The sequence below is a fragment of the Quercus lobata genome, chromosome 2 (assembly GCF_001633185.2).
Source record: "Quercus lobata isolate SW786 chromosome 2, ValleyOak3.0 Primary Assembly, whole genome shotgun sequence".
Lineage (NCBI taxonomy): Eukaryota > Viridiplantae > Streptophyta > Magnoliopsida > Fagales > Fagaceae > Quercus > Quercus lobata.
The window spans coordinates 73,689,054-73,761,142 of record NC_044905.1 but is presented as its reverse complement, the minus strand read 5'-3'; the positions used below and the strand labels follow the sequence as shown (position 1 = coordinate 73,761,142).

At 35.2% G+C, this 72,089-nt stretch overlaps 5 protein-coding genes across 12 annotated transcripts; 4 read left to right on the top strand and 1 right to left on the bottom strand.

Annotated features, from left to right (window-relative positions):
* Positions 1–12,356: 12,356 nt before the first annotated feature.
* LOC115976548 lies at positions 12,357–15,079 on the top strand. Its single transcript, XM_031097882.1, has 2 exons — positions 12,357–12,981; positions 14,625–15,079. The coding sequence occupies exons 1-2, from the start codon at positions 12,433–12,435 to the stop codon at positions 14,943–14,945; spliced, it is 870 nt and encodes a 289-aa protein (XP_030953742.1). The 5' UTR covers positions 12,357–12,432; the 3' UTR covers positions 14,946–15,079.
* A 1,796-nt stretch (positions 15,080–16,875) lies between these two features.
* LOC115976547 (28 kDa ribonucleoprotein, chloroplastic-like) lies at positions 16,876–19,798 on the top strand. Its single transcript, XM_031097881.1, has 4 exons — positions 16,876–17,522; positions 17,632–17,733; positions 18,564–18,842; positions 19,476–19,798. Exons 1-4 carry the CDS (start codon positions 17,031–17,033, stop codon positions 19,545–19,547), a joined length of 945 nt encoding a protein of 314 aa, XP_030953741.1. The 5' UTR covers positions 16,876–17,030; the 3' UTR covers positions 19,548–19,798.
* A 1,646-nt stretch (positions 19,799–21,444) lies between these two features.
* LOC115976546 lies at positions 21,445–32,500 on the bottom strand. 8 transcript variants are annotated; one of them, XM_031097878.1, is made up of 10 exons: positions 32,200–32,289; positions 28,547–28,673; positions 28,085–28,435; positions 27,281–27,406; positions 26,449–26,493; positions 26,271–26,318; positions 25,497–25,583; positions 25,253–25,311; positions 22,088–22,238; positions 21,445–22,017 (listed from the first exon to the last, which is right to left on the bottom strand). In XM_031097878.1, exons 3-10 carry the CDS (start codon positions 28,403–28,405, stop codon positions 21,952–21,954), a joined length of 903 nt encoding a protein of 300 aa, XP_030953738.1. In that variant the 5' UTR covers positions 28,406–28,435; positions 28,547–28,673; positions 32,200–32,289; the 3' UTR covers positions 21,445–21,951. The 8 variants fall into 8 exon arrangements, with proteins under 8 accessions (XP_030953738.1, XP_030953737.1, XP_030953739.1 ...); XM_031097877.1 differs by having other exon boundaries at positions 28,085–28,422; XM_031097879.1 differs by having other exon boundaries at positions 28,085–28,419.
* A 6,421-nt stretch (positions 32,501–38,921) lies between these two features.
* LOC115976545 (protein SIEVE ELEMENT OCCLUSION B-like) lies at positions 38,922–47,954 on the top strand. The gene is made up of 7 exons (XM_031097871.1): positions 38,922–39,220; positions 39,430–39,534; positions 39,885–40,327; positions 41,403–41,512; positions 41,602–41,744; positions 42,217–42,684; positions 47,165–47,954. The coding sequence occupies exons 1-7, from the start codon at positions 39,008–39,010 to the stop codon at positions 47,780–47,782; spliced, it is 2,100 nt and encodes a 699-aa protein (XP_030953731.1). The 5' UTR covers positions 38,922–39,007; the 3' UTR covers positions 47,783–47,954.
* Positions 47,955–61,369: 13,415 nt separating this feature from the next.
* LOC115976543 (protein SIEVE ELEMENT OCCLUSION B-like) lies at positions 61,370–65,562 on the top strand. Its single transcript, XM_031097869.1, has 7 exons — positions 61,370–62,179; positions 62,459–62,566; positions 62,706–63,154; positions 63,434–63,543; positions 63,726–63,868; positions 64,049–64,531; positions 64,683–65,562. Exons 1-7 carry the CDS (start codon positions 61,442–61,444, stop codon positions 65,340–65,342), a joined length of 2,691 nt encoding a protein of 896 aa, XP_030953729.1. The 5' UTR covers positions 61,370–61,441; the 3' UTR covers positions 65,343–65,562.
* Positions 65,563–72,089: the final 6,527 nt, after the last annotated feature.

Below are 72,089 nucleotides of genomic sequence, written 5' to 3'. Positions count from 1 at the left end.
CTCGGCGGTACCCAAAGTCTATTTCGTTGAACTTGGGCCATAATCCTCCTCGGCTTGGCCCATAAATCATTTACACCCTACACATAACATTTTCACAATAAATTCTAAATGACAAGTTGTTTCTAGTTTTAAACTGGGTCCACTACTGATATCATTTTTTTATCCATTAAAAATACCTTACCAAGTAAGATTAGTTGTGAAATTATTGTGATTTTATTTATTTATTTTTTTGATAGCATTGTGATTTTATTTTGATTTATAAGGAACTGAGATCTTGGCGATTGTGAAAGTATTATAACAACAAGAAGATGTTATAACATTTTTGCAATACATTTATTTTCAATTGTGTTTGGTCTCAATCTTTTATTTTGACCTATAAAAAATTTACACCTCAATAATTGTGAAAATATTGTAAGAATTTATTGTCTCAGTACTATGTATGCAAGCATAAATATTTAAAAGAAAAAACAGAAAAGCACAAACAAAACCGGGCCAGGTGTATTGTAAAAAAAAAAAAGAAAAAAAAAGAATGTTACTGCAAATTGGAAAAAAAAAAGTAGTGATTAGGATCAATTTTAAATTTTATTTGTATCACAAAATAAATATATAAATTATTTGATTTTTAAAATACATAGAGATTTACATTAATCAAAAGAGACATTAATTTTAAGAATTTTGATAATTATGTTATAAAAAGTTAATCTCATTCGTATAAAACCGTGACGGATCCTAGTCCAATATTTTATTTTTTTATTTTGACCTATAACTTACACTTCAATAGTTGTGAATATATTGTAATAACAACAATATGTCACGACATTTTTAGTTGTGCTAGATCTCGGTATGATATTTATTTTATTTTATTTTGACCCATAAAAAATTGACACATGCATCACAACATTTTCACAATATCTCTATGTATACATTGTACTTAATTACAATGTAAATTTATATTGTAGACATAAAAAAATTGGCAAATTTTGTACACATTTACAAAATTTGTACAATATTTACCATTTTTTGTGCAAATGTGTATAATATTAACCACTTTTGTGTATTTACAATGTAAACTTGCATTGCAAGTACAAAGTAAACATATAAAGATCTTAAAAAACAAAAACAAAGCTTAAACCAACTGGCATACATGAAGAGAAAAAAAAAAAAAAAAAAACAAAAAGTGCACGTCACTATTGAATAAACCAAAAAAACACTATTCATGAACCGTTGGCTCTTTTTATATAGTTAATAGATATGCCAGCTTACATAAATATTTAAAAAAAAAAAAAAAACTTTAGGCATCGTAGAAATTAGTGTTAAAATGTTGTGGACTTAGTATTTTTTTTTATTTGATCTATAAAAAATTGAGATCTTAACAATTGTGAAAATATTGTGATAACAATAAGTGTTGTAACATTTTCTCAAAATATTTATTTTTAGTTGTAGTTGGTCACGGTCTCATATTTTATTATTTTATTTCGACTTGTAAGAAATTGACACGTCAATAATTGTGAAAATATTGTAAAATTTGTTGTATTAGTATAACAATATATATACCAGCTTACATAAATATTTAAAAGGAAAAAAAAAAAAAAACACAAACCGATTACTGGGAAAAAAAAAAAAAACTTTAGGCACTGTAGAATCAAAAGCACTATAGCTACCATGCATACACGCATTCGCGATAAAGTAAAAACATTGCACAATAAGTGTTGTAACATTTTTTTAAAACATTTATTTTTAGTTGTGGTTGGTCACAATCTTATATTTTATTATTTTGTTTCAACTTCTAAGAAATTGACATGTCAAAAATTGTGAAAATATTGTGAAATTTGTTGTGTCAGTATAACAATATATATATCAGCTTACATAAATATTAAAAAAAAAAAATAAACACAAACCGATTACAAAAAAAAAAAAAAAAAACTTTAGGCATTGTAGCTACAATGCTGCTGCTCACCCAAATGTACAGTGCCAAACACTGTTAATAATTGTGAAATTTGTTGTGTCAGTATAACAATATATATAAAAAAAAAAAAAAAAAAAACAAACGGAAGACTTTAAAAAAAAAAAAAACTGTAGCAACTGTAGCTACAGTGCCGCTTGGTACTGTAGCTACTGTTCAAAACTAAAAAAAAAGACAGGGTGGCTCAACAAAATGCACTGTAGATGTACAGTGCAAAAAAAACTGTACATGCATTCACGCTTTACATCTTAATAATTGTGAAAATATTGTGAAATTTGTTGTATCAGTATAACAGTATATATAAAAGAAAAAAAAGTACAAACAGAAGACTAAAAAAAAAAAAAATGACTCACCAAAATGGCACTGTAGATAAACAGTGTCAATACACTGAATGAACAGTATCAAAGCACTATAGCAATATAGTCGCTTTTTATATAGTTAATAGAAATAGAAGTGAGTAGATTACAGAGGATTAGGACATATTGTGCATATCCTACAGAAATTGAGGGAAAAAGAAAATGTTTGAAATTATGTTTGTATTGTAACCATCGAAAAAGGAAAAAGAAAGGAATATGTCGAGCGGACACATAAAATGATTTTCACCATATCATAGGTCAAAACCTCTTTAGTCTTGTCAATTCTTCACATGTTAAGTAAGACTTGTCAATCATATTTGCAAAATCTACCTTTGTGATGGAGTAGGTAATCTCCTAAACTCATTCCATGGATTGGGCACATAAAATGATTTTCACCTTATTATAGGTCAAATTTTGAAGCCGAATAGATTGTGAGAGTTGTCAATTACAGTGATGTGTTGGCTAGAAAGGAAAAGCCAACTAGAGTTGCAATATAGTTAAAGTAAAAATACTCTTAATGCTAATTATTTTAAATGTGATACACCCAATTATCAAAAAAAAAAAAAAAAATGTGATACACCTAAAATTAGTCACTACCTCACATTGGAATTAGGTGAGGACAATGTTGATAATGAGAAGAATAAATGACTATTGATTATTGAGCTACACATCATAAATAGTGGATTAGCTAAGCTATTTAGAGAGTACAATTCAGTAGGACATCCAACCTTAAAATGTAATATCATTTAGCGCATCAGATATGACGGAGTAAGTCAAACACGTAACCCAATCAATTGAGACTTATAGATAAAAAAAGAGATATAATACCTAAAGAATCTCGTCTATATTCAACTTTCTTCAAAGAAGGATGCTACTTGATTGTTAAGCGAAAATCTTGATCTACAAGAATTATTGATTCGGACAAGCAAATTAAATGAGGATTCATAAGAGAAGACCTAACTAGAGGTCTCATTCAAGGGCGGCTCTACAGCCAGCCCAGGGGGTTCAAATGAACCCCCTGGCCTGGCCCCCCCAAAAAAAAAAAAAAAAATATATATATATATATATATATATAAAATTTTTTTTGACTCCTAAAATAAAATTTTGAACACCTTGGTCTTAAATTTTGTTTAAACCCAATTGAAATAAATATGAAATATGATCATTTTAGTGATATTTTCACAATAATTTTACAATAAAGGTTAAGTGACAAATTGTAATTGACTTTTTACAACAAATGAGCAATTTTGCATAAATATTGTGTCAGTAGCACTACTCTTAAAATTGCTCATTTGTTAAGAAATAAATAAACCTTCTCTCTGGACTCTGGTTTATTTTACCGTTGATGGTAGAATGAAATGGTTTTTTCCTATACTTTTATTCTTCATCAGCAAAAAATTACAACCCTTGTACAACCAACTTATCTGTATTTACATCTATGATTCTTTTCTCATTCTCTTTCTCCCTTCTATGTTTTCTTTCAGTCTAATCAAATAGTTAGTTTGATAAGTGTTCTACAGTTTTTCGAGTCTAAAAAGTCTTTTAGTGTTTGCTCCAATTCCAAGAGAATGACCACGTGTGTGGTTAAAAATCCATACATTTCAAAAGCATAATCTTATATAAGTTACTATTTTTTTCCTTAATATCACGTTTACTCCCAGACATACTCTTAGGTGTGTTACTATTCTTCTTTATCATATATTTTTATTTAATTGATATTACATATGATTATAATAAATTATTATTAATTTGACAAATATTATGGTTAGTTATTTATTTTTATTTATTTATGCATTCAATTGTTGTTTTCTTACTGATCTTTAAACTATTAATTATTTTTTAAGATTATTGTACAGTATAGTTGTATTGTATACTGTAGGGTGTAAATGATTTATGGGCCAAACCGAGGAGGATTATGGCCCAAGTTCAACGAAATAGACTTTGGGTACCGCCGAGGGTAGTTCAGTCCTCGGCAGACCCAAAGTTCCCCCTCGTAAAGAAGGGTAAAAATGGTATAAAACTGAAACTCGGAAAAAAGATCTAAAATATCCAGGGAAAGCTGCCCTTACTGCCATTCAATGCTCTGAACCTGACAAAGCCGCATTCTTTGGCTTTTACAACCACCCCCAACGACTTTGAATATGGGCTGATGGGACAAGTATCAATCTAGGAAAGATTGATCCAATACGTGGACGAAGGACAATGAACGCGGGCAAATATAAAAGGAAAAATAAGTAACCTAAAAAGGGGGGTTTTTGGGAAAAATGGCCAGAAACCTGAGCCTCCCAGCCCACCTAGGAGAAAGACTCCAGGGGTGTAGGAAAACGAAAACTGGTACGAACACCGTGAAAAACCCACCGCCTATCAACCAAGGCCTAGCCTTCCAAACCCACGCTCTACAAATGATATTGTTAGGGGCCTTTTCACGTGCGAACCCGACACTGTTACGGTCCGCCACGAAACGCGTCCTTACAATTGGCGCCGTCTGTGGGAAGGGCTTGTGTGTTGGTATAGGAAGTGGGTCGATAGAGTTTCTCCGATATGTCTAGCCGTTGGTTACAGAGTTCTAAGTATAAAGTTCTGTTAGGAACTACGTTTCTTGATTAGGGGCTTGGTTGAGGAGCCAACTCCCTTAAAGCCAAGGTCCCCTGTAAAGAGTAAACTAGGTACCTTGCAACGTTAACCGTATGGATAAACTCTAGGGGCTTGGCTGAGGAGCTAACTCCCTTAAAGCCAAGATCCCGCACAAGGAGAAAACTAGGTTTTGGACAGAACCAAGGCATTGCATGGTCCTCGGACCCAAGCCTCAGGGGAAACCAACTACCTGGATGTGGAAAACTAGGTTTTGGACAGAATCAAGGCATTGCATGGTCCTCGGACCCAAGCCTCAGGGGAAACCAACTACCTGGATGTAATGAAAACTAGGTTTTGGACAGAACCAAGGCATTGCATGGTCCTCGGACCCAAGTCTCAGGGAAACCAACTACCTGGATGTGGAAAACTAGGTTTTGGACAGAACCAAGGCATTGCATGGTCCTTGGACCCAAGCCTCAGGAGAAACCAACTACCTGGATGTGGAAAACTAGGTTTTGGACAGAACCAAGGCATTGCATGGTCCTCGGACCCAAGCCTCAGGGGAAACCAACTATCTGGATGTGGAAAACTCAATAGCGTTTTGGACAGAACCAAGGCATTGCATGTACCTCGGACCCAAGCCACTCATGGGAACCTATCTTACCTGTACTGTGGAAAACTTAAGGTTTTGAGCAGAACCAAGCATTGCATGGTTCCTCGGACCCAAGCAGGCTCAGGGGAAACCCAACTAACCTGGAATTTGGTGGAAAATTAGGTTTTTGGACAGAACCCAAGGCATTGCATGTCCTGGACACCAAGCCTCAGGGAAACCAACTACACCTGGCATATGTAATAGAAAAACTAGGTTTTGGACAGAACCAAGCATTGATGGTCCTCGGAACCCAAGCCTCGGGGAAACCAAACTAACCTGGATGTAATGAAAACTAAGGTTTTGGACAGAACCAAGGCATTGCATGGTCCTCGGACCCCAGCCTCAGGGGAAAACAACTACCTGGATGTGGGAAAACTAGGTTTTGGACAGAACCAAGACAATTGCATGGTCCTCGGACCCAAGCCTCAGGGGAAACCCAACTACCTGGATGTAATGAAAACTAGGTTTTGGACAGAACCAAGGCATTGCATGGTCCTCGGACCCAAGCCTCAGGGGAAACCAACTACCTGGATGTAATGAAAACTAGGTTTTGGACAGAACCAAGGTATTGCATGGTCCTCGGACCCAAGCCTCAGGGGAAACCAACTACTTGGAGGAGGAACCAACTATTTAAAGAAAAAACTACGGCCCGTAAACCTCGAAATCCCTCCGAAGAGAATTCCGCGTTAGCAGACGGGTTAACACCTTGATTGCGCGGATTCCTCGGTCTACCCTCGGATCCCCAGTATCAAAGGGGTTGATGCGATATGGCGCAACATATTACCCCAAAAGCACAACCAAGGTCCCTCGCTACTTAGCTACCCTTTCAGACGAATTATTTAGAGATTATCGTTCTCGAACATCGGTCTAGCATGCATTGCGTAATACTCAGCGCTTATCCAGGTTAGTTCCAGGAATTTAATTTATTGAAAGTTACCATTGTTATACTTGATAATATTTGTGAGTTTAAATTAGAAGGAACCTGTGTTAAAGCATTTTTTCTGCCTGGAATATCCTTAAGGGCAAGCTTGCATTTAATATTCATGCATAAAGTAGTTGTTACGGAGAAGGAAGATATGTATGGAGAAATAGACACATATTTTATTAAGACAAAGGAACAGTACAGTGTACAATGAAAAGCTGAAACAAGCTTACACTAAAGCTGATTACATAAGTAAAGGAAAATACAAGCGAGTGGAGATAAGGCCGTGGGAACAGCTCAGAGGAGAGGTTGGCTACTGCGCCAAGTTATTGTCTAAGGAAACTATTCCTCGACACTTCTGCATGCCCATAACTCAGGCAGCAAAAGAACCTGACCTCAGGCTAACACCGTCTACAGAAAAGGCGCAGGGAGCCGGAAGTTGGGAAGCCCCCGCAAGAATTTGCCGGTTACAAGGTAGACAGTGCTGATGGTGGAAATTCCTTCTTCGGACATACCAAAAATCTGGCATGACCAGAACCTGCTTCGGATTTTGACTGAAAGGAGGGGAGACACCCTCCCCCCTCCGTAGAAGTGTAAATTTCTCTTTAAGTTTATGCTTTCTTGGCCCGTGCATCACTCCTTCGAGTCTCGGGAGGACACGGCGCCTCCGCGGTGGAGAAAGTTCTTTTTCCCTAACCCTCGCCTCAAACATGATTTCCTAAAAGGAAGAAGCTAAAGGATTTGTGCGTAGGAAAAGTAACTTTCTCTCCTATTTCATGTCAAAAGATAAAATAGTAGCATTTAATTCACGTAGCGTCCCAAGGAACGCTACAGATGAAATGTCTCTGGCTCGATTTCCAACGTCGTCTGCAACCCTGAAGTTAGAGGAGTCTCGAGAAGGCGCACCTCGAATACTGGGACGCCCAAAAAGTATCGCGTGGTCTGAGAATACGGAAATACCCCCTAATGTTGGGCCCAGTCAACTCACGGCCCAGGCCCGATTTAGCACAAGGGCCCAGGGACAGAACCAAGGCCTTGTATGGTCCTCGGACTCAAGCCTATGGGGAAACCAAGTACGAAAAATTATAAAAATTACAAGTTTTTGGACAGAACCAAGGCCTTGTATGGTCCTCGGACTCAAGCCTATGGGGAAACCAAGCACGAAGAATTATAAAAATTACAAGTTTTTGGACAGAACCAAGGCCTTGTATGGTCCTCGGACCCAAGCCAATGGAAAAACCAAACACTTGGGTGAGAAAAGGTTTGAATCTCATAAGAAGAGTTACTTGATAAAAATGCCAGGTCACTTCATCCACGGCTTAAACACCATAAAGGGTTAAGGCCAATAAAGGTGTAAGGAAAGGGGTGGAACGCCCCAGCGCTTAGTCATACAAGAAGGCCGCTCATTTGGTGGGTGCCATATCTTCAAATGGCTATTCCTTACCTGACATCAAGCCTTCATTTTTCACCTCGGCTAGCATGGGGTAAGTATTACTCTTCATTGATCGGCCTTATTAGGCCAAGAATTTCTATTAAAGTTATTGCGATATCTATTTATTATCGAGTATTTTGGTTTTAGTCGTCATTGATTTAGATATTATATCATTGTGCCGAGCAGTGCTTGCAAATTTATGAAAACATAAAGACATAATATGCGAAACAAGGTAGACAACAATCTTTATTGATATGAAAGATTGCTACAACATACAAAAAGGGGCTCAAACGAGCCTATACAAAATGTAAACTGCCTAAGCAACCATTACATCTGTAGTACAGAAAGGTAAAATGTCAAGCGTCTTTTAAACTCGTCTTCAAAGTTTCTCCAATCTCTGTCTCATTGCTGCTCATACTAAGAGAGGGACTCACTTTAAAAAAGAAAATGAATGAAGAAGAAGGAAATAGTAAGGAAGAAATCAATGACGAAGACGAAAGGGATGAATAAAGAAAATGGAGGACATGAGTAAAGAAGGAGGAGAAGAAGAGAGAGGGATGAAGAGACAAAGAGAGGAGCAAAAGATAGAAAAGAAACAGCATCAGGGCGGAACTGGTGCTGGGAAGACAATAAGAAGAGGGAGGGGGAGGGCACCAAGGAGCAAAAGAGGGAGAAGCAGAAACGCTTAGCCCCTGCCTCAGCCCTGACTCCTAACACGCCGGTGCCATATTAGGTACGCTCGTGAGGAGCCGGGTGGTAACGGTCTTGGGTGTTCTCGACTCCGTCACGTCGAAAGTTTGACGTGACGAGTCCCTGCTTCGGATTTTGACTGAAAGAAAGATGAGGTTGATTTTGAGTCTTCGCCATCCTTGTCCCGATCGAGCCATGATAAGCTTTATCGAAACGTGGCGTTTTTGGGATGGGTGGGGCTTTTGCATCCCTTGTTGTTATGGTAAAGTATTTTACGATTAAGCGTATAAACCAGCGAGTAAACCGAATCCTAAGGGAGGCTAAGTATTCCAGAGTCGCAGGGGGATGAAAAGGGATTTTTGGTAAAAACAATAACCTCCTCCTGTCCTACTTATACAGAGGGCGGAGCGGGAGGCATTTAATAGGTTCAGATCTCCAAAGGAATCAGCAAACCCAAACACGTCGGTTCCACTTCTCCACCCCATCAGAATAAACCGTCGAATTAAAGTAGTCTCGTAAATAGTGATTATTCAAAACTCGTTTTGGATACCCCAAGCGATAAGAACGCCTCAAGCGCGAAATTAAAAACTATCTCGTAGACCGGTGAATCTCTTGGGCATATGAGGAACCGCCAGCGTGTTTAATAGGCCGAATGGATTGGGCCACAGGAAGAAGTTTGGCGTCACCAAAACCCCCCTGTCCAGCCCAGAGGTTGGACAGCCGGGTTTTGAGGGGCTAATGTAGGGTGTAAATGATTTATGGGCCAAGCCGAGGAGGATTATGGCCCAAGTTCAACGAAATAGACTTTGGGTACCGCCGAGGGTAGTTCAGTCCTCGGCAGACCCAAAGTTCTCCCTCGTAAAAAAGGGTAAAAATGGTATAAAACTGAAACTCGGAAAAAAGATCTAAAATATCCAGGGAAAGCTGCCCTTACTGCCATTCAATGCTCTGAACCTGACAAAGCCGCATTCTTTGGCTTTTACAACCACCCCCAACGACTTTAAATATGGGCTGATGGGACAAGTATCAATCTAGGAAAGGTTGATCCAATACGTGGACGAAGGACAATGAACGCGGGCAAATATAAAAGGAAAAATAAGTAACCTAAAAAGGGGGGTTTTTGGGGGAAAATGGCCAAGAAACGAGAGCCTCCCAGCCCACCTCCATGAGAAGTACTCTAGGGGTGACGATCATTTAACCTTGTATGAACCCCCTGAAAAACCCACCGCCTATCGATCAAGGCCTAACCTTTCAAACCCACGCTCTACAAATGATATTGTTAGGGCCGTTTTACGTGCGAACCCGACACTGTTACGGTCCGCCACGAAACGCGTCCTTACATATACTATTTAGAATACTATGTTAAATTAGTGTATGTAATATGACAATTGTATATGCAAAAAAAAAAAAGTAATAATCATTTTATTTTTTTACTCCCCACAACAAAATCTTAGCTCAAGACACTATTGACCTCCCTAGAAAAAAATCCTGGAGTCGCCACTGGTCTCATTCAAGCTTGCACAAAGAGAGTTCTACATCACACAAAAGAGGTACTTTCATATTTACTAAAATAATTCTCTAAAACTCTGTACAATAAGACAATAATTTTAAGTTTAGCATTTTTTTTTTATAATTAAATATCAATAAATAAATATCATTTGAAAATAAAATCTATTCTTATTTTTAATAGCATGATTGTGATTATTTTCATTATTTTTCTTTCTATTGTACTACTTCATTATCTTCCAAGGATGGGGCCTGTAAAACTTGCAGAGAGAATAGTTTGCAAGGGAGAAAGATGGGTTGTGTAAACGTGGGTCTGTTGTTACAATTGGGCCCAAATTGGGCCAGTAAATACAGTATGGCTAAGCCCACTTATGGCCCAACAACTAGTTAGCCTCATATATGAAGCTACAATTTCTCACAACCCTGAACATGTTATCTCCAACAATTTGCATCTTTTTGTTTACACAGTCTTATTTGAAAAACTTCATTACACATGCTCACATTTCATCCAAACTCCAAGCCATGGCAACAATATGTTCCAACCAATTTTCACTCACATACCACCTCTTCTACATTATTCAAAACCTCTCTCTCTCTCTCTCCAACAAAATGATTAATTGCCTTAATTTGGTTAAAAGAAAAACCTATGCATAGTGAATAATCTAAATCAAGGTCAGGAGCTTTGATATGCACTGTTATGCACCATGAGTGTGAAGTATCTTCAACAGCCAAGGTCTGATATGTACTCAGGATGAGTACGTTTGTAGCGTTCTAGTTAAAGGCATACAAGCACGTATATATGTCAAATGTCATAAAAGACTCGAGCATGTCTTTCTCGTCACTAATTAGTTTTGAAGTGGAGTGACATAACTCACGGTTGGACACTAAATTATTTAATGGGCTTACTCATTTACCAAAAAACATAAACTAACACTAAATTTTTTTTACTGTCAAAGCCACCATCAATTTTGTAAAATTACCTTAGACGGTACATACTAATACATAAATCTCTGCAGTATCTAACTTTAATCCAATCCTTCTTTGTCACCAAGTTAAATTGATAGTTTCTGTTATATGATGTATACTGATTCAACAACTTGCTAAGGCAGTGCTGGGCTTTGTGCCTCTAGATTTCATTCTCTTTCCAGTTTGAAGCTTTCAACCAGCAGTTAAATAGTGATGGCACACCTCAAATTTTAAACTTTTTTCTTTGTTGCCCCAGAATTGTACAAATAGAAACCAAATCCACTGTAACTTTGTGTCTACTGCCTCTCCAATTTTGGATTATTTTCAAGCCATATAAAAATTATCTAACTCAAGTCTACATTCCATGAAATTTTTTATAAACAATACCTTATTCCAAAAAATAAAGTGTATCTTTTCAATAGATTTTTGTAATGAATGAATCTAAAATCTTAATTAGTTATGGGTACAAATCCTGTGATTCTCATTTTTCATAAATGTCACAGTACCAATTATGCTTATGCCATGACTCCGGAAAATGGAAAAAATCATAGAAGAGATGATCATAAACCTCTTAAATAAACCCCATATAACACCCAATCCAATGTATGGGTGAAAAACTCTAGAAACTCCATTATTTTTAGTATTTTTGGATTTTGTAAGTTCTAATTTTAGTTTAAGAGAAGTTTAGGCTAGTACCACATTGGTGCTTTTCGATTGAGTGATTTTCATTTTTCCACTTCGGACAAGTGGCCCAATAAGATCAGGGACAGAGTTAGGAGTTTCCATTGAGGGGGGCTGAAGTATGAACAAATATTTTTTTTTCCTTGAAAATCCAAACTAACATTCATTTAATATAACAATCTTTTTTTTTCTTTTCTTGAAAATACAAATAAAAGAATCAAAATTTTAAGCTATCAAGTTAAAAAATAATGATTTCAACCCAATTATAATAATCATTAACCATAAATTTATAATTTGAAATGGTTTGGGCAAAAGCTAAATCATTAACCAAAAATTTATAATTTGAAATGGTTTGGGCAAAAACTAAAGCACCACTTCCTTATAAATAAAAAATTTCATTATGATATTAACTAATTGTGTTTGTGTGCATCAACCATTGAACAATGTGTACTGTGTCATATCTAGAGTGAGTGTGGCATTTTTAATCTCACTAAGCATACCACTAGCTATGATTGCGCCCAAATGGACAACTGTGGGCCAGTCAATACAGTATGCATAAGCCCAACAACCAATTAGGCCGCAAATATGATTCTACAATTTCTCACAACCATTAACGTGTTATCTCCAACAATTTGCATCTTTTTTGTTAAAACACACCCACACAGTCTTATTTGAAAAACTTCATTACACATGCTCACCTTTCATCCAAACTCCAAGCCATGGCACCAATATGTTCCAACCAATTTACACTCACATACCACCTCTTCTACGTTATACAAAACCAAAATCCTTCCATTCCAAATTGCAAACACTTTAAATGAAGGCAAGCAACCTAAACAATCCTCAGCAGGCAAAATCAAACGCCTTGTTCTGACCCAAGAAGGTAGATCAAAACTAAACACCTACCCGGACCGAGAATTCTATGCTTATCCAAGGTTTGTGACCCATGTTGATGATGGATTTATATCCACATTGACCAATATCTATAAAGAAAGGTTGAGACCAAGTTGGGAAATTCTTGACCTCATGAGTTCATGGATTAGCCATCTACCTAAGGAAGTAACATACAAAAAAGTGGTGGGACATGGACTAAATGCACAAGAGCTTGCAAAGAACTCTCAGCTGGACTATTTCTTTGTGAAGGATCTCAATCAGGATCAAAAGCTTGAATTGGAAAGTTGTAGCTTTGATGCAGTGCTATGCACTGTGAGTGTACAGTATCTTCAACAGCCAGAGAAGGTAAGATCATAAGAAAAAAGAAGTCTTTTTGTAGTGTCTTAATTATAGGCATACAAGCATGCCATGCACTGAAAAAACTTTGATCACTCTGAAACTTTAATCAAATTGCTCTCTACACTACTGATCCTGAAATGGGGACACCGTTTACAAGAGAAAAATTTTCACTTTTTACAGTTGAGTTATTGGTAAGCTAGCACCAAAAATTCTGTGGTCATACACTTGTGAAACTACCTTAAACTGTACATACTAATATATGTTTTAGTGTAATGAAGTTGGATGATTGATTATTCCTTCAATGTCACTAAATTATATCGAAACTTTTAGTTCTATGATGTGGACATTGATCTTACAGCTTGCTAGGTTGAACTGGGCTTTGTGCCTCTTGAATTCTCGTGGAGTTTTCAACCAATTAATAGTAATGGTAGAGCCCCGATTTTAGTTTTTTGGTTTGTTTCAGTAGCATTTCCTAGATCTTCCAAGGCTAGCATATAAGCTTCAGTCGTCTCACTCATCAAGGAAATGCTAACAGCACTGGCTGCACAAATCACAATACTAATTTTCTATATAAAAAAAAATCACCATACTAATTTACCAAGAAGATTTCATTCAGGTAAACTCCAGAAGTGGAGGGATTTCTTTTCTCAAGTTTCTCAGTTTCCAAATCCTAATCTATAGCTTAACTGTGCACTCCCAATCCCCTTCCCCAAATCAAAATTATTCTCCATCTTTGGAGCCTCACCAAATTACTTCTCCCTCACTTTTGAACAACATTTTTTTTATACATCTCTTTCCAGTCCCCAAAAATGTTGGTCTTCTAATTAAAACAACAAATGCCAGTTTCTGGTTGTTATCTTTCAACAGGGAATAGTAATCATACTTGTAACTTGTGGCAGAAGCTGAGTTCATGGCTTAAATGTTTATTGCCTTTGGAGCCTCTTCCAACTCAAACAGGAAATTTCTCACTTTAGTTGTTGAGTTGTTGTCTTTGACTATCAAAGGGTGAAATAAGTCTGGCTTCAAACATGAATGCCATTCACTGAAATGTATCATTCTTTTATTTTCTTGTCTCCTTTGTTTTGGATTACAGTATAGGTTGGTTGTCTTTCCTGTATTCTTTATGAAGCTTTACTGGCAAGTGTAGTTATAAGTGGCAATGGTAGAAGTGCAAAGAGTGTGTGGTGTGTAGAAAATTGTGTAATGTGTTAAGTATCAATAAAACTTATTTTTCAAAAAGAACTCCTTTGTGTATTCTGCTTGAGTGTAGTGGGACTAATTTCAAAAGATACTCTCTTCCATAGTGTAAAATTTATTTATTCTGACAAGACTTGAGCAGCAAAAAACTCAACATAATGTACTGCAATGTTCTAGTTCATGTAACAGTTCTTTCATAATCACCCTCCCCCCACCCCCCAAAACCAAAGATTATGCAACCAGTGTTACAATCCTATAAAAATTCTCGTCTGATATAATCCGCATGCTTGCAAACATCAACCCTGAAAAGCAATCACATATTGAAAATTACAACTGAAACCAAAGAGAGACATGGTTAATAGATTAAACTGGTGAAAGGGTATTCAGCAGCCAACTCAGAACTAAAATTGAAGGAGAAGAAAACTATTGACTAACATCATTGCAATTTGCAGGTATTTGCAGAGGTGTTTCGGGTGCTAAGGCCAGGAGGGGCATTCATTGTGAGCTTTAGCAATCGATTGTTCTACGAGAAAGCCATAAGTGCATGGAGAGATGCGACTGGATATGGCAGGGTCCAACTAGTAGTGCAGTACTTCCAATGTGTGGAAGGATTCACTCAACCAGAAATTATTCGAAAGTTACCAGCTACTGGTGGTGCTCAAGAGGACAAATCACCATTCAGTTGGATCAGGAAGCTGCTGGGATTGTTGTCTGGATCTGACCCTTTCTATGCAGTGATAGCTTATAAGAACTTCAGACCAACATATGAATGAACATGTGCTTAGCCTTTTTATATAGAACATCTGCATTGGAGCATATACTCTATGTTTGTGCCTTTAGCCATGTATACGTGTGTCACTCACTCTCCAAAATTTTTGAATTATTTATTTCTTTTGAGTCTAATTAATATATTGACATACCTTTTGGAATTAAAAAAAAGTAATGGCTTTTGCTCTAGCAATATAGCTATCATAAAATTAAATCTAAAAGTAGTTTAATATATACAAGTGCATCAAATTATTTTTTTGGTAATTTTCAACTCCTGAATTGGTCATGATGCATCTGACATCTGAGCATTTTGAAACGCACACAAATATGATGTGTTTCGATAAATTTGATTGTAGACCTCCCTAAAATCACTAAATCAGCCCCTCCCTTTTCTTTTTTGGGGTTCAGTCGGATCTCTGCAATGTGCTACTAAAAAAATTAAAAACAAAAATGGATGAACGAACAATTATAATGTTTAGGGGCTTTAAAGGGTTTTGTTATTATGTTTTTTTTATAGTGAAAAATCCATTTGCTAGAAACAAAGTTGTGTCAGTAAGCATATATAAATTTTGAGGAAAAAAAAAAAATCCCAACAGGCATAAGGAAAATCTTCTTTTCTCCAATGAGGAACTTGTAGAGGCGAAAACCAGGGCCCAGAGGGAAGCTAGTCGCCACAATAAACGTTTTAGTAACGTTTCATTGTTACAAAAGATATTGGTAGAAGCTCCCATAAAAAAAAAAAAAAGAAGAAGATATTGGTAGAAGCCACAGTTTTTTTTTTTTTTTTTTTTTTTTTTTTGAGTTTATAACATGGAGCATATTATCTTAGAAGTTTAATATATTTAAGGCTAAATTATAATTATTACACTCTTAATTTATTCAAAATTCTACATAGCTATTCCCTCAAAAAAAAAAAAAAAAAAAAAAACTTCATAGCTATGATCTATTCCTTTATGTCTTGTAGTAATTTTTTACTTTTTGCTATTAGGAGTTCTAAAAATAATGTATTTTTTTTATAAAAAAAATTCAAAGATACCAAAATTATTTTGTTTTTGAACACTACGGCAAACCCTCTAATAGAATGGATAGAAGAACTAAATTGACAATAAATAAAAAATTACAGGATTGAATTGAAATTTCATACAATTTTTTAAAAGAATTTTGCAAAGTTAAAATATGCAATTTATAAAAAAGAGACAAAGTTGTCTCTCTCTCTCTCTCTCTCTCTCTTTTAAAAAAAATTCATATATGTTTTAGTGTCGAAATACAGAAAAAAAAGAAAAGAAAAGAAAAAATACTTAGAGCATTAGCATTGAAGAATGCTAATGCCATATCTAAGGCCTTTTTAGCATTTCATAGCTAAAAAACATTTGCATCAAAAAATAGTATACCTCATTATTGCAAAATTTTTTGCAATAGTGCTACAGTACAATTCTAAGTTTAGAATTGTACTGTAGCACTATGCTAAAAAAAAATATATATTTTATTCCATCCTTAGCTGAAAAAAAGTGATGATGTGAAAGAAATAATAAAGAAAGATTAAAAAAATAATATTTTAATGAAAAAGTAAAATAATAGAGTTTTTGGATGTAGATTGTATTGTAAAATGGTATGGTATAATTAATAAAGTAACTTTTTAGGATGGTAAAATAGGATAGAGTAGCATTCTTCAATGCTGATGCTCTTAGAAGGATTTTTTTTTTTTTTTTTTTTTTTAAGAAAGAAATGCTTAGAAGTAGAAATAATAGGAAGCAAAATATAGAAGATTGTCTGTCTAACTTGATATATTTAATTTATTTTTATGAAATAAGACAAAAAAAGAGTACAAACAAAATCATAGCAAAATTATTTAATAAGTAAAAAATATATTTTAAGTAAAAATATCTAAACCCCAAACTCCTGAATTATGTATTTTGACAAATTATCTACATCTGCAAATCCTGGGCCGAATTTTGGACCATCCTATTTGTAAAGCTTAATGTGGCTCAAACAACCTCTTCCCTCTCCTTCCCCACAACCCCTTATCCTCTCTCTCGCTCTCTCGGTCTCTCTTCTGCAGCCACTCTTCTCTTCTCTTTAAGCCATTATCAATGGCAGAAAGTTGTTTAATTTCCACACCAACACTCTTCACCACTAAAAACCAATCCCCATTTCTCTCACTTCCCTCAAAACCCACCAAGCTCACACACCTCTCATTCTCATCCTCACCATCTTTCCCTTCATGGGTCTCCCTCAAAAACAAGTCTTTGCCTTTCCAACTAGTCCCACTCGTGGCTCAGACCTCAGACTGGGCTCAACAAGAAGAAGGAGAAGAGAACCAAGTTGAAAAGGGTTTGAGTTGGGAGGGCCAAGGGTTGGAGGAGACAGTGGCTAGTGCTGCTTCTGATGAAAGTGAGGCTGAAGGTGAAGAAGAAGAAGAAGAAGAAGAGAGTTCTGGAGAGGGGGTTTTGGGTGGGGGTGAAGAATTTTATCCAGAGCCACCTGAAGAGGCCAAACTCTTTGTGGGTAATTTGTCTTATGATGTTGATAGTGAGAAACTAGCTGAGGTCTTCAATCAAGCTGGGGTTGTTGAAATTGCTGAGGTAAAGTTTTCATTTCTCTCTCTCTCTCTTTATTTGTTTGTAAGAGCAATACTGGAAGTTGGCAAATTTTCTGACATTGAATTATGTTATTCTGCTGGTTTTGTTATAGGTAATTTACAATAGGGAGACAGACCAGAGTAGAGGTTTTGGGTTTGTAACTATGAGTACTGTTGAAGAAGCTGAGAAGGCTGTGGATATCTTCCATCGTTATGTAAGTTGCCCTTTTCTTTAGTTTTGAATTATCTATTTATTGTCTGAACTATGTTATATGATTACAAAATTAATTGCCGAGTTAGAATATAGCATATATAAGCACGTTCAATTCTGTCGTTCATTGTGTAATTGGAGCTTGCTTGGATGTGCTTCCTTTTATGTACCTTTATGCCACAATTTCATTTTCTCCCCTTTGGATTTTGTAGTCTTGATGGAATTTACCAACTCTTGGTCCCAAAATTTTGGGGTAATCATTGAGAATAATTGTTTAACTTTAAATGGCTAATGCACCAGAATTCAGTTCTGATCGTCCTGAGAGGGTGTGAGTTCAAATCCCACTTCTGACAACTGTTCCTATTTTTATTTATTAAAAAAAAAGGTTTAAATAGCTTATAAGAGTTCACGTGCTCTTGTGCGCTTGTTTTGGAGAATGAGGCAGAATCAAGGGCAATGTTCATACTGTGTGAGGAATGGTCCACCACAATCTAATGGCACACTATCATGCAATGCTTAATGTTAAACAGTGCCTTCCACTTAAATGGTCCAAGTGAGTGTGTTGTTGTTACTACCTTCTGGTTTGCTTCTATTAAAAGACATTTCTGTAAGAGCCTTCTTATTAGCTGCATAGAAACCAATAGGTGAGTGAAAATGTGTCAACTTTCTCAAAATGGGAGGCTTATATTTTGAATTTGATAGTTCAATCAATCATTGGTTAGTGAGTAGCGTGCGGTTCTATAAAAGCTTTACATTATATCCATGCTTGTTGAGTATCAAGTGTTTGTGACTGTAATATCCAAGTAGCTGACGCCTGCATACATTTCTAAACAGGATTTAAATGGAAGGCTTTTAACTGTAAACAAGGCTGCTCCTAGAGGGTCACGATTAGAACGACCTAGAATGAATGATCCTTCATTCAGAATCTATGTTGGTAACCTGCCATGGCAAGTGGATGATGCTCGTCTGGAGCAGGTTTTTAGCGAACATGGGAAGGTGGTTAATGCCAGGGTAGTTTATGACCGGGAAACTGGCCGTTCACGTGGATTTGGCTTTGTTACAATGGCTAGTGAGACAGAATTGAATGATGCGATTGCTGCTCTTGATGGACAGGTAACTTCTATACCCTGTTACAGTTAGAAATTTGAATTATGTTTTTTAATTTCAGATCATGCAAGGAGCCATAATGCTTTAATATGCTTATTTCAGATTTTATGTTGGTTATGTTAAAGCCAACATTTGGGCAATCCATCTAGTGCTATTATCATCTGCAACTGCATTTTGTATTCACTATCTGAACATCTTGTAGTCATTGATATTTTTTGTTAACCTGGGTTGAATTTTTTTTGAGAAATTTAATCATGGTAATTAAGCAGTCCTAATGGACATTAGTTCCATATATAAAGGAAGAAGATCTTGATAATATGTCTAAATGACTTGTTTTGGTAAAAGGTGGATATTATTTATGTAAATTCAGGTGCATGGTACACGTTATAGTACTTGTCCTTTTGGGGTAAAAAAAAGGTATTTAAATCCTTTTGTAATTAAAACCGTATGTTCCCACACAAATCTTTTTCTTTTTAATATTCTTGATTACTAGGCTTGTGTTTATTAATAATAATTATTACTAGGTACTATTTTGCTAAAGAACAGGATTTCACATCTCTGTAGTGGCAAAATGTGCTTCTTGCTAAAGATTCTTTTGTTGACAAACAACCTGATTTTATTTTTCATTGCTGGTGGCAGAGTTTGGAGGGCAGAGCGATGAGAGTAAATGTTGCTGAAGAACGACCAAGGCGTGGCGCATTTTCTTTTTAAGAGAATTGTTGTTCAAGATTTTACATTAACTCTTCAAGCCTGGTATAGTACTCTTGGAAGATGGAATTTGATCATCATTTTAGTTTTTTTCTTTGTCGAGGATGGTGAGAGGAAAGTTCTGTATTAGGATATTAAATTTTCTCTATTCATATTTCTTTTCTTTTTGCTTTTTGGTATGTTGATGAATTGATATCCATAATCTATTGTCATTACATTTTATCAATCTGAGTACAATTGTCACATTCTCCTCATTTTGTCAACTCTTACTTAAGAAAGTCATCCTATGCCAAATCTCATGGGAACTGTGATAATGCTCTTTCATATGAGGTGTTTTGAAGCTGCATGTTGGCTACATAGAATATTTTCTTTCTTCTCACTGCTCTTGCAAGTTGCAGTCAGCTCTCTGCTCTCAATGTCTTACATACTATGGCCATTTACAGCATCAAGCATGACCCATCTCTCCTTTGATTAATATTGATGGTCTTTATACCACTCCTCTTTCTTCTCTCGTTTCTCTTTTCAGGTTAAAAACTGTAATTCTAAGTTTCTAACTGCATCTTTTCTTTCATAAGGTTTGCAATGAGAGGTCTCATGTTTTGGCTTCTGAAGCACATAACACACACACACACACACACATATATATATATATATCCATGTACCTTGGAACATTTTCGTTATTATTATTAGTTGAAAAATGGTCTCAATTGGTCTATTTTACTGCTAAATAATATTTTCAGCTCCGCACAAGTTTCTCTAAGCTTGTGCCGTTTCAATTGCTGTTTAATTTGTCAATTCTGGATTGCATTTGAAAATAATGTATATTTCAAGGTTTCACCTTAAATTATTTTGCATGCAGAAACTTTTTATTTGGAATGGTAAAAGCCTACTTAGTGTGTAAATGTCAAATCGCAGGTTGTCTTTCCGCTTTCAGGCCTGTAAACTGTGACCTGAATCCCTTTCTTTCCGAACACTTTCACCAAAGGGGCACGATGAGAATGAAGTGCCGTTTCAGTTTCTTTCCAAAAAGTTTCACCAAGAAACCACGTGTCAACAACTTGGTTAAGCCTTAAGCCTATGAATTTTTCAGACTCAATTATTCTCAACTTCTTTACTATAATTTTTTTTTTAATGTGAAATCCACACTCATCTGTATGTACCTAACATGAGGAAATTATATCATGTAAAAAGGAATGTGTGAATATTAGGAATACATTTAAGAAGGGATCCCTTGTTTATTTTGAAATATATATACACACACAGTTTACCCTCCATAAGTTTGGTGAGTTGTCGTTTTAGTTTGTGAAGTTTAAATTTGTTATTTTTGTCTGTTAATTCTCTCTCCATTGTCGTTTAAAAAACATGGATAACTCTCTTAAAATGCTGTTTTAAATCATTTTTAATGGATGGAAGGACAAAAGTGACATAATTGTTTAGTTAATAGAATGAAATGACAAAAAAATTAATTTTAGCAAACTAAAATGACAATTCACTAATCTTATAAGATGTAATTTTGTGTTTTTCCCCCCCACTCCTCTCACCCCTTTTCTTTTCAACTGGTTATTTTTTTATTTACCTACTAACCTAGTTGTGTTAAATTAGAAGAAAAACCATAATTACCAGAAGAGCAATAGTACAAATGTGAAATACGAACAAGGCCATTGATGTTCTGATATTGATGAGTGTTAGGAATATTTGAATCATTTGTTACACTTAAGAATGACTCTTCTTCATATTGCATTAATCATACCTTCCTCTTTTCCTGGGAATGCAAACAGTAACATACGAGGCATGTCATGATGACATGCGCTAAAGATGGTTAAGACATTTCTGATGAATCTAATCACCAAACCACAGCGTCTCTAAATGGAAAATAATAGGATGCAAAAGAAGCCCCAGAAACCAAAAAGAGAAACTTTTAACAAAAAACCAATGCCGTTAGTTTGGTCACTCATTTACAGCATCATGTACTCATATGATGGTTCAAATGGCACTTCTGAAATACATGGCAAAGGGCCCTGAATTAAGAATTGTAACAAGGCTCTACCTAAAGGAGCCATGTGCTAAAGGAAGCACAAAACTACGATCCGAAGTTCACTCAATCTTGGTGGATTTCGAAAGTACATCAAAAGAATGCTTTCCTGCCCTTTGTGCTCAAATAACCATATTAACTGGTTAGATTTGTATGCAATTGTGTACAGACATATTAACAAACTTCACTAAAGACCTTGCAAAGTGATCCTGCTGAGCCACATTGACAGTTAAAACCTTTACAGCTTCTTCAAGGCAGTGGGAATAATCTGATCCTCTATTGATTTAGCAACAGATTGTGGTCCTGACTGAGCAGACGTAGGCCATTCATCTCATAAAGGCATGACACTACTTTGAAAGCATCCTAGCCCTTCTGCTAAGTCATTCTAGCTTTTTCAACTGCTCCAATATAGTAGTACAATCTCCAAAGTGTTATATTATTCTGCAAAACAACGACATTTTATGAAGAATTAAAAATTCTAAATATATTTCATAACATTTTCATGATTTACCTCTTTTTCAAGATCAACAAAAATTTCATCACGTGATTGTGGTTCTGCCAGCTTGCCATGTTGGATGATTTCCACTACACGGTCGAGATTTTTTGGTGGTAGCTTCTGGATCAATTTACGAAGCTGTTGCTTCTCGGTAAGAGTCATAGCCCTGAAATTGAAGTTGAAATTTGAGGCATGTATTACATAGTGATGTGACAACATCTGAATTGCATTTCATGGTCCTTTCACAAATTCTTTTTCTAAGGTTTTGCATTGGAGAGGCTGGGAAGGATGCACATTCTGTATTTTCTTTCTTGCTCATGCACAATAAACAAACAATAGAGAATATGGGAGTTTACCCCTAGGGAAGAGAGAGAGAGAGAGGGAGGGAGAGCAGACATGGCCTAAGCTGCAAAAACTGTCTGCAACCACAAAAAACAGTAAAAGACTACCACAAAGCTCCAATGCTATGATGCAAAAATCGATTTTTTATTTTTACTTTTATTTTTTTAAGTAAGCCAATTGTCCTACACATGGACATGTGACTGAACTAATAGAAGTTAGAAACAAATAAGCTTACATAAGAACATATTTTGTAACAACTGACAACATTATTAAGAGTAAGAAATATCTCTACATTATCCTATATCCCATCCATCACATTGTGAATGGGAGAAATGTTCACTTTGAGTAATATTTATGAGTGCCTCACTTACAATTTCTAGTCCTAAGCCCACTCTAGTCCAGTCTACCACAAAATAAATGTTAGAGAATCTAGTGAAAACCGTTCAAGACATGTCTGCCAGAGTCAATCAAATGCGTAGTAAACCAATACCTGCCTCAATTCATTGAAAACCCCATGGCTGACAAATAGCAACGAACTCAATGCTTCCCATAAAGGAGACGTGAGACCTTAATAATAAAAGGACATCAAGTACCACAAAAACCTAGTGTTGAAATGGAGGTACAGGTATCAAAAGGTATTGCTACAATGCTAGAGCAGCTAAAAGAGCACATTGAAGAGCCTAAACAGAATAGTAAAATATTTGAATAATTTGTAGTAGATTTAATTCAGCCTGATAAAGATTCAGATATGTTGCTTATCGTTGATGATGAGAAAGTTCAACTTGAGAGCAACAAAACAGTGGGTGCACATGATTTGAAAATTGAGTTTGATGTATGTGCAACTTGTCAGCCCTCTATGGTGCATGAAGTTAAAAAGCTTGATGAAGAGGAAAATATTGATACAATGGTGGATTCTATGGATCAACAAAAGGTTGTCTCATTTGTAACTTTGATTCCAAGACTTTGTAATTCCAAATGAATTTAATGACGTAAAATCCAAGGCTTCTTTACTCCCTTCTTTATTCTCAATGCTCCCAAAGGTGATTTTGGAATTAAAGCAAGAATTCAATGCTACAATTCTTATTCTTCAACCAAAATCAAAGCAAGCATCCAATGGTACAATTCTTATTCTTCGATACTTCAAAACTTTGAGTTCAAGTTTTCTCCAGCCAAGGGAGAATGATGCAGGAGACACAGAGATATACATACATACATATATATATATATATATATATATTTTGTGCGTAAAACAAAGAGATATCTATTTTAATTTAGTATTTTATTTAATATTGGAGGAAATTGAATTTTATTTTAGGTATTAGCACTTCATTAGGTTTATTAGTATTTGTATTCAATGTCCCAGAGTTAAGGCTATTTTTGTTTTTGGACTTGGATAATTGGGATTTCCCAGGTCATTTCAAATTTGGTTTCCTAAAAGTCATAGAATTAGGGTTTAGTAGTCTATATAAGCATAATCTTGTACTCTTATGGAGACTGATTATTTTGACGATGAATAAAATTTCTCTTGAAATTCTTCTAATGATTAATGTGCTGTCTCCGAGCTGTTCTCTTTTGCTTGGTGCTGACTTCTATGTTACCTATCCTTTATTTATTTATTTTTCTTAATTTCAGTGTTGCATCATTTTGGTCTGTCCTGCATCAGAGGTGACCTAAAGTCTCCCCGTCAAACTTACGCATACAACACCAATTCATAATAATGATACCCCTTTCCTCAAATATTTACATATACAACACCAATTCATAATAATGATACCCCTTTCCTCAAATATTTACATATACAACACCAATTTATAATAATGATACCCCTTTCCTTAAATTATTCATTGTTAAAATTTTACACTTTTTAAAGAGCCAAAAAGTTCTCCAAGGGAAATGCTAGTCCCCCCATTTCTCAAAGGCTTATAACAACTACTTACGTTAGAACTATGAGCTTTCAAGAGAATCCAAATCATCCTATATGGCTATATCCCCCTTAGTAGCATACAAATACTCCAAGAAAGGATCCATGGATATTGGATACCAACCCCCAATCTTGGACTGCTTGAGTGAAAGAAACATTCCAGTGAATACTCCTTGACATCTCCAAATAGTCAGCCACCTTTGCATCTTTATTCCTTGCAATCAAGAAAAACTTCCAGAGTACCGGATCTTGAAACCCTCATCGCTCCACTAACAGTCATTACCAAAAATAAGATCTTTGTGCTTGTCCCACCTTGTATCTTATAAAATCCTCAAACTTTAACCAACCTTAGCATATGTATTTCCATAAACTCACACCATATGACCCCTCCGCATTTTCTGTGCAACATCCACTCCGAAAGGTCCCATATTTGGTTTCTATCACTCTTCCCCAAAGGGAATGCCTCTCCACCCTGAAGTGCCACAACCATTTCCCTAGCAGGGCTTGTTGGAAATCCAGTAGCTTTCTAATGTATCAACTTTTTTTTTAGGGACATATGAAGCCTCAATATTACTTGTCAAAAAGAAGGAAAGTATACATATATTACTAAGCATTGAAGCACACACATGGCCATCTAAATTTGTTCTACTGAACTCAATGTCTTTCTAGGTACATAACGGGATTAGAGGGTGTTATACTGTTATTACAAAACCATCCACATCCCAGAACAGTACATTGTTCTCTCTAGTCTAATTCTCAACTCTCAAAAGCACATTATATCCCTTTAGGCCATACATTTCAAAAAGGTATTTAACTTGTAGTCAAATGCCACTGCAGTTGAGAAAAACACAAAAAGAGAGGAAGCGGTAATTAACCCAAATTTATTTCCATATTTAATTAAATGGAGCACAACATACCTGCATGTGGACATTATAGCACCAAGAAGCTCCCCAAGCTGCTGCTCCATGTAGCCTAACTGAAAAACAAACAGTAACCTAAACTCAGCAATTTCTGAACATAATTCTAAAACATGCTCACAACATATTCTGACATGGAGTCAACATCACACCCTCAGTATGAAAGTGTTGGTGACGTAACAGTAGATGCTATTTAAAGAATATGCCATATTTTGTAATATCGAGAAGAATTTCAGAAAATTACTTTTGCAGAGAGTTCATCAGAAAATTTGTTCACTGTATCCTCAACCTCCAAGGTATCGTTCTCTAGAAAGAACTGCAAGTCATCCATCTGGAGAAAGGCAAAAACTATGAAACATGAACTATCTTCATCATTAAGTTGCGGATGACCAAGAGCACATTGTAAAGTACACAAACTAATATATTACACGCACACATACAAGCATGCTTGCATATTAAGTTCCCTTTTGCCAATCCTACTGACTACCAACCCTCATTTTTTTTGTTTTTTTTTTTTTTGGCTTTATAAGATTTGAACCTAAGACTACCACATCCCCACCCTGCCCTTACCACCTGAGAAAATATTTTTACACTTTTTCTTATTCTTCTTTCTTCACATAAAGTAAACTCTTGTACATTGTTTAATTCATTTTCTAAAGGAAAAGATCCTTACTTAAGCAATGAAGTTAAAGAATAGTGGAAAAAAATTGATCTTAAAATTTTACAAGATCTAACCATACTCGTACAAAGGGGAAATAAAAATATTCTTATCAGTTTACAGATAATTTTGAGCTAAACAAGTATAAGATCAAGTTGAACTAAAAGTGTGTACATGGAAAATGCATGTATATCTTTTTTTTTTTGGTTGGGGGGGTGGGGGGGGTGAGGGGAGAGGGAGGAATCATGCATTTCCTATCCACTTCTCTCCTCATCCAGATGCACTCTATCATTTTTAACAATATATAACATCCCAAATCCAGTAAGCTACTCCAACTCTGGGCATCAAAAATGTTGTCACCTCTCTGTGGTCTTCCTCATAACCTCTGTTTGATTCCAAATGAAACTCCTTTCCCAGTTTAAAAATGACGGTAAAGCAGTACAAGACTCAAAATGGATCAGTAAAAATTAGTGTGTATTGGTCTGCATGTCAGATCCCATAGAAAATGAAAGAATGCAGAATACTAGTCAGTAGTCACCTTAGACCCCTCCAGAGCAGCACTCTTCTTAGGGGCTTCTGTAGTCTGGAAATGAGCAAAACAGAATAAGCAATCAATGTAACTAATTTATAGTGAAGAAACAATAATAATTAGAATAGAGTAAAATGAAAAAGAAAATCCTCCTAGCATAAAAAGACAGTGAAGGCAACAAAAACAAGAAATCATAGATAAGTTTGTGATGAGGCACCATATCTCCCTACAAATCTTTTTATCTTAACTAATCTGGCTATCCAGCCTCTTTGATACTCTTGAAAGATAGTGAAATCTGGATCCCATGGACTTCTTCGATAAATGCCTCTTCTGTTCAACTTCAACGACAATTCATGGCAATGGGACTATCACATTTTTTGACATTGGAAAAGCCTATCTCCCACAACATCCTTCAAGCCAAGTCTATCTTCCTACTATGGTAGTTGATAACATAAACATATGACTCTGGTAATTATTATTTTGACCCAGAGTAGAGCAAAAGAATCTAGGTACACACTGTTTCTTGATAAAATCATACCAAACCTCTATTAACTTCTCAATAGTCTCCAGAAAAAAATTATAAAGAAAATCAATAGTCCTAAGTTGGAATCATTTGGGTTTGCAGACTCTAACTCATCAAGGATGTCTCCATGAACTATTGTACCATTTCAAAAGCATGTACACATGATTGTTTTCGTGATGCATTTTCCAACCGTATTAAAATGTAAAAATAGTAGAAACAATGCCAAAAAGAAAAGTACGCAACTAGAATTGTGATTCACAGGAATAGCATGCACAGGGAGATAGGACGACAGGATGAACTGGTGGAAGAAGAAAAAACCTTGAGTTTCTTATGTGGAACCTGCCCTGCATCACTGTCATATGTGGCACCCGTATGACTCAATGGACTCTTTCTCCTTCTTACTTCAGATTTTAACCGACAGACAGCTAGAACAGGATCCAGCATCTGCATTTACATTGCATGGTTATTGCAATATATATTATATTGAGTTAGGTCTCATCAATCTTTTTTTTGATAAGTAATAATGCCTCATTGAAAAAAAGATGAAATAATACAAAGAACTAAAGCCCACAGGCAGTGTACTAAGGAACCAGCAAAGTGTCAAAACTATAAAGCATGGAAAGTACAACTATCAAGCTGCCCAAAGCATTTTTCCACTCGAACAAAGTCTAGAACAAAGAAAGCTTCAAGTCATGAATCGATCTCTCACTCCCTTCCAAAGTACGAGCATTTCTCTCCTGCCAAATACCCTAGATAAGGCAATGAGGGATCATGCTCCAAATCACAACAGTTCTGTGCTTGCTAAACTTGCCTGGCCAGCTAGCTAGAAGCTCCACAACACAACACCGCATAACCCAATGAACCCCAAATAGTGAAAACACCATATTCCACATCTCTCTAGCTTTAGGACAGTGAGGTCTCATCAATCTTACTAAAACGTCACCCAACATAGGCTAGCCCAACTAAATTGTAACAACTTAAGGACCCAAGTAATATGTAACTTCATTACTGTTGCTCAAAGACAACACTGTACAAAATTGAAATTACTCAGAATCATTTAATGTAAGTATATGGTCCTTTTCCATCATCCATTTATGAGCAAAATAAGGAATCCTGAAATACCTCATCAACTTCTGGTGAAAGAATAGATATACCCTGCCGCAGCAATGCCTTCAATCCTTCTTTTTTGAAATCTGAAAGTCCAGCTCCTATGCTATTAGTTAATAAAGAACCAGAAAATTTGTTCCTATACTCAATTGTATTGTTCCCCACGACCTCCCCACATTTTCTTCCAGATAAACTAGATGTTTGGGAAGCAGAAGGCAGAATATCATCATCTTGAGACAACAGTTCTACTACTTCGCGTGTATAGTAACCAAAGTAATCTGGTCCTATATGAGTTAATTCCGATCTGGTGACTGTGTTCCTTGAAGCTTCTGACATAACAAGGAAAGCAACTGCTGCAAATGACAACTAGAGATTATGGAAAATTAAATGATAATGAAACCCCCTCACTCTTAAAGTGAAAAAGAAATTGCATGCTGTGACGTAACAATTTTAAAACAAAAAATTGCAACCCCTTACAATTTATGTCACAATAAACTCTTAGCAAATCCTTTTCTCTTCCAATAACAAACACATGTGCATGTTGTACACCCTTTTGTGGTACTGATTCATATGTTGTGATGATGCAGTGTCAAGCACCTGATATCTGAGTCAAACATTTACCACCAGTCTTTAGTGTCCTTGTTACTGCTTACAAGCATTATTAATTATACACACAAAGTAAAAAGTTCAAAAGAGGATGCAAAATGTCTGACACCAACATAGTCATTACTATAAAGTCACCAGAAATATATACATTGAAGTGTCAAGAAGAAGGTGACTGAAATAGTCAATAAAGTTATCAGGTACACAATGGAAACAAATAAGTTTAACACACAGGAAGGCCAAAAAGGTAGCATTCAAGCTCCCTCAAAAGTCAAAATATTATAATTTAAAAAACAAAACATCAATAAGAAAAATGAAAATATTAGCATTTAAGCTCCCTAAAATAATTATAATTAAAAAAAAAAAAGCTATAGGAAAAAGGGAGGGAAAACAAACCATCTGCATCCAAAGATCTGTCTCTACTCTCAACCATCTACAATCAACTAGAAATAACGTGTTGTTCTTTTGCCCATTCCCATCACCAATTATCATATCTCCAAGTGCTTGATAGTCATAACTCAAACACAAAATATTCAACCAGCTAAAATTTACTTTTTATTTTTTTTATTTTATTTTTATAAGTAACAATAAACTTTATTGAAAATGGACTACTTCATGCAAAAAGGCACAAAGTAGCCAAATAATTACATTACAGACAAAGAACAACATGCTTATGTACAAGAAGAAATAGGCTCTATAAACATTGGAATGGAATCACTAGATGTGAATCCCCAAGTTCGAGCCCAATCAAACAATGGGCCTATGATCCCCTGATCTATCCTTATCCACAAACATAAGACTGATATGCTCCAGTCAAATAATCCACCTCAAACACAACAAAACCAAATTCCAAATATTTGATGAATGCTTCCCCAACCAGTCGCTCCACCCAAATAAAAGGCCAATTACTCTCTCTGGTAACACGCAAGAGACCCTGAACGGTTTAAAAACAAAGCTCCACAGTGAATCAAAAGATGATTCATTGTCTCCCCACTACACCGGCACATACATAACCGATCTGCTATAGCATAACCTCTTTTCCTTACGTTGTCAGAGTGAGAATCTTCCCCCATGCCACCGTCCAAACAAAAAAGGAAACCCTCCTAGGGGCCTTCACACCTCAATTACCTTTCCAAGGGAAAGTGACAAGAAAACGCCCCCAAAGCATTATAATAGGAGCGAATGTCAAAGGGCCCATTATTCTTCATCCTCCACCCAGTCACTACCCTCAGTGTAAGGAGTATGAGAGTCCAAATGATGAAGTAAAGTCGTCACATCTGCAGTTTCCAACGATCTCGATGGAACATCACATCCCAACTCCACCTCTCCCCCACCATCTGCCTCACCAACAAAGCCTCAATTGAAGCTTTCCGCTTAAAAGAATTCTCATACAAGACAAGGAAAGCCACTTTGAGAGGTTGGTCACTGCACCAACAATCATGCCAAAACCGAACTTGACTACCTACACCAATCTTAAACAGAATATTCTGACTAAACCCCTCCCAACCCATCCTAATACTCCTCCAAAGACCACAACCATAAGAACCCCTACCCAACTTCAAACTCCATCGCCCCGGCTAAAATTTAGCTATCATCAATTTCTTTATCTTAAATAAATTACAAAGAAGGCAACTAAAAAGAGGTAAGTCTGATATCTAAACATATAATCTACTAAATTAATTAGTTGTTAGAGATGCCACACAAATCTCTCCAGCCATTATCAAAAGTTAGTGGTATAACCATCAAACAAGAGTCCCAGATATTTAGTCAGGGCATCATTCTGTCTCAAAAATTTTCAAATACCAAGCTGGAAATCACAATTCTGTTAAATCTAGATAAGGTATTTTGTGCATTAGAGCTTGAGTCCTTCTCCCACTGAGCTACAACCAAAATTTTTACTTTCCCACATTCAAATTGTTAAATCAATTGTTAACTTAGAACGAAAAGCAGTAGGCTAGATATTTGATGAATAACTTGAAATTGTAAATAACAGAATCTAATACACTAAAAAATTGAAAAATTCTCAGAGAACCATTTCATTCCAATCTGACCAATGCATAGTTATAGGAACTTTTTAGCGCGTTTGATAGCCTTCTTTGAATATAAAATTTTAAAAAATGATCTTAAATGCCCTACAACTTTGCAGAAAGGCTAAATTAATGTAATAAAATAAGATGAGATAATATAAGTAAATTTAGGCCTAAAAATAAGGCTCAACGAACAAAAATTATGGATTACGTGCTCATTCACCTTATTTTCAGGCATACATTTTCTTGCGAAATTCCAAAGAAACTTAATCCATGTCACTTGTAGTCAATGTAAGTCTGAAAATTCATCACGTAATCTTTAATAATGAACCATCCAAGTTCATCTTGACCCCATATTATCTTATTAGAGTTGTACTTCAGTTTTTCTTCAACAAGAGCAAGTCCACCAAAACCATAGAATCCAACAATTTGAGAAAAACACAAAGATCAATAGACATTATAAAGAAAATCCAAGGTTTGTGAGAGTTGAGAGTTAACACCTCAGTGACTTGATACAAATGTTGTGACATCACCTTAACCCAAAAGCTTAAGCCAGTCACCAGTGTTATGTTAACCATTTTCTCTTATCATAACTACCCAACATACAACTCGACTAAATCAACCACACAACTTACAATTTAATATTCCAACAAGAGAATGCAAGTGAATAGAAGAAGAATAAGATTAAATACCAAAAGATTCAAGAATTGATAGTAAGATTACTTTTAATAATATTCCAGCAGTTTATTTTAAGTTCTAAGGGTGTGATTGCCTAGTGTTTATCTTTATTTATTTCAAGTTCAATTCAGTGTTTTAACACCATAGAGCCATCAAATCTTATTCAAGAACCCTTCAAGATATCAATAAGAAATCTAATTTAGTGCTGAACTCTTAAATATCCTAAATCAAAATTGCTATCAGAGCCCATTCAATCTTCATTCCTCTGTCAAGAGCTCAGTTTGAAAATTTAGGTTTTCCTAATCAACACGAAAACATAATGAAAAAAATAAAAGAAAAAGAAAATGGGTTTCATTGGTACTTAAATATATATATATATATATATATCTTTTAGATTTCTCTTTATATGTGCAAGTTTAGTACCCAACTAAACCTTAAAAAACAACAACTTGAATAATAAGGACCAATATATAGGCTACATAAACTTGATTGACAAGTAAATAATATTCCAAAAAAAAAAAAAGATTCTAATTACCGACATACCCTAAAAACATTCGCACGCATGAACTAACACCATATAACCATATTCTAGAAATTTCAGACAGCTATAATAAAAAATTAAAAAATTAAAAAAAAAATCTGGGGCATACATGGAAAACAAAATTGCCCCAGAAAAAGATAAAGCATTAGAAACGGAAAAAAAAAGCTTCGGAAACTTAGTTGCCATGTTTTTTCGGGACAGCCAAACAGAACTTAAGCTAAGAAAATCTCAGGAAATATGAGCAAAAACATGTCACAGAGAGAGAGAGAGAGAGAGCTTACGTGATTGACAAATGTAAGGAGAGAAATGGGCAACGGAGAACGGTACGAGGTTGAGAGTTTGAGAGAGAGAGAGCGAGAGTGAAGAAGCTAAATTGGTTAATTGGAATGTGTTTTTGTTGTCTGTGACTGTTGTGTACGTGAGAAAGGTAAGGAATTTAAATCCCAAACGTAACAGAGTGTGTATATATATAAGTAAATATCCAATATGGGAAATGGGATTCAATGAATAATAAGGGAAATGGGACTCAATCTCAATGAATGACTGACTACACATCATAATTCCCATGTTCACCACTTTATAAAAGAACTTTGTCAAAAAAAGAAAGAAAAAAAGGTAGTTTTTTTGCACTTTATAAAAGAATTTTGTCAAAAAAAGTAGTAGTTTTTATTTTTATTTTTTTTTAAGAGCTGTACTGATGTTCTAACCTTTTATCGAAAAAGAATTGAAAGGTACGTATAAGTGCGTGCATAAAATGGGAGGACTGTAAGCTCTCAAGAAAATAATTAAATATTTAAAAAGGTCTAAAATGGATAATCATTTTTTTTTTTTTTTTTTTTTTAAGAATGGTATGGATTATGGTATGAAAAAAATAAAGGAAAAGAAAGTTACACAAATTTTGATTCAAATAAAAAAGATACCGATCCCAAAATCTTGTAAAAATAATCTTCATTTTTTAAAAGTTTGTGATAAATATAAAATAAAATAATTTTTTTTTTGCCACACCCTGATGGAAGAGTTAAACACGTCACAACTATTACACACTATAAAGTTTTCACCGTTACAAAGTATTAATTATTCTCAAAGAATTACCGTATTGAATGAAATCCAAAACTAGCCTCAATAATTCAATTGCTAAAACAATCTCCCAGATATTAATGAAAACAAAAACCCAAAGTCTATGTGCTCAAAAATACTATTAAAAAAAAAAAAAAACTAAATCCTATAAACCTAATCCTCATTCCAAAAGGTGAAAATCCCAGGAAAAGGGATGAGCTTATCAACTTAGTATATAACCAAATTCTTAACCAATTAGATCAAGCACAACCTAAAAATATAAACGATTTTTTCCAAGTAGTCTAAAATCTCATAGGCTTTGAAATTTCATGGAAAGGAGAAAAACTAAAACATAAACTAATGGAATGTATTGGGATTATGTGTATTTGTTGGCACGTTTTAATATTAATTAATAAAAATACAAAATATCTTATAATTATGCTATTTATTTGGATTAAAGTAGGTCGTCAAATAAAAATGCGTAGAAGTTTCAATTTATTGATAAAGAGTTATTAGTGATTTGCATTCTAACTCCCAATCCTTACTTTTTAGAAAAACACACATTTTCATTCTAAAATGTACACATTGACCAAACCCATGTGTACATTTTCTTGGGGAAGAATGGAAGATATGAGAGTTAAGGTTTGGAGGGCATAAAAGAGCATTTTAGCAACCTACATTGGAGAATCTCACTGACTTGCAATCCACAAAAAGTAAATATTGGAAAATTTGTGTTACATGGAGCAAAAAAAACTTACACACTTCCAGAACAGTGCTATGAGCTCTCAAAGGGGGTGAGCCCCATATGTGAGACCCACCATAGGACCCACTTCCTTTGCGAAAGCCTGATTTACTGTTCTAGGAGTATCAAAAAATTACCCTATCTAGAATCACGCGGGCTTATTGTATAAAAATATTTTTTTCTCATTTATCTTAGTTTCATACGAAAACTTCCAAATGAGTCTGGAGAATTTATAGAACTCTTAAGCCCAAGAACAGTGCATTGTACGATAACCCCATGCAAAAAATTCCTTTTATAGAACTCTTAAGCCCAAGAACAGTGCATTGTACGATAACCCCATGCAAAAAATTCCTTTTGTTCATCTCTCCACACCTGTCACTCAAAATTCCCACAGCATTCACAGCAGTGGAGGCAAAATTTTAGCTATTTAGCTATACAAAAAGTCACTTTATCTATTTTACCTACACACATGCTGCAGCAGTGGATCTATTTTAACTTTCAACACAATAAAATAATATATACACCACAATAAAATAATATAACTATTACAATAAAATAATATATCCTACCACAAAAAAAAAAAAAAACAACCACAGCTCCACAGCCACTCTACCATCAGCCCCACCCACAACCACCACCACCAGTCCACAACAGGAAAAAAAAAAAAAAAACCCAAATCTCCAGTGAAATTCAACCATGCCGGTGGGTATTTCGACGACAGGTACGGAGGGTTTGGTCGGAGCCGATCCGATTTGGGGTCCAATCCGTATGGGAAGCGATCGGAGGAGTCTCCGCACTACGATTCAATTCGCGATGAAGGTGGCAAGGTGGAGCCGTACGGGGCTCGGGGCACCGCGCCGAGGTCTTCAACGTGGGCACCCACGTTCGACAACTATAGGAGGTCGATCGGTTTCGGTTCCGGAAAGGATTCGACGGTGACTCCGAATTTGAGCAAGATCGTGAGGGCTGTCCCCAAGGCCGAAACTCAACAAGATGTGAAAAGTGGGGTCCAGAAGTTTCGGGTCAAGTTGCTGCCGGAGAGTCTTGGTCAGAACACCATGGATGTTCTCTGCCAGGTACGACGATGAGCTTCAGTGAATGAGAGAGAGGGAATGGGAGTGAATGAGAGAGATGGAATGAGGGAATGAATAAAAAAAGAAGGGGCTGGAATAAAAAATTACTTTTTTTTTTGCTCCAAGCTACAGTGCACATCTATATATAGATGTGCACTGTAGCCATTCATCTAAAATTTTTAACTATGGCTCCACTGCTGCAGGGGTTTTTTTGTGTTTGTGGAGCTAAATTTTAGCAATATAGCATTATAGCTACACTGCTGTGAATGCTCTAAGTATCAAGCTGAATCACCATGAATGCTAGTGGACATGATCTCATAAATATAACAGATCCAAAAGTCACCGTTCCCTTTATAGTAAGTTAGTAACAAACCAAATTGAGCTATGATTTAAGTACTTAACGTTTACCAAAAAAACAAAAAAAAACTATATAGGCTCAATCTCATAAAAAAAACCCCCTACCCAAGACTCCAATTATGCTATGACATACTGCCCAAAACGTGGGTTCTTGTCAAACCCACACGCTATTGTTTAGTTACTTCTTGCTAAATATCACAAGTTGACATATATAAAAGACCAGGGAAATTAAATTACATTTCGTTATTTTCTAGTTACAGCCTAAGAAAAAGAAAATTACATGGAAAAGATCACTAATCTAACCTTTAATCTAAACTCAAAGTCTAAGGGTCTGTTTGGATATCGCTTACTGCTGAAAACTGAAAACTGAAAATATTATAGCAAATTAATTTTTAAACGTGTGAATAGTATCGTGGGACCTAGTTTTAAAGTTTTTTTTTTTTTTAAAAGTATTTGCGGGTCTCGTGAATAGTGCATGAGACCCACAAAAAACGCTGGACACTGGACGTGCAAGATGCTATCCAAACATACACTAAATGACGAGATAAGTAGGTGTTAGGTACCCATTTCACCAAATCTAAAAATTAGAGTTCTAGGAATTAATGACCAAATTATTACATCATCACTAAATCAAACAATCCTATCATTTAATCCACTATTCTATAAAACATAATTAAAAAAAAAAAAAAAAAAAATAGAAATAACCTGTGAGACTAAATAAAAAGAACTCAAAATCCATGAAAAGGAAGATTATTACTTTGCTTCATGAATCCATACCTAACTCATTTCATGCTACACATAAACTTTCATGGATTTACCTTTTCCAAAGTTATTCGCATTTGATGATATTTCATAATGATGACAAATATCTCATGTGATTATGCTCTTCAAAAATCTTTATCTTCTCATATCCTTCATTATCTCATAGGGAAATTCTTATTTAATGCACAACTGAACCTTAAAATTTAATTCAAATTCATAGTATCATTAGAGAAAAACACATTGTTCACAGCATGATTAAAAAAATAAGAAAAAAAAATTTTGAGTTAGAAATACCACTTGCATGCACTGCCTCCAAAAAGAAGCTTTAGTGGTAGATCTTCTCCAAGGTTTGCAAATGAATGAATCTTTTCATTGATCAAGCCTCCATTTTCATTTGAAGATCCATGAAACTTCTCCCTATGGTGGAATGAAGGGAACGTGTTGTTGATGTCTTGAGGACGATTTGGAGATAACAAATGATAGTTCATCTTGATGTGCCTAGTAAAACCATGAATCTTGCAATTGGATTTGATGAGCGTTAAAGAACCTTCGGAGTGATGGATTCTAATGCAGTGGTATATAATTTAATTTGTAGGTAATTTTTTTTTTTTTTTTTTGTGATTTTCCAAATTGATGTTCTAATATTTGATAATTTGATAGTTACACAGGGAGATAGAAGATTTGAACATTAGATGTCTTAAAAATATAACACTGGATGTCTTAGTTAGAAATATCAAGAAGTACCAGTTAAGTTACAAAGCTCTTGGTGGCCGATGTCATTAAAACTTGATGTTGTATGATATTCCAAAGCAATGTTTTGATATTCGCCCAAAAATGTATGTTTGATCATTAAAAGTTCTTATGATGTTTCAAATTGAACTCACAATCTTTGACATTTTTACTCTTAAGGTTATGAAATGATGACTATTTTAAACCAAGGAAGTTAATTTTGTATTGTACTGGCCGGTATATATCGTACCGGCCAACAAACCGGTACAGATACCCCCTTTATTTCGTACCAGAAAAAATACCGACCGTACCGGCGAAATCTGGCTGTTTCGGCCGGTAAATGCATACCGGACCAAAACAAGAAAAAAGAAGAAGAAGAAGAAAAAAAAAAAAAACGTTCTTACTCTCTCATCTCTCCACTCACTAGCGTTCGCAGTTTCTCAAACTCATAGTGCACGATCTTTCCTCCCTCAAATTCCAAATCGATCTTCTTAACCGGCGTTCTCCTTCTCTATTTCATATTTACTTTCTCTTTCCTCTTTCTTGGTTGCGTTGAATGTATGCCAAATAGCTTGAATTTCAACTTTTTTTTTTTGAACATCCAATAAAGTTGATAGTTTGCAAAAGTGATGTATATAGTCAAAAGTAACTTTCATATGTCAGATTTTTTTCATTTTTTAAATTATTTCCTAGCCCTAAACCGGTCAAAAGTCCTCTCATATCATCACATGTTAGTTGTTCTATTTTTTTTTCTTTAAGCCCTCAGTTAGTTCGCGTGTGAAAGTACTGAAAGGTTGGTATTTTAAATTTAACTTAATTTTTAATTCATTTTTATAGATACAGATGTATAGACTTGGGCTTTGGCTTGGGCTTGGATTTGTGTGGGTTTAAGATTACAAATTAGTTTAATTTATGAATATATATATATATATATATAGCGGTAAATCTGAAACGATACACTGGTATTGATCGGTATCCGAAATATATTGTACCGCTGGTCAAACCGGAACAACCTCTGGTATAGTATTGACTCCCTTGTTTTAAACTCAAACTTGAATTTGATATCGATCGTCATATAGGGTGTTTACATTTGTGTGTGCGACTAAGACAATTTTATCTCCCAATTCTATTTTAAAATAGGGAGTCGGTTTAGAGTCCCTAATTGACATATGATACGCACATTGGTTAGACATGTAGAAACCAATGAAGAAGATGAAGTTTATATAGAAGCTTCACCAAGTTTTGTAAAAAGCATTAATTCTTCTGATGTACACCAAATTTGAGGAATAAAATCTCTCTTTCTCAAATTCCCCCCTCCCCCCACCTCCCTAGTAAAATTAAATTCTTGAATCAGCTTCATACATACAACTAAATAATGGCATTCAAGGCTTCCTAAAGAAAGCTCATCTACCCCTTTTTGTTTTTAGAAGAGTGATTTTAGGAAGATAACAGACCATTGCACTGGATAGTTTTGAACTTTCAACAAATGACCCTGGTCAGTTGGGCATAAAAACTAAAAACGGAACCAACATAAGGAGAAAAAAAGAAGCAGTATGATAAAATTCGAATTGTGACAGAGAAACAAGTTTGTTGTCTTTTATGCTTCTTGCTAAGTTTGTGGTTTTAAGAAACGTCACCTGGCTATGACCAAAAAAGAGAGAAGAGAAAGAGAAAAAGAGAACCCTTTCTTGGCTAAAAGAGAAAGCAAAGAACAATATCACTTTTGTTTTTTAAATTTACTTAACTCTTTGCTTGATTCCCAATCATGAAGAAAGTCCGAGACACCTTTATTTCTCTAGGGGTACAAGTACAACAAACCGCTGCACGTTAATCAACAGTTACATTGCATAATGGATCCTCTACATTGAGGCAAACAATGGGTCAACAATTACCTGCCTAAGCTTTCCCTTGTCCCCATAAATATAGCATTCTACATGAAAAAAATCAAGTCAGAATGTACTATTAAGACTATTATTTATTTATTGATAATATAATGTACTAGGATTATTCATCAAAAAATAAAAAGTACTAGGATTGATTTTTTCATAAAAATATTGAGTTTCACATGATAATATAGGAAAGTAACCCCATGCCATGCATCAAGTACAAATTTTGTGGGCCAAAAAGAAAAGTTAAAGAGCTGTGTAAATAATGTCACCATGGTATCTCTGTGTTAAGTTATCCAAAGAACTGAACCACATTGGAAGCAAAGAAGGTGATTCAAATGAACTTTATTCCTTCTTTGATGATTATAAAAAGGATAAGCTGCTATTGCAAGGAAAACACTCACAAGCCATTGTTTCTTCTACAACCAGAACAGTACTATAGACATCTACTGTGTCCTGCTTTGATTAACCAGTAGTAACCAACATGGCCACCACAACACCAACATTAGCCAATGCACAGCGACTGATAAAAGGTGACAGACTAATGTTCTCGTCCTCCGATGACAATGTGATGTCGAAGCAAATTCAGGCAACCCATGCTCCTGATGACCGTGAGGTTGATGTCAGGCCTCTTCTTCATCTCATTGAGGACATATTCAAACGTGCCACTCCAACCACTGAGGCCATTGTTGTGCCGGTAATGACTTAATGCAAATTTATATATTTTCTATTTTTAGAATGAATGGTTAAATGATTAAAATTCATAATTTCCTAACTGTTTAAAATTTTGCGACAATTAGTAATTTATCATGTTATCAAAGTAAGTAGTTGTAACTTTGTAGGACATCCATTTAGTTGCGCCTTTTTGGCACTTAGCTGATCCATTATTTTTTTAACTTTGTATAGGGCATTCAATCACATGCAGAAGCTTTGGAGAGCAAGACCAACCAAGCCAGCTCCATTAATGTGCCTGAAGCATTGGCATATCTCATTGATCAACTTGCGTGTGAGGTTATTATAAACCAAAAAAGATAGAATTTTTTTCCAAACTGGTTTGAAGGACCTCTATTATGTGATGGTTCAAATGATTATATACACGTTTTTAGTCATGCGTTGATCTGTTTAATAATAATGAAATTTGTTTAAATGATTTAACAAATCATGTCATTAAGTATCCATATATGGATGATTATATGAATGGTCACATAACAGATTGAAAGAGATCCATCCAAACTGCTTTGGAATAAAACTTCGGCATGCTCAAAATGGGAACTCTCTCTCTCTCTCTCTCTCTCTCTCTCTCTCTCTCATGTTTTATGTGGTATGTCATTTACTTATTTTAAGTACTGAAAATTGTACAGCTCTCCTGCAAGTGTTCGGGTAGCGGGGATGCACATACAATTGCAATCTCAATATTGAATATGCTAACAAATTATTCATGGGATGCAAAACTGGTGCTAGTCTTGTCGGCCTGTGCAGTGAATTTTGGGGAATTCTGGCTTCTAGCCCATAATTGCACCACAAATCAACTGGCCAAATCAGTGGCAATCCTTAGAAAAATACCTGAACTATTGGAGCGAACTAGCATGCTGAAACCCCGGTTTGATACGATAAATAACCTTGTAAAAGTGATGGTAGGCATTACCAAGTGCATTGTGGAGTTTAGGGAGCTACCACCTCAGTACATCACAACTGAAGTCACTGCACTTTCCACGGCCATGACCCATATACCCGTTGCTGTCTATTGGACCATCAGAGGTGTCGTGGCTTGTGCATCGCAGATTGCCGGCCTTACGGGGTTTGAGTATGTTTCCTATTCATGACTCCTCTTTTTTTATGAAGGGGTTTTTTTAAAAAAAAAATTACACTTTTTTTTAAAACTGTTTTTTTTATTCACATTTTTATTTTTATATTTTATGCATTAAAATGTGGACATTCACACATCAATTGTGAATATTGATGTAAAACAGTAAAAGAAAATGTTAGATTTATAATTTTTTTTACAAACTACTAATATGGTGAGTAGTTATTGATAAATGAAAATGTGATGTCAGTAATGGGCATAATTGAAAACTAATAAAAATTTGCCACAATAATAGTTTGTATCTATTGTGTTACTTGACCGTAAATGTAAAAGAATATTCTTTTCTTTTTAAGTATTGTCCATTTCACCTATTTCATGAATTACATTAAATTTTACAAATCCAGATGTTTACATATTGTCATATCATTTAACATTTTAAATGATGTGGTAGTCTATACATTGTTAGATGACTTAGTTCTAAAAAATAGAATTGAACCTTGAAATGGATGAAATTGACAAGACTTGAAATGGAAAAGATCGTGTTTCATGTGTTGAGTCCTACTTAAAGAGGAATATGGGTATACAAATTAATGTTAGAGAAAATATTTTTTTTAAGAAACAATTTAAAAAAAAAATATTAAATGATTACAATCACCATTTTCCTAAATTCAAATTCACTCTCTACTTTACCTCCATTTGTTTGGCTCATTTATTAAAAGGAAGTCTGGCCCTTTATGCAATTAGAAGCAAACTTCTTGAAATTATTGCATATGGTACACAAATTTTCCTTCTTCTAATTCTTGATGTTTGGCAACCTGCATCTATACAATGCTAGTAAATCATGTAAGATCACTTACCTCACAAGAGAGCGACCTAAATTCTCACTTAATAAATGAAGCTCAACATGCGGAATTTTTAACTTTTTAAATGAGAGGTAGAGTGAAGATAGCATTCAAACTCAAGACTACTTGCTCTGGTACATTGACAACTTAATAACCTTCCTAAAAGTTTAAGCAGTTAGAAAATCAATCACCAATAATACTCTTATGGAATTGTTATTGACTGTTGCTTTCAGGCACATAGTATCAACTACAGAGTCTTGGGAGCTATCTAGCTTGGCTCACAAGGTCGGCAACATGCAAAGCCACCTAGCAACTCAATTGTCTACATGCTATAAGCATATAGGTGAGTTTAGATTTATTGAGATGTCATAGATGCGTGTACTTAATAAGCAAATCAGACTCATAAAATGAATGTTGGATAATCTGGTGCAGATGAAAGAAAACAAATGGAAGCTTATCAGAACCTTCATCATTTGATGGAAATGATCCATATTGACAACCTGAGGGTTCTCAAGGCATTGATTTATCAAAAGGATGACCTGCTGCCACTTTTTGATGGAGTCACCAAAAGAAGGGTATACAATCCTTTCATCTCTTACATTTTAACAAAACTTAAACATTATTGCCCACATATATTAAATTGAGAACTACCTTTGTCTCACCTAAATTCTTAGGTGTATAAATATATTTCCAAAGTCTTTCTCTATTAGAATGAATTTTTATTTTTTAAATGTTTCTTATATATATATATATATATTTTGCTGAAAAATGTTTCTTATATATAGTTCTAGAATTCATATACTTTTGAATGTCCGACGTCACAACTTAATTTGTACACTTTTTACGTATGTAATAAAATGTTGCATTTTTACCCCCTAGAGTTTTGCTATTAAGAACTACTGAACTAGTCAAAAGCAAGAACTGATGGGAACTCTGGAAAAGGAAGTGAAATGGAATGACTAGCTAATACAAATCAAGAAGGTGTAAGAATATCTTTGCAGATTACAGTACTAACTATATGTGGTATTTTTTTAATGACCAAATCAGGTTAGCATTGATGTCCTAAGGCGAAAATATGTCTTACTGCTCATATCAGACGTAGACATCTCGCAAGAAGAGGTTGCTATTCTTGAACAGATAAACAATGACGCTCGGCAACATGAAGTTGTGTGGCTCCCAATCTTAGACTCAAATGCCCCATGGACTGAGAACAGGCAAAAGCAATTTGACAGTCTGCAGGCTTCAATGCCATGGTACTGTGTGCAGCATCCTTCCTTGATCGAGCCGGCAGTGGTCAAGTACATCAAGGAGGTTTGGAATTTCAGGAAGAAGGCAATTCTTGTGGTGATAGACCCACAAGGACGAGTTTCAAGTCTAAATGCACTCCACATGATGTGGATTTGGGGAGGTACTGCTTTCCCTTTCACCAGTGCTAGAGAGGAAGCTCTATGGAAGGAAGAGACTTGGAAACTTGATTTGTTGGTGGATAGCATTGATCCATTGATAAATAAGTGGGTAAGTACATCTTCACAATTAATTGTCAGCTTTTTCTCACAGAAACTTAACCATTATGTGCCATTATTCATGTATGCATGTACAAATTGATCCACATGTGCGTGCATGAATGTCAAAATTGCTCACATCAAACACATAAGAAAAGTATTTAGGGAATAAGTCAGGGGCGTAGCTATGTGTAAGGGTGGGGGCCATGGCCCCTACAAAATTTTGAAATTAAAAAAAAAAAAAAAATATATATATATATATATATATAATTATTTTAATGTTTTCAAAATTTAATCTATAAAAATAAGAGTTGGCTCCCAAATATTTGATTTAGTTCAATAATGTTCTTAAAAAAATAATTGGTCTAATAGTTATAGAGGCATAACATTTTTTTCGCAATTCTATTTTTTATTGTAAAATGCGCTCTTATATCTATTAAATATTTAACTAAGTTTGACATCAAACATATTTGAATCTATATCTTTTTCAACCAGTTATGTGACAATTAACAAGTCATTGACTTATTTTAAAAATTATGTCATTAAAACTATACATGAAATGTCTCTTTAGTTGTCACATAATGGGTTAGAGTAAAATAGTTTCAAATATGTTTGACGCCTAACTTATTCCTCCAAGTTTTGGATCATTCATGTTTTTGAAAATTTTATTAGTTCAATTGGAAGATTTTTCCTTACTTTAGTATAAAATTTGATAATTTGTATTGAAAATAAAATTTTTTAAGAATTTCACTATAAAAATGATAAAAATGAATTTTATTTTATGAAAGATTGCCATCAAACATAATTTTGATTGAAAATACTAAGCTTTTTTTTTTTTTTTTTTTTGGGTGTGTGTATAAATATAACTTATCAAATAAAAAAGTGTGTTTAATAAAAAGCATGTGTATATGTGCATATGGAGGGTTGTCTTGATAAATATATTATTGTTGTAGCTTGGTCCTTCGAACAAAAATTCCTGACTCTGCCCCTGTGAATAAGTATTTAGGTATTCTTGGAGTATAAGTGATACTCCAAACCAATAAAAACAAGCCAACTAATATGACAATGTACTTCTTCATATGATTTTTTGAGCTCATGTTTTATTTTAGTATTAAATGACTTGTTTTTAGTGCTTTAGAGTATTTATAGAAAGAGAACTAAAACATTTAGGCCCTATTTGGTAGAGTAGCTAAACAACATATTTTCAGTTTTTAAATAACATTACACATATTTTCACACACTTTTTTATATACACGTATTTCAAAAAAATACAAACAACATTACTCAAACTTCTCTACCAAACGGGCCCTTAGTTTTTAGTAACTCAAAAACATATTTTATCTATTTTAACAACACACTTTACAATACACCCAACATCAATACTTCTATTTTAACATACACCACATTAAAATAATATAAACAAATTAATAAAATAAATATAATAAACCATAACTCATAGTCACCATCAACCTCAACAACCTACTGCCACCGTCAATCACAACCCACAAACACCCACCCCACCCCACTGCCACCATCAACCACAACCCACAAACACCCATAGCAACCCACTGACACCAAGAAAAACAATGCAACAACAATAGCCACCTCTACCACCTCTAACGTCGCCCTACTGGCCACAACCATAAACCACAACCATAAACCACAACAGTAGAAAAAAAAAATCCAGCCAACCAACGAATCTGACCACCACGAATCCATGATTTTGACTACCATGAATCCATAACAGCCAAACCCATGAATCTGACCACCACAACCAATCAAAACTAGGGATGGCAAAATAAGCCCAAACCCATTTACCCGCCCAAATCCACTCACTTTAATTGAACCCAAACTCACCCAATTATTATTTGGGTTAAATGGACATCAACCCAATTAGACCTAATAATTATTGGGTTTTAACTAAAAACCCATTAAGCCCCATTTAACCCAAAAACAATTAACCCAAGAAACAAACAGAGAACAAAGGGACAAAGCAAGGCAAAAAATTTGGTACAACCACCACTACACAGCAGCTCCAACTCCGCTAGGCTCGCCTCACCACCGCCACAAAGGCGGGTCGGGTCGAGTCGTGAAGCCCCAGCTGGACCCGTCACTGATCATGACGACGTCGTTCCGGATTTTGTGCCACGACGTGAAGGCTGAAGGGGTGATCGGGAAGTCCGGGAGCATTATCAAGTCGATTCGGCAGCACACCGGTGCGTGGATCAATGTGCACGAGCTAATCCCCAAGGACGAGGAACGGATCACCGAGATCTCTAACACGCGCCGATGCATGGATTACTGTGAGAAGGGTTTTGGTGTAGAATGGGGAGAGGAGTATAGAGAGTTTTTGGTGTGAGGTTGAGTTTGGCAATATACTTTCACTTCCACTTCCATTTCTTGGGGAGTCTTTGGTTACTGAGAAAATTAGAGTTTGAGATTTGATGAAAATTAGAGTTTGGGATTACTATGATTTTTTTTTTTTTTTTTTTTTTTGAGATTTGATGAAATTTTCCAACCTCACTTTTTGAACCAGAGAAGGTCATAAGGCTGGGTGGAGCAATGAGATTTGAGTTTTTCACTTTAGGGGCATTTCAGTAATTTTGATAATTGGGTAATTCGGTGGGTTGGGGTTTACCCATAATAATTGGGTTGGGTTGGGTTTGGGTTAGAAACAAATTAGTTAAATGGGTTTTAATGGATAAATGAGTTTTATATACCCAACCTAATTATGCCTACCCCAAACCCACCCATTTGACACCCCTAATCAAAACCCATCAGAGCACAACCACGCTGATGCCCACGAATCCAATCTCATAACCACGAAACCACTAGAGTACAATCCATCGAAACACAATTAGACCCATGAAACCATCGATGCCCATGAAATCGCCAGAGCATAATTAGACCCATGAACAACCATGAAACCATCAGAGCACAATTAGACCCATGAATAGCCAATTCGATCTCACAATCAAACCCAGTCAACAGAGAAGTGAGAGAGGAGAGAGTGGAGGGAATAAAAAAAAAAATGAGAAAGGAGGGAATAAAAAAATATTTTTTATGTTTACCTACATGCTACAGTTAGCTGTTATTGATAATAGCCCACTATAGCATGAAGGTAAAATATAGCTAAAACTTTTAGCTATACCAACTTTATTGTAGGGCCTTTTTTGTGTGGTTGAGATGCTAAAATAACTTTAGAATTATTTTAGCATCTTTATTGTGAGCGCTCTTACTTGGTGTATTTACTATTTATATCTTAAAAGTGCATTGTGCTTCTTATACTAAGAGTCTATTTGGTTGAAGGATGAAAAAGTGGGAAAGGGTAGAAAAGTAGGAGGATAGAGGAAATTAGTTTCTCTCATTTGTGTTTGGTTGGAGGGTGGAAAAATGAAGGAAAGTAAAGCTTATTTTTTTGTTGAGAAAAAAGAAAAAGAAAAAGAAGGATAAAAAATGTGATTTGTCTAAATTTACTCTTATGTCCTTATTTTATTATATATAAGAAATTATTTTCTTTGTAATAAAATATTACTTATTTATCAATTAAAATTAATAAAATAACATTTTATAAAAATTAAAACATTATACCTATTATGTTATTTTTTTTCTCTTTTTTATTATATTTATTACATTTTTTTATTATAAAAACATTGGGAAAAAAGAAAAAGCATAGATCGAGATGGATGCTGAACAAGAAAAACAGAAAGAAAAAAAATGTTACTACTTCAAAACAAAACACAAGAGAAAAAGTATTAAAAAAAAGAAAAGAAGAGAAAGAACAAGAAGAAAAGGACAAGAAGAAGAGGGTAATTAAGGACAAGAGAAAAACTAGAAGAGAGGGATGATTGTTGTTGTCTCTATTCGACGTTAGAAAAGATGGGCAAAAATGTAATAGTGGTTTCTCTTCAAATTGGAGAGAAAACATTTTGGTGGGATCAATGAGAAAATAGCTCGTCCCCATCAAAATTCCTCAAACTTTCCACCCCAACAAAACAACCACAAAATCCATTTTCTCTCATATTTTCTCTCTCTCATTTTTTATCCTCCCTGTTTCACCCTAATCAAACGGACCCTAAAGTTAAAATGTTAAATCAATTACCATCCTAGATTTCTAAGGTGTGATTTAGTGGTAGGAAGTCATTGTAAATCCATTCTAAGAGTCGTGGATTCGAGTTGTGGCAATCCCCCACTAATGCTTAGGCAGTCACTCGCCATGCATGCTAGGATTTAAGTGGATGGGGGTAGTGATCACACATGTAAGCTATTTTATTTTATTTTTTATTATGAGAAGTACTACGTCCACAATTGTCTTACAACAAATTATAAGTGGTAAGTTATTATTGGTTTTAATTTGAATTTATAACTTAAATTACTTATTTGTCTACTCATAATAGCCTCACATTTAAGATTTGTTGTCAAAATATTGTGTATATAACATTTCTCTTTTTTTATTATAAAAAAATATTAAATCAATTCCTTGCTTCATTTAGATATCAGAAGAAAAATACATATGCTTGTATGGAGGAGAGGATATGGAGTGGATCCGAAAGTTTTCAAATGCTGCTATTGTTGTGGCACAAGCGACAGGCATTTCCTTGGAGTTGGTTTATGTGGGAAAGAGCAACCCAAAAGAGCGAGTCAGGAGAAACACTATGGCCATCAGCACAGAAAAACTCAGTTATTGCTGGCAGGACATAGCTCTGGTTTGGTTTTTTTGGGTTAGGATAGAAAGTATGTGGCAATCCAAGATGCAACTGGGCAGAACTGCAGAGACCGATCCTATAATGCAGGAGATCATGTCAATACTTAGCTTTGATGCAAGCGAAGGTGGATGGGCCTTGCTTAGCAGAGGATCAGCTGAGATGACCAAGGAAAAGGGGAGCACATTCTTAACTTGCTTTTCTGAATATGAACAGTGGAAGGGTCAAGTACAGCAAAAGGGTCTTGTGGCAGCCATTAATGACCACCTTAAGAAGCTTCACTCTCCACATCACTGCAGTCGCCTTGTGCTACCTGGGACTGCTGGGAGGATACCAGATAGAGTGGTATGTGCAGAATGTGGCCGATCTATGGAGAAGTTTGTCATGTATCAATGCTGTGATGAATAAACAAGAACATATAGTACTGGTATATATATTAAGCATTGATGATTTATACGAATATGTTATTACTAACATGTTCCAAACAAAATAGGTGTGGCTTGTGAGTATGAAAAAAATTGTAATTGTTCATACTATGAATTTCCTTCTTTGTTAAAATTTGAAATATAATAAGAAATTAAGTAGTGTGGTAATTATGTGATTCTCAAGAATGAAAGGATACCTATACTTTTTTTTTTTTTTTTTTGGATATTATTCTCACAAATCTATATTGAAGATTGAACTGTAGGGGTGCTACCACCATTCACCGCAAACTGTAAAAACTAGCAATGAACACTCTAATTTGGAAAAACTTAGCAATCTGCACCCACCATTAATTAACCGTTTTTTTTTTTTTTTTTTTTTTTTTTTTTTTTTGAGAAGCAACTGTTAACTTTAACAGTCACTTTCATGGCACATGACCTTTATAAAGTAAAGGACTAAACTGCCCCTACACATTTTTTTTTAAGAGAGTTTCAATTAATGACATTCACTCTTAATGATAGTTCTTTATCATCAAATTAAGACACTAATCAGTTTTTGATGTAGGCAGAAATTGAACCCTAAATCTTTTGTTCAACTATCAGAAATTTTACTACTTTAGCTCACTAGAATCTACTCTTGAAATGACCAAATTGCCCTACTCTTGATAGTCCCCTAATTATGGGTGTACATGAAACCTACCAACTCGACCAAAACTGATCCAACCCAACCCAACTTGACGCTTTGGGTTGGTTTGGAATTTTATTTTAAGTCTAGGGTCGGGTTCGAGTTGATAGTTTTTTCAAATCATCTTACCCAATCCAACCCACCAAGTAGATAAGTTTATTTTATTATCATTATTTTATTTTATTTAGTTTGATTGATTTTGGTATTTTAAGAAATAGTTTTGATGAATTTGGAATAAAATTTAAGCATACTGTATAAATTCTAATAATTTATTAAAAAAATTAAATAATTAATAAAAGTCTAATAGTTTACTAGATATAAAACATGTATGCATAACCCACTGATCCAACTTAACTCATACACACCCTATCCGTAATCCCTAATTTGAATATAGTTGCGTGATGCGTGTCACATGTCCATGCGCAAATAATTTCTTAACACCATCTACCTAAATCATGACGAGGTCGTCAACAGACAATGGTTGAGTTGCAATCACAACGTCTCCTAATCTTGGCCAAAGAACGATGAGGCAAGGCGAGACACCAATAGTGACTAAGGCATCATCATTGCGACTCCTAATCTCAGCCAAAGCATGGGGAGGCTGGTATCATCAAATGTTATTAAATTTCTTGAAATATATGGGTTTTTTATTGTTGTAATTTTTTATGAGAGAAATGGTTTAAACCCCAAATTGATTATGTAGTGGTTTCGTTAATTTATTGTCAATTAAACCAATTATGTACTCACAATTATATCGATTTAATCAATAGAACCAACAAGTCACCATATCTAAACAGTAAAATACTAAAAGCCATAATGCAATAGACACTAATATAATGACGAAATAGAAAGCAGATGGAGAAAGCTTTGAAGGAAAACCACTACGAGAGTAATTCATTGGTGTAGCATATGAAATTAGTAACTGGCATAGCTAATGACACAATGGATAAGAGCAATAAAGCATAATAGCATTGATGGTGGTAAAAGCTATATTGCTAAATTTAACTACCAACATCACACAAAAAGAGCTACATTGATGTTGCTATTGCTAAATTTTTTAGCAACTGAGCTACAATGAATTGTCATTAATGTCTGTCTATTGTAGGTCAAAGATAAACCTATGAGAAATGCTAACGAGTGCCCTTAAGGCATTGGTTAAGAATCCAGTTAAAGAAAATTTTTATGGGTAAAGAAAAAAAAAATTAATGTTTTGACAATTTTTTTTTCGTTTCCCATAAAAGTGATGTTAAAACTTTCCTAAAATGGATTCTTAACCAGTGCCCTAAGGGCACTCGTTAGCATGATCCTAAAAGAAACCAAAAAAAAAAAAAAAACCTTTTCACTGTCAAACTAGTGTCAGTGCTTTCCATTTCTGATGCAAAACCAAACCAAAGCAGTTGACTGATGCTAATGGAAGATGAAATTTAAGACACTGAGGTCAGGTTGTGTGTTGATTGTGTGGTGTGGGTTTTGGTGGTGGTTTCCATGGTTGTGGCTGTGGCGGTGGTAGTGGTAGTGGTTGTTTGTTTATTATAGTGAATATATTATTTTATTGTGTTGAATGCTAAAACAAAACCACTTATTAATATTATATTGGGTGTTTTGTAAAGTGAAATGATTAAATATATAAAGTAGTTTTTTGTAGTGTCAAATTGCTAAATTTTTGACACCACTAATGTTGATGCACTAAACATGCTTACTATCCTCTAATGGTACTTAGATACATACGCCCCTTAAAGATTCCATAAGTGAAATTTGTTTGATGGTCACTTATCACTCATGCACGATCATTAGCTCTTATTATTTTTATTTTTATTTTTTATTTATCAACATAGACTTTCCCTAAATTCCTATTCACCTTTTTATTTTTTTTCTCAATACAAGAACAATGACTTTGTATTTTTTACTTTTTTATAATTTTAAATTAGAAAGTATGATGACATATTATATATATAAAAGCTGTAGCGTAACATTTATAGTTGCTATACTCCTATTGAATTACATAATTTTTTTCCTCTATTTAGACTCTTCTTCTTTCTATTACTAGCTTATACCTATAGATACACTTCTTCCAACATTTCCCCTTTCTTTTTTGTCTCTTTATCTCCCCATTACTCTCTATTTTATCATTACACTTCCTACTTTCTTTTTTTTTTACTCTTCTTTTCCCTATTTTATTTTTTCTATAAATTTGATATCATAGCATTTATAGTTGCTATACTTCTGTTGAGCCACATCATCTACTTATTTTCTATATTTTCTTTTCTCTATTTAAACTTTTTCCCCCTATTCTAAAAAATAAAAAAATAATCTTCTCCCTGTTAGTTTACACTTACAGTTACACTTTTTTCAACTTTTCCCCTTCCTTTTTGTCCCTTTATCTCCCCACTTCTCTCTATTTTATCATTATACTTTCTTCTTCTTTCTTTTGTTTTGACTCTTCTTCTCCCTATTTTATTTTCTATAAATTTGATATATTTTTTCAATTTAATCCATATTTTTCCCACAAAAAATTGAGTACTCCCTCTCTCTCTCTCTCTCTCTCTCTCTTTTAGTGGATTTTTGTTATTTCTTATAACTCTAATTAAGATTGATGATTCTTTTTTATTTTCTTTTTTAATGTGTGTTTTGGTATTTTTTTTTAATTTCTCATTAGAAAGTCTTCTCTTTCCCTTTTATAACTTTGATTAAATTTTGGTTTGGGTTAATATATACTTACTTTTTTTAGAAATAGGAATTTGAATATGCCTACCAATTCTTTGAGTAATAAATTATTATAAAGTCTATTTTTTATTCCTTTAGTTTCATTTTAATTTTGGCTAAGATAACATTGTAATTTTGTAATGATTTTATTTATTTATTATTGTGATAATTTCCTTATTCCTTAAGAGATGAGAAATTTGAATAATAAATTTGAAACTTATAAAATCTAGTTGTATATTAGGCAAATATAATACACCATAATAGAAGTTAGAATAATAAAATGATATATTTGTAGAGAGAAAAAGATAAAAAATACTTGTAGAATTTTTTTTTTAAAATTCTTCTTCTCCCTATTAGTTCACACCTATAGTTGCACTTCTTATTCTCATTCATTTTTGTCTTTTTATCTCCCCACTCTCCACTTTGCCGTTACATTTCATTCCTCTTTCTTATATTTTGACTCTTCTTCTCCCCATTTTATTTTCTATAAATTTGATATCATTTTCCTAATCCAATCCATATTTTTCTCACACAAAATTGTGAGTACTCTCTCTCTCTACTTTCTTTTGGTGGATTTTTGTTATTTCTTATAACTCTAATTAAGGTTAATGGTTCTTTTTCCTTTTCTTTTTTATTTATGTGTTTTGGTATTGTGTGTTTTTTTTTTTCTTTTTTATAAAAAAAAATTTAATTTCCCATTAGTAAGTCTTCTCTTTCCCTTTTATAGGTTTAGTTAAATTTTGGTTTGAGTTAATATTTATTTATTTTAAAAGGAATTTGAATATGCCTACCAATTGTTTGAGTAATAAATTATTATTGTGGGGCCCAATAATTTGTGGCCCTGGCCCACTTTTACATTGGGACCCAAGGCCCGAACCGAGGAGGGATATAGCCGAGGACATATAATAAAAGTCCAAGTAACCTTGAGACATAGCTGAGGATGACTTTGTCCTCGGCATCCCCGAGGCCCTCCTGAAAGAAAGGGCAAGAACGGTATAGGAACAGTTTTGGGAAAAACCTAAAATATCTGCGTTGATAGAAAAAGGACCCCTGGACAGTATGGCAACAAAGGACAAAGGGAAAGCTGCCATTATTGCCATTGAATACACTGCACCTGACAGAACCATGTTGTTCAGCTTTTACAACCACCCCCAACCACTTTGGGTATGGGCTGATGGGATAAGTATCAATCCTGAAAAGTCGAACCTACATGTGGACGTAGGATGAGGGGAACAGGCTAATATAAAAGGGGAAGCAAGCAGTCCGGAAAGAGGGGCTGGGAAAAAAAGCCAAGAACCAGAGCCTCCCAGACCGTCTCGAGGAGAAAGACTTCTCGAGCGAACATGGTTTAATTCTGTATGAACACCACGACTAACCACCGTTCGGTGACCAAGGCCTAGCCTTTCAAACCCACGCTCTACAAATTATATTGTTTGGACCCTCAACGTGCGAATCCAATACTATTTTGGGGCCGTCACGAATTGAGTCCTTACAATTGGCGCCGTCTGTGGGGAGGCTCGTGTGTTGGCACAAGCGGTGGGTCGAGAAAGTCCCCCCATCACCCCCAACAGCCCGTTGTAGTGTTCTAAAATAAAGTTCCATTAAGAGCTACGCTTCAAAGCGTTAGTAGCGCGGATGGTTCTAGGGGCTTGCCCGAGGGGCTAATCCCCCCAAACCAATGTCCCACGGCTTGGCCAAGGGGCTAATCCCCCCTACTTAAAAAGCTAAGTTTTGGACAGAACCAAGGTATTGCATGGTCCTCGGACTCAAATCTATGGGGAAACCAACTACTTAAGAAGCTAAGTTTTGGACAGAACCAAGGTATTGTATGGTCCTCGGATTCAAACCTATGGGGAAACCAACTACTTAAAAAGCTAAGTTTTGGACAGAACCAAGGTATCGCATGGTCTTCGGACTCAAACCTATGGGGAAACCAACTACTTAAAAAGCTAAGTTTTGGACAGAACCAAGGTATTACATGGTCCTCGGACTCAAACCTATGGGGAAACCAACTACTTAAAAAGCTAAGTTTTGGATAGAACCAAGGTATTGCATGGTCTTCGGACTCAAACCTATGGGGAAACCAATTACTTAAAAAATATTTAAGTTTTGAACAGAACCAAGGTATTGCATGGTCCTCGGACTCAAATCTATGGAGAAACCAACCACTTAAAGAGAATTCTAGATTGCTCAGACCTACGGGATGATTATATACTAAAAGTCTGATTAAGTCCTGGACGGAATGAAGATCCCGGCCTATCCTCGGATCCTCAGTTCTAAGGGAACTGATGCAAACGAGCGTTTAAGTTCGGTACGATCGTACTTCAATCCTCGGACCAGATGCCAAAAATGGCTAAGGCTATGAAGGATATTAAGAAGGTGGCAAAGCATCCTAGTACTTGGTGACCCGCATGGGCAGCTCATTTTGGGTTACCCTTCCTCGGATGATTACCTCCTACACAGTACCGAGCATTCAGCTGTCATCTTGGTTATTCTTGGGTATGTAACCTTTTTCAGGTCGGCATTATTGTGCTGGATAGTTTCAATAAGCTCGGAATAATATATTTTTCTTAACAAGGGCCTCGGCTCTCAGTATCGTTTTTTCAGGTCGGCATTATTGTGCCGGATAGTTTCAATAAGCTCAGAATAATATATTTTTCTTAACAAGGGCCTCGGCCCTAAGTATTGTTTTTTCAGGTCGGCATTATTGTGCCGAATAGTTTCAATAAGCTCATAAAGATATCTTTTTCTTAACAGGGGTTTCGGCCCTAAGTATCGTTCAGAATAATAAAAAAAAAAAATCATATAATAGCACATCCATTCATAGCATAACTATTGCAGAAAAGAAAGAATATATAGAATAAAATAATGTCAACTTTTATTAATGTAAAGAAGTAGTACAGCGTACAATAAGGGGCTTAAACAAGCCTATACAGAAAGCTAATTACAAAAGCAAAAATAAAAAGATACAAGGAAACGACAAATCTTTCTAAACTCTGCTCCAGTAGCGATTATGTATGAGAGGGTGACCCCCTTTGATGGATGAGGAGAAGAAGAGGAAGAAGTAAAAGCACCAGATGGATCCGGTGATGGGAAAGAAGAAGGGGAGGTGAAAGGAGGCACCAGCGAAGGAAGAGAGGAAGAAGTAGGGATACTTAATCCCTGCGTCAGCCCTGACTCCTATCACGCTGGTACCATATTAGCTATGCTCAAAAGAGAGCGGATGGTACTGATGATGAGCAACCCCAGCTCCGTTGCACCAAAAATTTGATGCGATTAACACCTGCTTCGGATTTTGGCTGAAGGAAGAGGAAAAATATCTTGAGTCTCTGCCTACCCTGCCCTGACCGAGCCATCTTAAGTTTCGGAGGGACCCGGAGCTTCTGGAGAGGATGTGGTTCCTTCATCCCCGCTTTTTCCTCAAACATATCACATTCTAAAGTTTGATTATGCTGATAAGGAAAGCTTTAAGTGTAGTTGGAGGTTTAGGACTTTAGAAAAACTAATGGGTCTGTGCGTAAAGGAAGTGACCTCTTGCCTTACTTCTTATACGAAAGGCAAGACTGATGGCATTTAATCTGTACAGATTTCCAAGGAAAGCTCAGAACGAGATAATTCCCGCTCAACTCCCAATACTGTTTACAACCGTCAAATGGGCGACGCCTCGTGAAAGGAGCTTATTAAAAACGTGCTTCGTACACTAAAACGGCAGAGACGCGACGTGAGTAAAACTAAAGGAATGTCTTATGACCGGGAGCGTTTCCCAGGCAAACTAAAAGACACCGATAATAATGAAGGACAAAGCTGGGCCATCTATGATACATGCCCGATATCACCAAAACCCTCCTCCCCGACCAAGAGGTCGGGCAGTAGGATTTTGAGGGGCTATTGTGGGGCCCAATAATTTGTGGCTCTAACCCATTTTTACATTGGGACCCAAGGCCTGAGCCGAGGAGGGATATAGCCGATGACATATAATAAAAGTCCAAGTAACCTTGAGACATAGTCGAGGATGACTCTGTCCTCGGCATTCTCGAGGCCCTCCTGAAAGAAAGGGCAAGAACGGTATAGGAACAGTTTTGGGAAAAACCTAAAATATCTGTGTTGATAGAAAAAGGACCCCTGGACAGTATGGCGACAAAGGACAAAGGGAAAGCTGCCATTACTGCCATTGAATACTCTGCATCTGACAGAACCATACTCTTCAGCTTTTACAACCACCCCCAACCACTTTGGGTATGGACTGATGGGACAAGTATCAGTCCTGGAAAGTCGAACCTACACATGGACGTAGGATGAGGGGAATAGGCTAATATAAAAGGGGAAGCAAGCAGTCCGGAAAGAGGGGCTGGGAAAAAAAGCCAAGAACCAGAGCCTCCCAGACCGTCTCGAGGAGAAAAACTCCTCGATTGAACATGGTTTAATTCTGTATGAACACCACGACTAACCACCGTTTGGTGACCAAGGTCTAGCCTTTCAAACCCACGCTCTACAAATTATATTGTTTGGGCCCTCAACGTGTGAACCCAATACTATTTTGGGGCCGTCACGAATTGAGTCCTTACAATTATAAAGTCTACTTTTTATTCTTTTAGTTTCATTTTAATTTTGGCTAAGATAACATTGTAATTTTGTGATAATTTTTTATTATTATGATAATTTCCTTATTTCTTAAGAGATGACAAATTTGAATAATAAATTTGAAACTTATAAAGTTTAGTTGCCTATTAGGCACATATAAAACACTACAACAGAAGTTAGAATAATAAAATGATATATTTGTAGAGATAAAAGGATAAAAAAAAATATTTGTAGAATTCTTTTAAACAAAAAACAATACTTCAAGTAAATTTTACTTTTTATATATTATACTTTATTACATGATATTTATATTCCTACACATCGCGTTGGTTTGTGGCTAGTTACATATAGGTGCAGTTTGGATCCGCGTTTGCATTTGTGCATTTGCACGTTTTGAGTTTTCTCTCTTTTTTTTTTTTTTTTTTTAAATTTTTTTTTTAGCGCTTATGAACAGTAATTGGCATTGTTCATACACATGATTACACTGTGCAGAGACAAAGTTATTGTTCATGTACCGTTCACGCACTGTTCATGGGACCCATAACTACTTTATTCAGAAAAAAATATTAAAAATTGGTCCTACGGTACTATTCACATATTTAAAAATTATTTTGCTACAGTATTTTCAGTTTTCAACAAAATAAATTATATCCAAATAGATCCATAATAGTCTGTGTGAGATAATCCTCTCCCTCAAGAGTTTCTAGTGGATAACTTGACTTGATCAGTTACGTACAAACCAGATTGTAATAAGTGCATACAAATACTAGTCTAAGCAATAATGTGCACGCTAACATAGACTTATTGTACTATGGCCAGACAAATTTATATCCTCATAAAAAAACAGTACTCTTTTTGGAATTTTCATTTTTCTGAATTTTCTTTGTTCTTTTTATAAACAAAAACACACGCAAGACTGAAGTGAATAGAAACTGTGAAATGAACTGCATGCAATAATGTACATATACTCCTGGAATAAATAATGAAAAATGAAATGTAGCAGGAGTCGTCAAAGAGGAAATGCCAGACACAACATAGGAAGTATTGAAGCAGAGTACAGGAAGAATGACACCCAATTCTTGGAGTCCTTTCTCACTCACACATCACAAGTCTTGGGCGGTAAGGTGGGAAGGCATTGATCCTAGAACATCTATGGATAATTCGAGGAGGGAATGTAGTAAAAAAACACTCAAGGCTTTTAATAGCTTTCCAAGAAATGGCTCAGGTTCTTATGCCTTAGACACAAAACACTTAGATTTTAATTTAAAACAATTTGGATGAGTGTGTCTAGTAACACCACAATAGTGGCAAAATAAAAGGGTGAGTTTGGTTCAGATTTTTGTAAAAGTGCATAATGAAAAAGTGGAGTTTTCAAAAAGTGCATAATGAAAAAGTGCATTTTCAAAAAGCTGAGTGTTTGGTAAAAGCTGTTAAAAAGTACTTTTTGAAAAAGTTGAGTGTTTGGTTAACACTTATAAAAATGGCAGTTTGAGGGATAAATTACCAAAAAAATACAATGTATATATAAGAGAGTTTATTTCATACTTAAGTCAACTACTTCATATACTTAAATCAATTTTTCTCTTTCTAAAAAAATTATTTTTTTGTCATCAATATTAGCTAATAATAACCTACCACTTAAGATTTATTGTGAAAGTATTGTGAAATTATTGTGATAATTGATATTGATTTTAATTTGAACGTACTATTACAATTATTTTTTTCTCTTTCTAAAAAAATTATTTTTTTTCACCAATATTAGCTAATAATAACCTACCACTTAAGATTTATTATGAAAGTATTGTGAAAATATTGTGATAAAAATTGATACTGATTTTAATTTAAACGTACTATTAAAATTATTTTTTTCTCTTTCTAAAAAAATTATTTTTTTCTCACCAATATTAGCTAATAATAACATACCTGTTAAAATTTATTATGAAAGTATTGTGATAACATTTTTTTCCCCTCTTTTTTATCCTCCACACACGACATTTCTTTATTTTTTTTCCCTTTTTTTTCCCTCTGTTTTTTCTCCTCCACACACACGTACCCTTACCCTTTCTTTATTTTCCTTCTTTCCTCTTTTTTTTTCTCCCTGCCATTTCTCCAAACTCCAGAACGTTCCAAAGCTCTCCTTCTTTCTCTAATTTTTTTTTTCTTAGCACTTCTTTTGTAACACCCATGATCTTTTTTTTTTTTTTTTTTCCTACCATTCCTCCAAACTCCAGAACATTCCAAAGCTCAACTTTTTTTTTCTTAGCACTTCGTCTGTAACACCCATGCACTTCTCCATTTGAAAGATTTTTCTATATTCTGATTTTTTTTTTTTTTTTTTTTTTTTTTTTTTTTTTTTTTTTTTTTTTTTTTTTTTTTTTGCTTTTTGAGGAATCCTAATTTGCAAGGGATTGATTTTTTTTTTTTCCTTAGTTGATTTGGGAATTTGTTATAGATTTTTTTTGTGTTTGGATTTGGAAATTTATTATTGAGAGGGCAGAGGGCAGAGCAGAGAGATGAGAGGAATGAGGAATGGTGTGAAAGGGTAATTTGGTAATTGCCCTATGAGTCCAACAGATAGATTCAAACGCCCACGGGGCTTTTTCCAAAATGGAGCTCTGAGCTCCTTTCAGTGATATGCGCGTTTCTTCACAAATATAAAATGCAACTTTTTTCAAAAAGTTGCGTTTTGTGCTGAACCAAACGCATATAAAGGGCTGGCTTTTTTCAAAACATGCCTTTTGGGCTCAAAACGTTGAAACAAACTGGCACTAAGTAGTCTTAGAACTACTTTGCTTCCTACGTGGAGGTCTAGAGAAGGATGTTGGTTGAGACCTAAGCTTAAAATAGTTTGGTCTAATATGACCAACAAAACCGCAATGGTGGATCCATCTTGTTGCCCAAGGAGGAATGTAAAAATGAGTTTTAAAATTGGAATTTTGTCTATAAGTTTTCTACCCTTGTCTATCCTAGCTTAATTAGTCTTTTTCTCACTACTATCAACTGGGGGTACATTTACAATTTTGTATTTAGGAGTGGGGGACTTTGAGGTTCAGGATGTACATATTCCTAACACAATGTAACCTAGCTAAACCGGGCTTATCATAAACATGCTTTTGAGAATTTAGAACTTCATCAAGTTCAGCTCTAGATTCTCTCTCCAACTTTGTCCTTAGCATATCAAGTTCACTCATAGTTGTGACAAATTAGTTGCCCTAATTTCAAATAATCATATCTCCCTTATTTTAATTCCAAATTGAATCAAATTTATGTCCGTTTTGAAGCTATGGATGTCTAATTTCTAAAGAAATATATGTTTCACTCAAAATTTCATTGTGATTGAGGAGATTTGGGTAAAAGAGTGACCAAATATCATTATTCAATGATGAGTTCAGCACAGCTTCAAACAGTTTTTGAGTTGCTCCTACTTTGATTCTTAAGATAAGGTTCTATCCAATCATATTTTATTATCGTTGGGGATTAGGAATTCAAATTATTAATTGGTACAAAACGGAGTGTGATTTTCTTCATATGAAATAGCACTATTTCATAATTCAGATTAATTTTACAGATCTAAATGTATATTTAGTGTTGCATTATTTAAAATTTTAAATGATGTGGCACTTAAAATTCAAAAAATAAAATTCTTAAGCATAAAATAAATTTTCTCTATTTTAATTGAAATTGATGTGATCTTGTTCTTAGCCTGAGACCCTTTGAGCATGAAAGTTTAACGAGGATGTTATTTTTGATAATAAAGATTAAAGAGGATGTTATTCAAAGCAGTTTCGAACTCCATATTTGGGTATGACCAAAAAGCATATTAGTTTGGTATGACAGTCCCTTTTTTGGATGTTTAAAATGCTAGCTGGGGTCTAGTTGATAATTAAAAAGGTAAATTTGGTTGTTAATATAATCTTACTTTAACGTTTAAGTAAATCTCTAATTTAATCACGCAAAAGACAAAAGCAAAGAATCAAATCTTACTTTTGTCCTTTTCACGTTGTGTTTAATGGACAAAAATTCTCAACTATCATTACAAGTAAAAAAAACAAAAAAAGAAAAAGGAGAGAGAATCAAGCAAGGAAGCGGACCACAGGTGACAGAAACCCTTTACATGTTTCTCATTGCCATTGGTCACAATTAACGGCCAAGATCATTTTTAAAATAGTTATACTTTATACTGTATATTCTATCTTGCTTTAGATACCACACGATGCATGCCATGCTTTTAAATTACAAAGCCAAGGAAAATGGGTCAAAACCGACCCACTTTTAACAAATCCAAAGGTCCGAACCTGTGTCTTATCTTGATCCAGGAATGTCCAACAATTTTATTATTAATTATTGGTTGGCATTGATTAAAACATTCCATTCTATAAACAAAATATATGTTGAATTTGTGTTATATCAATTCATGAGTATTTGATTATATGATTTGACATTAATTCGACATATTTATTAAACATGGTTAGATTTTCTTAATCTTAACTCGACTTATCTATTAAATTGGTCAATCATGTCAAGCCGTTTATTAGATTTTATCGAAGTAAAAAAAAAAAAAAGTATTAATTCAATTGATTTGAACTATGAAAAAAGAAAGATTTTTTAATATAAGATTCAAAATTAATAGAGTATATGCATTACAAATAATCATTCAAAACTAAAACATATTTAAATATACAAATAATTAATCATAATATGTCAAACAAAATAAACTTTAATGGCTAATGTCATATCCTAGCAATCAATTTAAAGAAAATAGATAAAGGTAAAAGTAAAGGACGACATCGATGATGTGATGGTGTAGAGTGTTAAAAAAAAAAAAGAGAGTAAAGGACAATAACGACTAGGATTTTGAGTGATAGAGAGAAGTGAAGGATGGGGGTAGTGGTAGCTTCACACTGCAGTGATAAAAGGGTGATGATAACTAAGAAAATAAGGTGATGTGAGGTGAAGTGAGGTGAGATGAGATTGAGATTTGAGACTGAGAGGCGGCCATGAGGTTTGGGAGAATGCAATACAAAAGAAAATGAATTTATATACTTAGAGTTTTGAAGATTATATTGGTAAAATGAAATTTAGTTAAATGAGAAAAATGAATTCTGTGAGTTAGATAAGAGCACAACACGTTTATTAAATGGACCAGTCATATCAACCCTAATATAACATGAACCTATTAAGGCTCAGCTCATAATTTGCTAACTTTGTGTCGTATTAAGTTTGCGGGTGGTTTCGAATTTTGTCACTGTTAATATATTTTTTTTTCTTCCATTTCCAAAAACATGTTTCTTTTGGTAACAATATATGTGTATGTATATACATACTGAGTAATAATCAAGTGTAAAATAGTGTTAGACCCATGGTAAAATGGTCCTGAACCCAAAATGGTCTGGATCCAGATTTGGTTCCTACTTTTTTAATGTTGCTAATTCAGGATCAAGATAAATGAAGGTGCGACAACTTGGGACCACAGAAGCTAAAACTTCCACATAACGTTTAGTTTTAACCGCAATGGAAGCAAGGAAGTTGATGCAGCTAGCTGCGCTTTATTCCTTTTCTCAAGGTATATATAGGCCAGCCAAAACTGATGTCAAACACACAAGCAATCTTCTCTCCCTTTACCGTTATCCAAGAGTTTCCAACCTTCTTTTGCTTTGTTGTTTTTTTTTCTGAAACATGGATACCAAGGCAGTAACTGGTCCTCAGCAGAAACCAAATTCCACCACTCCTGCCCAGCAACCAAGCCAAACTAGCAATATGCTATTACAAGCTAATCCATTGTTGCAACCTGGCCAACAATTTGGTCCTTTGCAGCCAACCTCCAACTTGGGTTCTCAGCAGCAAACCAGCTACCCAGCTGGTACATACCAGCAACCCAACCCACAAGCTAATTATGGTTATGGTGCAGTGCAGCAACCAAACCCACAAACCAATTATGGTTCATTGCAGCAACAAAACCCACAATCCAATTATGGTGCAGTACAGCAACCAAACCCACAAACCAAACAAGTTTCGTTTCAGCCATCCAACCAACAAACCAGCCTTGTTCCTTATCAGCAGCCAAACCCACAAACCAACCTCGGTGCTTGGCAGCAACCCAACCCACAAACCAATCTTGGGGCTTGGCAACATCCCACCCCACAAACCAACCTTGGAGCCACATGGCACCAACCCAACCCACTGGGTTCTTCGCAGCCATCCAGCCTGCTCAGTAAGCTGGCACCTAATGCTATGAACCAACTGATCAGAGGTGACCGAAGCATGCTTACAATGTCTGATGACAATGTTCTGGTCAGTCATATTCTGGGATCCCATACTCCAGATGGCCGAGACGTTGATGTCAAACCCCTTCTTCGTCTTGTTGAAGACATTCTTAGACGCGCCACTCTCACTCCAGACGCCCTCTTAACAACGGTATAAACTGAAGTGTCATCAATAAAAAAAAAAAAAATTCAAATATTCATTTATTATATTATTTAACTTATACCAATCATATTTTTATAAACTCATTACATTCATTTGTAAGTTTATATGTATGCGGGTTCACACCATCAAGCATGGTGCAGCAAATATATATATATATATATACAAGTAATTTTTGGTTGGAAATGTATATATGTAATTTATTTGAATTGAAAGCATCCAGTTGTTCTTTGTTTTCATTTTCTAATTATTGCTTGTGTTTTTGTACAGGGTTCCCAAACATACCTTGATCCAGGCTTTGATGACAAGACTCACCATACCAGTTTTCTTGCCATGTTGGAAGCTCTGTCATATACCATTGACCGAATTGCTTGCGAGGTTATAAGAAATCACGATTACAAAATCTTGCCCCATCTATATTTACATCAACTTAATAATAGAAATTAGAATCTTCTGATTATCAAAAAATAAATAAATAAATTAATTAAAAGTTTATTTTTTTGTTTTTTTTTTTCAGCTTCAATACAAGGCTTTGGGTAGCACAGATGCACACCAAACCACAGTGGCAATATTTAACATGGTATCTCACTATGGATGGGACGCAAAGTTGGTGTTGGCCCTAGCGGCATTTGGATTGAACTATGGAGAATTCTGGCTTCTTGCACAGATTTACTCGACAAACCAACTTGCCAAGGCAATGGCAATCCTGAAACAAGTGCCTGGCATCATTGAGCATGCAGTCCCACTGAAACCCCGGTTCGATGCACTTAATGAGCTAATCAGGACCATATTAGAAGTGACTTGGTGTGTCATTGAGTTTAGAGATCTACCATCCATTTATATAACAACGGACGTCCCAGCATTAGCCTCAGCCTTGACCCATATTCCAACTGCCGTGTATTGGACTATCAGGAGCATTGTGGCCTGCGCATCTCAGATTTCTAGTTTCACTACCATTGGTTACGAGTATGTCGTTTTCCTCTCCATCCCAATTTACTATTATTCTTGTGCAAATCTTTAAATTTAGATACAGTATGGCCTATAAAAGGTTTGTTAAGCATTTCTTGAAATTTTTTGTACACACTAATAAAAAGAAAGATCAAAATTGTTTTATAAGTAGTGTAAATACTAAAATGTTTATAAGGCATTTAACATTCTCAGCCAAAAAAGAAAAAAGAAAAAAGAAAAAAGAAAAAAAAAGTAAGGCATTTAACATTAACAATGCAAAATGGATATTGATTGCAGGTTTGCGTTATCCACCTCAGAAGCATGGGAGCTATCCACCTTGACTCACAAGCTCAAAACCATACTTGAACATCTTAAGAAGAAGATGGACGAATGCATTCGATACATTGGTAAGCCAGTTTTATCCTGCGTTATAGAACATGCAATGCCATATAAAAAAATGAATACATAAAAGTATCTTATACAATTGCATACAATTGGTACAACACTCTTTTGCACATACATGGACTTGATATATTTCCGTTACATAAGATACCACTCATATACACTGAAATTCTCCTATTCAATGCAGAGGAGAGGAGGGATGTTGAATCTTATAAAATGCTTGTCGAACTCTTCAAAATGATCCACATTGACAACATGAGAGTTCTCAAGGCTTTGATTTGCCCTAGGGATGATGTGTTGGCACTTGTTGATGGTAACACCAAGAAAAGGGTCGGTTCTTCTAACACATATCATTATCATTGTTGTTGCACAATTATCGACATTACAATTTCTACTATCAACATATAGCATATATATATATATACACACTTGGTCTTAATTTTTAAGTTGTGATAATATAATTAGTTATATGATTATCTATATTTGATTGTTTCATTTTGGTAAAACCAGGTTAGCCTTGATGTTCTTAGGAGGAAGAATGTGTTATTGCTCATTTCAAGTCTAGATATCACCCAAGATGAGCTGTCGGTTCTTGAACAAAGTTATAATGAGTCTAGGGTCCATGAAATGAGGCTTCAGAGTCCATATGAGGTTGTGTGGATCCCCATTGTGGATCAGTTGACTGATGCCAAGCAAAGACATTTTGAGGAGTTGCAGAATCCAATGACATGGTACTCAGTGTACCACCCTTCCATAATATCAAAGGCATCAGTCAAGTTCATCAGGGAGGAGTGGAACTTCAGGAACAAGCCCATCCTTGTAGTCCTAGACCCTCAGGGGAGAGTGGTTTCCCCCAATGCAATTCACATGATGTGGATTTGGGGGAGCCATGCTTTCCCTTTCACTACCTTGAAAGAAGAAACTCTTTGGAGAGAAGAGGCTTGGAGGCTTGAGCTATTGGTGGATGGCATTGATGCAACTATATTGAACTGGGTAATTATACACATGCGTTTGTGTTTGTGCGCAAACACACTCTTTAAGAAAAAATGAAATAATTAAATTAACTATTTCCTAACAGTTTAAATTTTTTGGATAATAATGATTTATCATAGTAATTCACATTTCCCTCTTTTTCATTGAACAGATTAAAGAAGGAAAATACATTTTCGTGTACGGAGGGGATGACATGGAGTGGATTCGGAAATTTACAAAGGAAGCGAAAGCCATTGCAGCGGCTGCACGCATACCCTTAGAGATGGTGTACGTAGGAAAAGCCGCAAAAAAGGAGCAAGTAAAGCGAGTGATAGCGAACATTGTACAGGAAAAACTCAGTACCTGCTGGCAAGACCCAGCCACAATATGGTTCTTTTGGACCAGGCTTGAGAGCATGCTGTTCTCAAAGATTCAGCTAGGCAAGGATGAGGAACATGACCTTGTGATGCAACAAATCAAGAGGGTGCTTAGCTTTGACAGAGAGGGTACATGGGCTGTGCTTAGCAGAGGGTCTAGTGTGTTGGTTAATGAGCATGGAAACCTTCTCTGGTCTGCCTTGTATGAGTATGATCAATGGAAAGAAAATGTGCCACTGCAGGGTTTTGACGCTGCTTTTCAAAACTATGTTGCCACGCTTCGTGGTAATACTCACCCTTGTAGCCGCTTTGAGTTCTCACACTATGCTGGAAAAATCCCAGAAAGCATGAAGTGTCCTGAGTGTCACCATTACATGGAGAAATACACCACTTTCCTCTGCTGCCACGATGAAGGCATTGTTCCAAGCTTACTTGCACTAACTACTAATACTTAAACCTAGTAGCATTTTCCTTAATTACCATAGCAGCTATATGCTTTTGCTGCTGGTGCTAAATAAGAGAACAATATATATATGATGTGTGTTTTATTTATTTATTTATTTTTTTCTTCTTTCATCTTTTATATGTAAAAGAGTTGAGTGTGAGATGTCCTCTCAGTTGCCACTTTCTAGCGGCTTATGTAGCCTATTTGAAGGAATTAATAAAAGTTATGTGTGTTGCAATAATCTTCTATGATTATGTACTTATATTGAAGACTATTATACGGTAAACTACACTACGATTATAAAAACCAATTGAGTGTTTTCTTTGCATGACAAATTGATGACACTGCTTCCATATCTTTTCATTCCTTTCAAATCTTTTTTTTTTTTTTTTTTTCTTGATTTGGTATTTTCCCACGGAGGTTGAATCGAAAATGACCTGAAGGAGCTACACATTTGGTAAACAAAAGGCTAATTAAAAAAAAAAAAAAAAATTGGTTCCGCAAAAGCATCATCAGCATTTGCCCCCAATAACTTATAACTTAGTGGTAGAGTGTCAGTCTTGTATATTGAAGGTTTATAGTTTAATCCTGCCTGTGGCATATAACATATGATTTTCTTTTTCTTTTTGTTCGGAAAACTTTTTTTTTTTTTCCATTAATATAAGTGATATAATGCACTTTTTTCTACTTTTAGAAAAAAAAAATTAAGGAAAAAATTAAAATTGTACAAAGTTAAGTAAAGAAGTATTTATTGCTAATTTCTCCCTCTATTAAAAGGTTGCCACATCTCTCTTCTTTGATGTTGGAGTAAAAAAAAGAAAAAGAAGATAATTCTTGAATGTCTAAAAATTCTATTAATTTATTTTCCAAAAATTATATTTTATTTCATAGATTTTCAAAATATCTTCAAATAAAAAAATTATGGACAAATTTTAAAATTTATTATAAAACTAACTATCTATAAGATCTTCCTCAAAAAAACTATCTGTAAGATATATATCATTATTTTCTTATAATTCTTATTTTTGATTGTGAGAATTGCGATTTGTGTGGACTGCTTTAAATTCTCATTTTCAATGGATAAAGAGAACAATCTCCTAGTTGCAAATCTCACAGTGATTTACTCGAAGTATTCACTTAATTAATTTAAAGGAAAATTAAATAAACTTTTGTTGGAGTTGATTTTAGTAAGTCCAAACAAAATAAGAATTGGCCCAATCAACTTTGATTCGAAAGAGAAGGCAGTCAAGCCCAAAACTTGTTTTATTTATCAAATATATAGAAGCTATTAATGCATAGCAAAGAAAGGCCGAAGGACATGAACTCACGAGAGGGAAAATAGATGAAATAATACTTTTAATATCAATGAGTCATAACTCATAAATATAGTTGAGAGAGAGTCTTGTAAATTTGAAGGTCTTAGTTCGGTTTTTCACGGGGCCATTTAACGTTTGGTTTTTTATTTTTGAAAACGTTTGGTTTTTCTTTTTTAAGAGAACATTTAGTTTTTTTAGTTTTTTTTCATTAATTATAAGTGGTATAATGGACCTTTCCACTTTATGATAAAAAAAATTAAGGACAAAATTAAAATTGATATAACATTAAGAGAGAGAAAAAAAAAAAAAAAAAAAAACCACATTCTGCATATCTCTTTTCTTTGATATTAAGAAGCAAAAAAATGATATTTCTCAAAAGTCTAAAATTTTATTTTCTAAAATTATATGTTATTTAATGTATTTTTCTATTTTCAAATAAAAAAGAGGATAAAAGTATAAAAGTAAAAAAAATTATAAAATTGACTAGATGAAGTGTATATTTATCATTATCTTCTTAGAGGGTTTTTTTTTTTTTTTTTTTTTTTTTTTTTTTTTTGAAATCATTATTTTCTTAGAACTCATGAGAGTCAATTTTAAGATAAATATTTAATACTTTATGAATCTAAATATATTTATATTGTCATATTATTTAAATTCATATTTTTATTGAAGATATTATTTATCTGTCTATCTATAATAGAATTCTCCTATTTGATTTGAACTTTTCTAAAGTTCAAAAATACCTCACTCAGTATCTAATGACTCCTCCAACAAATATTTTAAGAATAGGGTCAATAACGTCACAAGATTCCCTATAGAATTCATTTTCTTGAATTGGACTTCTATGTGGTTCATAAATTCTTCTACACCCCTAAGTTTAAGTAAGGCAAAACTTGGAAATAACCTGATAAAAATGAGAGGTGCTTCGTCCACAACATTTTTACAACAAATCATAGGTGGTTAGTTGTTATTGGTTCTAATTTGAACCTACCATTGAAATTACTTTTCTACTCTACCAATAACAACCTGTAGCAACTTGTCACATAAGATTTGTTGTAAAAATGTCGTGGACATAGCATTTCTTGATAAAAATACATCTCCAACTCCACATAAAACACTGCTACAAAATAGGAATTCAAAATATGCTATAATCACTCCTATGAAAACACGGTACTTCTAAATTTTAAGAAGGCAGTTTTTTTTAGAGCCGTTTAAATTCAAGTCTTAGTTTTAGACTTCCAAGTTCCAATAATTTTTCTCCTATAATCCCCTTATTCAGTTATCTAATTTCCAATTTTTTTTCCCAGAACTATCCTACTTACAATTAGTTTGGCATCCACGTTTTAATGAACAGTGATGATGCAAAAAATCAGTAGTTGAGCTCGTTGTCGTAGCGGATGGACGAAACTGTGATTGAGGTCATCTCTGTTGGAGGAGAATCTGTAAAATGAACTGGGTGGAAGAGTAACATGCCGGTGTGGCATTAGTCAAACCGCCTCTGATACTTAAGTTAGTAAGGGAGAAAGATTTTAGAGAGAAATAGACTGGAGAGTGATTTTCGTAGAGTCTTTGTGTGTCCCTTTCACTTCTATTGCTTTTTCTTTTATAGTTGTGTGCCTCATTAATGGGTAATGAATCGTTGTATTTATGCTTAACGGCTAGTATGTTACAAAATTTTTGTCAGAAATTCACAGCTCATTCTATGACTGTTGCTCAGTCCATTACGCTTTGTCATCAATAAGCGTAATAAATGCGTAACATCGCCTCTTGGTTAATGACGGTTTCAACTTAGTGACGATCGTAAATTTTTGACTCATCAGTTGCCCCCTTGTTCGAATTTTCGTCTGTTAGATGAGATGAGAACATATTCGTTTGACGCTTCATATTCTGTGTGCCGCGCATTTATGACAAGTTAATGTTTGACTATTTGAGTGCCATGTGTATGGTCAGGATGGTTTCAACGTGCAAATTTTTCTCGGTTTTCCCGTGCACATTTTGGCCTTTTATTTCGCATTTTTCCCTCCTGTTCCTTTTTCTTCATACTCCTTCCTTGTTCAGTTGGCATTCTAGGTTTTTTTCTCTCCTTCAAGTTTTCTTTTTCAGTTCTACGTTTCCTGCTAAGTTCCTCATGCTCCTTTCTCTTTTCCTGTTCTTCCATAGTAGATTATTCTTCTGTTAGGGTTGATTGTCCCTCAATAGCTTTTCTTTTCGCTCGCTTAGGCTATTTACTTGAGGTTGTAGAAGGAGAGTGTCTCAAGTGGGTCAGTCCCTTCATGGGGGAGGACTGTCCACACAAGTTTTTCCTTTCTTCTTTATTTCGTCTGGTTTCCCATTCTGCTAGGGTAGCTAGGTCATTGAAGATTGATAGGCCACAAACTGAATGACCCATTGTGATAGAAATTAATTAATTAATTAGCCAACTTATTAATTAATCAATTTAATCATGCAAACGCGTGGTAGTACAAACAAATCACCAATAAACTAAATATGCAGCGGAAAATAAAAGACACGGTGATTTGTTTATGAATGGGGAAAACCTAACGGCAAAAAACCACACCGGGTGATTTTCAGGTCACTACTCCTGAAACTCCACTATTATCACAACAAACAGTTACAAGTAAAGGAATCCAAGTACCTTACCAACCTACAGTTGAACCCTTACCCCAATACCCAATTGGACTTGTTCTGTAGTGACAGTTCCCCTTTCTGATGCACGACTCCCAGTACGTGACTAATCAATTGCGCGGATCTCAGTACGTGACTTCAATTACCAACTAAGAAGGTTGTTGGTTGTAAAGTTCTTCAGTTTATCCAAATGATGAAGATCAAGAAGATGCTTGGTCACAAAACCCTACGGTGCACATACACAGCAACTTCTTCAAGAAAAGGAGATGAACTAGGGCAAGAACTTCGTCTCCGGTCACAATTTGCTTGAACAGAGTTTGCTCAAAGTTTGTGCAACTTGTGAACTGTTTGACGGCCCTTAAACTTATCCTTTTATATGTCTAGGTTTAGGAGAAAAAAAGGCCCAAAGACATATTCACGGATCCCAAGAAAATCAGATTGAAATTCTGAAAATCTTAAACCTCGACAGATAGCAGGTGTCGAGCAGTTGTCGAGCACACCGAATGAGGAACAGCTTCCTTAAGCTCGATAGATGTAGCTGTCGACCAGCTGTCGAGCTTTAATGATTTTGCACTCTGAACTTGTTTTCTTGAACAGACTTGAAAGCTTCTATACGTGATCTTGAAACAAGGTTTCTTGAAGTATTTAAAACATCCTAAATCTACCCAAATACAAGTAAAGTGCGTTTTGTCAAAGGATAAGCCAATTACATAAAATCAAGGCATATGTTCTTAACATGTGAAACACATATGTCCTAACAAAGATGTCTAGGGAGCTTAGGTCCAGTGAGTTAGAGATGGGGTTATCCTCTTCTAATGATCATGTGATCCATGAGGTTATCTCCCTTTCCACTCCTTACAAAGCTTGGAGCATCCCATGTGCCCTCCTAGAAAAAGATGAGAAGCGAATTAAGGATAGGTTTCAGTTTCCTGATTCGGTCAGGATTAGGATTTTGAGTGATGAGGATAGGGCCTGTCACTCTTATGCTGATGAAGTCTGTTTCTACGAGGCAGACTTTACTAGCGGTCTTCGTCTTCCTGTTCACCATTTTGTTAGGGAACTTTTTGTGTACTTGCATCTTGCTCCAACATAATTAGTGCCCAACTGTTGGTGGATCATCATTTCTTGTATGGTGGTGTGGATGTCTGCCAATGACAGGGATGTCATCAAGAAAGACAAATTCCTTCATTTTTATCGTCTGAGAAAATCAAAAGACCTTGGCTATTATGAATTTAAGTTGTGGGATAGGGCTTCTAGGTTAATAATTGATTACCCATTGTCTCTCCGCAATTGGAAACCAAACTTCTTTTTTATTTTTGGCAATGGTTGGGAGTTCGTCCTTGGTGAGAACTTAGATAAAGCCCCAAAATTTTTTCCTAGTTGGGGAACCCCCATGTTTGATGCGTCTTTCTGTTATTTTTCATTCTTTGTAAGTGATGGTGGGATGTGACATACTTGCTTCTTCTAATTTATTTATTTATTTTTTTTGCAGTTTCCCAACGTCCTTGTTTGAAGAAGAGGTATAAACGTTGTGCTGAAAAGGTAAAGGAATATTTGGAGACTGTCAATGACTTTGATGAGCTCGTTTCTCCCTAATCACTATTCCTTCATTTCCTGGGTCTGGAATCGTCGAGTAAGGTCTGGAGAAATCTTGAAGTTGTAAAAAAGAGTAAGTGTTCCTTCTTCTCTCTTTTTATTTTTTATTTTATTTTTTATGTAGTTTCTCCTACCTTTTAGGAATGACGACTAGATTTAGCAAGCAAAAGTTGGCCGAGGCTCAAGAGAAGAAAGCCAAAGGTGGCCTCATAAGTGGTCTCCTTTCAAGGAAGCGTTCAATGGTAGGTGACATTTCCAAGGATGATCCCGTAGTGACTCCTCCTCTTGCCCATTCACCTGCTAAGTATCCTACCTCTCCCACCTCATCTCTGAAGGTGATTGCCTTAGAGGAAGAAATCAAGAAGAAGAAGAGGGTGATTGGCAAGTCTTTTCTCCCAACTTTCTGGGATGATGCTGATGTTGCTGCTCTGAAGGCCCACGAGGCGTTCTTTGTGGATGACCTAAGTCCTCTAATGGCAAAGTCGTCCAGTGAGGTGATATCATCTCATATTCAGAAGCTGGTGCAGGTATATGTTGATAATGTAGGTTGTTTTTTCTCTTTCTTTTTTCTTGACTTTGCTTTTGCTAAGAGAGATTTCTTGTAGGCTTTAGGGGAGTCCCTGTTCATTTCTGGGAAACTTCTGGATTTGGAGAAGAGGGTGGCCACGTCTGAGCCTATGATCAAATCCCTTTCTGCTGAGAATGAGATGCTTAAGAACAAGGTTGCCATTTTTATCGTCGAAGCTGAAAACGACAAAGAACGTGTAGCAGCCTAGGAGAAGAGCCTACAAGTGGAGAAGGACTTTTGCAAGCTAAAGGACAAGCATATTGGTGATCTGGAGTTGAAGTTGCAAGAGGCTGGGGCCACGGCAGTGCAAGAATTCAAGGACTCTGACGAGTACTCAGACGAGTTATATGGGTACTACGTGGAAAGCTTCGATCTTCTCAAGAAATGGATGGCGAAGCATTACCCTGACTTGGACCTTTCTGGTCTTATTATTGGTGATGTTAAGAAGGAGCTCCTGTTTGATCGTCCTTATGAGGCTAGGGCGGAGAATGTAATGGAAGAAGCCACAACTATAGCTGAGGTGATTGAAAAGGCCGCGCCTATAACTCTTGCAAATCTCGTTCCGAATGAACAGTAATTTACCTTTTTTTTTTTTGGGTAAGATGAAAACAATATCTTTTTATGGGCTTGTTGTTTTGAGCATCTTAACTAA

Coding starts and splice junctions, on each gene's coding strand:
- LOC115976548 (XM_031097882.1), top strand. CDS start 12,433: ATGCTCACCTTTCATCCAAACTCCAAGCCATGGCACCAATATGTTCCA. Junction 12,982..14,624: donor ATCTTCAACAGCCAGAGAAG/GTAAGATCATAA, acceptor TGCAATTTGCAG/GTATTTGCAGAGGTGTTTCG.
- LOC115976547 (XM_031097881.1), top strand. CDS start 17,031: ATGGCAGAAAGTTGTTTAATTTCCACACCAACACTCTTCACCACTAAA. Junction 17,734..18,563: donor TGGATATCTTCCATCGTTAT/GTAAGTTGCCCT, acceptor ATTTCTAAACAG/GATTTAAATGGAAGGCTTTT. Junction 18,843..19,475: donor TTGCTGCTCTTGATGGACAG/GTAACTTCTATA, acceptor TGCTGGTGGCAG/AGTTTGGAGGGCAGAGCGAT.
- LOC115976546 (XM_031097872.1), bottom strand. CDS start 32,485: ATGGGAATTATGATGTGTAGTCAGTCATTCATTGAGATTGAGTCCCAT. Junction 28,420..32,199: donor TCCTTACATTTGTCAATCAC/GTAAGCTCTCTC, acceptor CATTTGCAGCAG/TTGCTTTCCTTGTTATGTCA. Junction 25,584..26,270: donor ATGAGGAAGACCACAGAGAG/GTGACAACATTT, acceptor GCCTTTCTCCAG/ATGGATGACTTGCAGTTCTT.
- LOC115976545 (XM_031097871.1), top strand. CDS start 39,008: ATGGCCACCACAACACCAACATTAGCCAATGCACAGCGACTGATAAAA. Junction 39,535..39,884: donor TTGATCAACTTGCGTGTGAG/GTTATTATAAAC, acceptor AAAATTGTACAG/CTCTCCTGCAAGTGTTCGGG. Junction 41,513..41,601: donor TACATGCTATAAGCATATAG/GTGAGTTTAGAT, acceptor AATCTGGTGCAG/ATGAAAGAAAACAAATGGAA.
- LOC115976543 (XM_031097869.1), top strand. CDS start 61,442: ATGGATACCAAGGCAGTAACTGGTCCTCAGCAGAAACCAAATTCCACC. Junction 62,567..62,705: donor TTGACCGAATTGCTTGCGAG/GTTATAAGAAAT, acceptor TTTTTTTTTCAG/CTTCAATACAAGGCTTTGGG. Junction 63,869..64,048: donor ATGGTAACACCAAGAAAAGG/GTCGGTTCTTCT, acceptor TGGTAAAACCAG/GTTAGCCTTGATGTTCTTAG.